This window comes from Cibotium barometz, chromosome 49 (genome assembly GCF_041138505.1).
Source record: "Cibotium barometz isolate CiBa-2024 chromosome 49, ASM4113850v1, whole genome shotgun sequence".
NCBI lineage: Eukaryota > Viridiplantae > Streptophyta > Polypodiopsida > Cyatheales > Cibotiaceae > Cibotium > Cibotium barometz.
This window is the reverse complement of record NC_141094.1, coordinates 21,000,323-21,072,411: the sequence shown is the minus strand read 5'-3', so window position 1 is coordinate 21,072,411 and position 72,089 is coordinate 21,000,323. Positions and strand designations below refer to the sequence as shown.

General features: G+C 43.2%; 1 protein-coding gene across 4 annotated transcripts; it reads right to left on the bottom strand.

Moving 5' to 3' along the window:
- Positions 1 to 19,409: 19,409 nt before the first annotated feature.
- Positions 19,410 to 64,446, bottom strand: LOC147610388 (vesicle-associated protein 1-1-like). Of its 4 annotated transcripts, none has more exons than XM_086785910.1 (9): positions 64,303 to 64,446; positions 63,492 to 63,775; positions 63,330 to 63,400; positions 62,814 to 62,895; positions 62,556 to 62,671; positions 62,060 to 62,209; positions 61,916 to 61,954; positions 20,161 to 20,238; positions 19,410 to 19,895 (listed from the first exon to the last, which is right to left on the bottom strand). In XM_086785910.1, the coding sequence occupies exons 2-9, from the start codon at positions 63,538 to 63,540 to the stop codon at positions 19,758 to 19,760; spliced, it is 723 nt and encodes a 240-aa protein (XP_086642036.1). In that variant the 5' UTR covers positions 63,541 to 63,775; positions 64,303 to 64,446; the 3' UTR covers positions 19,410 to 19,757. The 4 variants fall into 4 exon arrangements, with proteins under 4 accessions (XP_086642036.1, XP_086642039.1, XP_086642037.1 ...); XM_086785913.1 differs by having other exon boundaries at positions 19,410 to 19,892; XM_086785911.1 differs by having other exon boundaries at positions 63,492 to 63,580; positions 64,303 to 64,441.
- Positions 64,447 to 72,089: the final 7,643 nt, after the last annotated feature.

Below are 72,089 nucleotides of genomic sequence, written 5' to 3'. Positions count from 1 at the left end.
GAGGATATTTATGGCAACTGAATAACCTGGTTTTTTTCATGATGTCCTCCCCTTGGGCAAGGTACAAGTTTGCTTCATGCCCCTCATCACTAGGAATCTCCAGACAAACTACGTAAGGCACTAATGCAAGATTTACCTCATGCGGTATGAGCTCATTGTCTACCTCATGTTGACATTGTGTGGCATTTGCATGAAGCACCTGACTCACCACCTCACTCCCAACATCTTCTCCAACTTGAGTTTCCACCACACGACTGACTTGGTCCATGTCAATGGGTAGAGGTGTAGGTATACTGTTCTACTGTGTCCGCCTTCTTTTGCTTTTATTTGTAGGATTATTACAACGAACAAAAGACAAAACATTAAACCAAATGTACAACATCAACTTCTAGAGATCCCCAAACTTTCAATAGTAATAATCTACATTGCACGCTCTTTCAGCACTAAAATAAAAAAATGCCTCCATAGTGAGTTTGGTTCATGCTAAATCTGCCCCTTCATCCATGCCATTATGCCATTGTAAAATAAAAAATTTTGCACTGTGAGTAGGCCGCACTAGTGTAGCCTGCTCATAGGGATTTTTTTAAAATTTTAAACTCCCATTGGAGCTCTCCTTCTTGGCTAATTAGCCCTTTACTTCATTGCCATTATGGCATTCCAAATTTTTTTTAAAAATGATGTGGCATTTTTTTTAAATTTTTGGAATGCCATAATGACAATGAAGCAAAGGGCTCCAATGTGAGTTCATGAAGTAAAGGGGCTCCAATGGGACTTCAAAAATTTTCAAAAAGCCCTGTGAGCCATGGCCTGCCCACATGGCATTTTTTTAAAAATTTTCTTGGCTTGGAGTTGCAGCTATAGTGAGAGAGAATGATGTCATGGAGAGCTTGAAGGGAGCTCTTTACAAAGAAAAAAGAAGGAAGATTTGAAGACAAACCTAGACATGAGATTCTACGGTGCCATCAGCAGTTGCAAGAAAAAATGAGGAAAAGAGGAAGAAAAATCTTAGGCCAAGAAGAAAGAAGATATTTGTGTAGAGCCCTAGTTAAAAAGAAACGAGACAATAAGTTAAAATCAAATTGATATCTGAGTTAAAAATGAAAAACCCAAAAAGTTGAGAAGTTTAATTACCTGGTTCTTATTTTTTTGAAATTCGTACTCGTTAGTTGAGATGCATAAATTTTCTGAACGTTTCTTTTATGATTGTTATGTGTGAATATGGCATTATGATAGAGAATATTAAGAACTGTAAATACATTTAATGCTATTTACAGCTTGAAAACTATAAACGTACGATTTTCAGTCGTTGTTGCCATATATATAGGCAGTGATGTGTGTGAACACACTTAGGACCGCCGGGGCACTTTTTCCTTCTTTAGGAGGTTTTTTCCCCTGGCTTGTATATACGCCCATCATTCTAGGGCTAACTTATCTTTTGTACATTGACACAATCTAATACATTATGTGTTGTGTGCATTCTTGCTTCTTCTTCTCCAAGCTTTGTGTGCTTTCCTGCAACCCTAATTTCAACAATTGGTATCAGAGCAGGCATCGGCTCCCAGGGCTACGCCGCCAGCACCCTCCGACTCATGTTCTCCGATTGAGGTGAGCTTTCATGAGCGCTTGCAGTTCCCTATTCTCAGAAATTGCATCTGAGGTCGTTTCGGGCTTCGTTTTTGCATTTCAAGTTTTGCACAAGTGTTTTCGTCATTTTGTGCAGAAATTTCGACAGTGCAGTTTTCTGCAAAATAGGCATACGTATTCTATTGTGGACCGTGCTACATAGCACGAGTTGTTTTCTGTTTAGTCTTTGCTTCATTACAGGTAGCTTTTGCATCAGTTTTAGTCAGTGGCCATGGTTGATAATAGCAATGATGTATTTCACATGTTATTTTGCTGATGACAAATTGGATGGATACATCAACTACTCACTTTGGGCATACATGATGCAGCATGTTTTGGTTACAAAAGGAGTGTGGAACATTGTGCAGTGTATGGATGTAGGTCCAGGTTCTGTGGATGTAGGATCTATTGTTGAGGATGTTACAGGTTTTAGCAGCTCTACTGTTGCTGCTATTTTACCCACTGCTAATAACAAGCTCGTTGGGATGGTAAAGATGCGCAGGCTCATGCCTTGATTGCACTTTCTGTCAAACGTAACATCACCCCACATATTCGTTCAGCTAAAACAGCAAAATAGGCTTGGGATATTCTAGTTGGTTTGTATGCAGGTCGTAACGAGGCAAAAATCTCTTACCTGCGTAAAGAGCTAGAATCGAAGATTATGCATGAAGATGATGACATGAATGTTTTTCTTGCTGAGATTAAAGATCTCAAGGAATAATTGATTTCTGCAGGTGAGATTATTCTTGATCATTCTCTTGTGCAGACTGTTCTTGATGCTTTACCTGAGTCATATCAGACTTTTGCTTCCATGTGATGACTTGTTAACTGAGGATAGACCTGATGTTGTCAAGTATGATAATTTAGTCAACAAGCTCTTGCAAGAAGTGCAGTCCAGGCAAAACAGGGCTAGGTAGCGTGCAGTTGATCAGGCATTTGTTGCTACCCAGTAGAGAAGAAGTGGTAAGACAGCCCCTGTTTCTTCTCCTATTAGTAAGTCTGTAACTTCTTCTCCTTCCACAGGTAGCAACAATAGGTCTGAGAAGGCTCTTGATAAAGGCAAGAAAAAGATCAGGTGCAACTATTGTAAGGCAACTGATCATGTCATTAAGAATTTCCCTAAGCTAAAGGCTAAAGAGGCAAAGAAGAAAGAGTCAAATGCAGCCACAATAGCGGATGCTTCTACAAATGCAGATTCTGTAAATGTTGTGCAGGATACAGAATGGGCATTTAGCGTGTATTGCCAGTATGACCCATCTGTACACGGTGCATGTTTGGCAGTTTTTGTTGACTCTCATGTATGGTATTTTGACAGTGGTGCTACAAAGCACATTACCTCGCATCGTGATATATTCACTTGTCTTGAGGCTGTCCCTAATGGGAATACTGTAACATGTGCCAATAATGCCTCTTACCCAATGAAGGGCATTGGTAAAATTATGCTTATTGCTGTAAATGGCAGCGATTTCATACTTTCAGATGCTTTGTATGTGCCAGGGATAAAGAAGAGTCTATTGTCTGTCTCTGCGCTTGCTAGACTTGGACTTGTAGTCAAATTTGTGGATGACAGATGTACTGTTCATGATTTGACTTCTGGTGATACGATTATTGTATCTAGCACCTTGTTTCGTGGGCTGTATAGGCTCAATTCTTATGACAAGTGTGTGGAAGATTCAGCAAATGATGTTTCTGATAAAAAGGCAGTTTCAGATGCAAAACTATGGCATGCTGGTTTTGGTCATCTGAACTTTGCTAGTTTGCTGCGTTTGCAGAAATTTGATATAGTTGCTTAATTGCCCCCTCTTGAGGCACCATTGAAACATGTTTGTGAAGGCTGTATTTTGGGCAAAATGCAGCGTTCTGCGTTTCCAAAGAATGGTTCTGTGCGGGCCACTCGCAAATTGCAACTTGTACATAGTGATGTATGTGGGCCTATGCAAACTCCGTCATTTGGTAAACACTTGTACTTCGTGACTTTCATTGATGATTACTCAAGGCATGCATGGGTATATCCACTGAAGGCAAAGTCCGAAGTGTTTTTGTGCTTCAAACAATTTTTGCTTATGGTTGAAAATGTATCCAATTGTACTGTGGGCACCCTCCGTTCTGATCGAGGAAGGGAGTACATGTCTAAAGAGTTTGATGCATTTCTGGCTAGTCATGGGATAAAACACCAATATATAGTGCCGTATAGCCTCAGCAAAATGGTGTTGTTGAGAGAAAAAATAGGTCACTTATGGAGATGGCACGATGTATGGTCAAGAGCCAAGCTTTGCCACATGCATTTTGGCTTGAGGCTGTCATGTGTGCTACATATGTACTCAACAAGTGTCCCACTAAGACTTTGCAGTCTATTACTCCATACGAAGCTTGGCATGGCAGGAAGCCTTCTATTGGTCACTTGCGTGTCTTTGGTTGCTTGGCCTATGCTTTAGTGCCTGTGCAACAACGTAGAAATATGGATGATAAGGCTGTCAAATGCATTTTTGTTGGTTACAGTGCTGAGAGCAAGGGTTATAGATTGTATCATCCGTAGTCAAAGTGTATCTTGATTAGTCGAGATGTTGTTTTTGTGGAAGATGCTGTGCACGCTTTGTTATCATGTACCAAAGAGACAGGTGTGACTCACGGGATGTATTTGATACGTTGTTGCCTCTGTTTACAGGTGGGAATTCAAATGTAAGTCCTAATGAGGCAAATATTCAGCCTATGCAGATTTCAAATGACATCATAGATCAGCCTAATTTTGATGCAGATAGGGCTAAAAATGAGCAGGCTAGAGGTATGCCTAAATGGCTGGTGCAAACCTTGCATGATAGTAAAATTGATGCACCTATGTCTAGTCGTACTGTTTAGGTTTTTAGCATGCCTCTTATGCATCAGATTGTTATGCTTTGGCTGTGTCTAGTATGTGTGAAGAGGAAGAACCTCTTTCATTTGATGAGGCACAAAAATCAAAAAATTGGTTGGCTGCAATGCAAAATGAATATGATGCTATAATGAAGAATGGTACATGGTCTTTGTGTGATTTGCCTATTGGTAAAAAGGCCATTGGATGTAAGTGGGTTTTTAAGTTGAAACGAAAGCCAGATGGCAGTGTTGATCGCTATAAGGCTAGACTTGTTGCAAAGGGTTATGCTCAAAAAAAGGGCATTGATTTTGATGAGACCTTTGCTCCCACTTGTCGTATGACTATCATTCGTAGCATTTGTGCATTGGCAGCTCATAATGGTTGGAATGTACATCAGTTGGACATAAATTCTTGAATGGAGATTTGCATGAGGAGGTGTATGTATTGCAGCCTCGTGGTTTTGTTCAAAAAGGGCAGGAAAACAAAGTGTGCAGGTTGAAAAAGGCTTTGTATGGTTTAAAGCAAGCTCCACGAGCTTGGTATGAAAAGATACATGCATATTTGACTGCACATGGTTTTCACAATAGTCCAATAGAAAGCACTTTGTATGTTAAATGTGTGGATGATGTATATCTAATCATTGCTCTCTATGTTGATGACATGCTGCTCATCACAGGACCAAATGAGAGCCATATTGCTGATTTTAAGGCTAATTTGAATGCCTCTTTTGAGATGTCAGATTTGGAAAATTTGCATCATTATTTGGGGATACAATTTAAGCAGTGTGATGGAGGTATTGCTTTGTGTCAGACAAAGTATATTGAGACATTGTTGCGGAGATTTGGCCTTGAAGACTGCAAGCCTATTGCTACTCCAATGGAGACAGGTTTGAAGTTGAGTCTTCATGATGTTGGAGATCACTTTGATGTCACACTCTATCAGACAGCTGTTGGTTGCCTCATTTATGTATGCATTACGAGATTGAACATTCAATTTGCAGTCTCACAGGTGAGCAGGTTTACGCATAGCCCAGGGTCTCAGCATTGGAAGGCAGTTAAATGCATCTTTTGCTACTTGAGTGGCACCATACATCTTGGGTTGTTTTATCCCAAGGGGGGATCGTTGCCGTCGCCAGATTTACATGCTTTTTCGGTCTCAGATTGGGTTGGTTGCTATGACACAAGAGTGTCCACAAGTGGTTTTTGTTTCATGCTCGGTAGCTCATGCATATCTTGGTTGAGTAAGAAGTAACCTACTGTGGCCACTTCTAGTTGTGAAGCTGAGTACAGGGCAGCTTTCACAGCTACGGTTGAGTGTGTGTGGTTCAGACGGCTTATGGGGCTGACTTGGGTGTTGGACAGGAGTCTGCCACCTCTATCTACACTGACAGTCAGAGCGCATTGGCAGTTGCGAGAAACCCAGTTTTTCATGCTCGCACAAAGCACATTGAGGTGCATTATCACTATGTCAGGGAGAGACTCTCAATAGGAGAGATCAGCTTGGCTTATGTGCCAACACAGGATAACCTCGCCGATCTTTTCACAAAGGCGCTTCCTCGTGAGAAGTTCAAAGCTTTCCGCAAAGCTTTGGGCTTGCTCCCCTTTGTGGACTGATCTACTTCGGGCATGGCACTTCCTTATACATAAGTGCTAGCTCTCGTTTCACACCATCACTCCCAGGGGGCATTTGTTGCCATATATATAGGCAGTGATGTGTGTGAACACACTTAGGACCGCCAAGGTACTTTTTTCCTCTTTAGGAGGTTTTTTCCCCCGGCTTGTATATACGCCCATCATTCTAGGGCTAACTTATCTTTTGTACATTGACACAATCTAATACATTGTGTGTTGTGTGCATTCTTGCTTCTTCTTCTCCAAGCTTTGTGTGCTTTCCTGCAACCCTAATTCCAACAGTCGTGCTTTAAAAAATCTAATTTTGTCATAGATTTAAATAGTTACCATTTATAAAAATTACTATAATTTAATTAATATTATTTTATAAAAATATAATAATATTTGTATACCTTGAAACTCTTATACATATCTTATATTTACATTAAAAAATAATTAGTTTCGGTTTAACTCTTGGAAATTCAATTCTATTAGTTGTTATAGAATATTATTTGCATTATTATCATCACAATGACAAGTTTATTAACATTGAGTTTTAGTAATATAAATATCAAATTAAGGACTTGCTATCAACCAACCACTTAGTGGTTATCTCTCCTTCCTCAAAAATGCTTTTTTGATTGCTGCAAGGTCTTCTTCTTTTTTGATTGCTGCAAGGTCTTCTTCTTCTTCTTTTTCTTTGTTCTTGTTTGGCCTGTTTGCACAAATCAAATGTTGCACCATATTACCATCTATGGCCCAAAGTCGAGACAAAAACTAGTGCTTATGTCAAGTGACAGATTACTTTGTATTGGTTGAAAAGAGTTTTCTCATAGGATTGATTGGCCCCGAGTATGGGAACCTTCTTTGTAGACATTGTGACTAGCTGCTAGAATGTGTGGCCTTGTGTCATGCTGTGATATATTACTGCTTACCCAGACACCATAAGGATACTAGCAGATGTGCAATACACTTGGTTCATCATAGTCATCCATATGAGGAAGGACATAGTAGAAAACCGCAGCAGTAAAGTATTGAAGACATTGTTTCATTTAGGGCAAAATTCAATCCATTTAATACAGTCAAACAAAAGGAGACAAATGTAACTAGGGATGTGATATTTAATATGCTTGTTGATGAGAAGGGTGGAGCCTTTGCTCGTATTGGGGAGGAGGAGTATGCTGAGCTTCTGGACAGTGTGACTCCAATTTCCCAAAAAAAAAAGGGATTGCGTAGTGTTTGGAGAAGCAAGGAAGGGAAAGGATGGCCATGGTTATGGCTTGGAGGCTCTCCTTCATTTGAAAACAAAATGCAGGTTTCCATTCATTCATAATGTCCTATTTCCTGGTCAGATGGGCCTTGAACATGAACCCCATGTGTTCAAAATGTCAACTATGGGCCCCGAAAGTGGGCTTGATGTGCAATCCGCAGTGTTTACTTTGGAGGGGTGAAGAAGAAAATGCCAGAGAAGGAGAGGTCATGTATATTCCATTCGGAGTAGAGCATGGTCCGACATACAATGAATTGTATTAGGCTGGCTTTCCAGGAGGAGCATAAAGTATTGTGTTGCAAATGGAGAAGTGCTTCATCGGAGGGTACAACAAAACAATGCAAGCATGAGATTCGCAAGTTCTAGCATGCAAGGCATGCAAAAAAAGATAAGATACCTTCATTGGAAACATGGCTAGCTTGGTGGGAGGTTAGAGAGTTTCACTCAGGTGCATGGATTCTAACACAGGGGATGACTCTGGTGTATTTGTGCCAACAACAAATTTGTCTGAGAGCAAGCAGGCAAACTAGTGTGGGTTGGAATACAAGAATCTTCCTCTTTGATGCAACAGTTACATACATGTCAATGGCAGTGCTATAAAGTGTCAAGTATAATGCATACTTGAAAGGTATTCACTCTGAGACTGAACCAAGCAAGATTTGGTCGATAGATTTCAAAGTACAAAAACATCAAGTAAGTCACTTGCTAAAATGACTAGTTAATCTCGCTCACTCTTCCATGCAGGAGATGGGGTTGCATTCTCCATAAATGCATAGAGACCATGCGAGCAAGAGGAGTTTTCGTAGAAAGTGGCCTCCTTTGGTAGATCCAAGTGTGGAGTTGGAAGATGACAAAAGTAGATCTAGGTCAAAAGAGGAGAAAGGAGGGCAAAATCAAAGTATTGTGTTGAAGCCAAAGTAGCAAAGACAATGTAGGCAATTCGTTGGGCTACTGGGCCACGAAAAGAAATGACTTGCTTTGGGATTCCACCTGGACATAATGCAAGATGTGGAAGATATATTAACGAGGGGGCTAAAGAAATAGGACACCACCACCTTGTTTTTGGGGGCGTTGACAATACCCTGGTAGAACGGTGGGAGGATTTCTTTGATTTTGTAACATTACATTGGAGAATTCTTGGATTGTAGATGAGAATCAAGTTATTAGGATGCCAGGACCTACTCCAGGAGTTTGTTGGTGGAGGAGGGTACATCTCTTCAACCCTAGGAGAGATAGAAATTCTCACTTTGAATGGGTTTGTGTTGCAAGGTGTTACTCCCCGTGTGTCTCCTTTGCAAGGTACCACCAACAATATGGGGAAGGTTCCTTCATCCTTTCGATCCAAATTTAGGGATGGAAAGATTGTTGAGTGGAGGAACAAATTGACCAAGGACTTTCATGAGAATATTCAGAAAGGGAGAACAATGAATGCGTAGGTCATTAGAGAAACACTTGCAGTTTGTAATGAGTCTCATGTGTTTTAGGTCAGCACATAAGGGTCAAGGGCCTTGGGATTGAACTATTCGGTGTGACAATCGCTAAGTTCCCTAGGTGCTCATGTGAAGGATTCCAAAAAAGAGAGAAAAAAAAGCTAACATATGTCCCATGCAAGCATATTTACTTTATTTACATCTATGTGCTTTGCTTGGAGCCTACAGCACATGAGTTCATGCACCAAGCTGCACTCACTAAGGTGGACTTATATCAAGCACTAGGTGGGAGACGCCATAACATTTCTCCTGGATATTGTCATCCCGATCCATCTTGGTATTTATGTGCCACATTTTGGGGCTCTACGGATATTCATCCTTGCCATTGTACCTTCGTTATTTAAGAGGGGTATGCCTTCCTATCCACAATATGTTTTTTGTAATCCGCTAGAGTTAATGTATTTTGGAAAGTTGCCACTTGCGATCCACTAGCTTTCTTGTATTTTGGAAAGTTGCCACTTGCGATCTACTAGCTTTCTTATGTGCCTGTTCCTTGAAATGTGTCGCCTGATTTTTTTCATTTTGCTTGTGCTTGTGTTATTGTCATTTTGTGGTGGATTTATGTTGCACACCTTTGGTGTTCACTAAAATATTGTTGCTCGCTTTTTTCTCATTGCCTTTGGTGTTCTCATTTCTTCTTATCTCTGGAGCGCTATTCTCGTAACACATTACTTGAAATGTTTCGCTCGATTTTTTCCTCGCTCGAAAAGTTTCGCTCAGAGAGAACGGGAGGACCCTGCCCTCACCACCAAGGCATAACAAATGCAAGAAGCATCAATTATTGCATACTCTTCTCCTCTTTCAAGCCAATTGTTGGCTTCTTTGCATGTGTAGGGAAAAATGTGGGAATGATAAAGAGCAAGTAGAGATTCAAGTTAATGTAAGCAATATACAAGGGAATGCTGAGAATCTCTTAATATGTAAGAATTTTGTCCTCAACACTGTTTTCTCCCAAAACCCTAATGCCCTTATCCAAATTGATCAAGAAATACGTGATTGTGTAGAGGAGATCAAGGAAAGAAGGATTATGGATTGAAAACTCAAGAAATCCCACCAAAAACCCTAATCTTGAAGGCAAAACCTTGTTTCTCCCACGAAACCCTAAAATTGTTATCATTATTGCAAATCAATGATATGAAAGGGTAAAGGAGAGATAGGAGAAGAGCACTAACACCCTAGATCTCAGTAATTTTAAGTGAAAACCCTAATTTTTGGTAAGAAACTCAAATCCCAAAGTAGCCAAAAAAACCCTAATTTTCTATCAAGAATGCAATAAGGGTGGAATTTATGGGTAGAGGAGAGTGTGAGGAAGAGCCAAGCAATGAAAATGTGTGAAGAAACCCTAATTTTCAAGAAAACCCTCAAATTAAAGAGAAAAGGTCAAGAAACTCTAAACCCTGGTTGTTTGAGACTCAACCAAAGGCATGGATGGATAGGGAAGAGCATGGGGAACAAAATTATGGTATCAATTTTTGTGAGAAATCCCTCAAAAACCCTAATTTTGTGTGAAATCCTAATTTCTTAAAACAAGCTCAAATAAAGCAAATGAAGTGTCAAATGCAAGAATTTTTATCATGTGAGAACTTGTAAACCATGTATGGGCCAAGATTTTTGGTGAGCAACTCCATAAGTCCATCACAAGGAGGCGGCCAATTCCAGGCTACAAGCCGTTTTCGTGAGTCCATGCCTACCAAACATGGTGTTTGTTTTGAAGCTCAAGTGATGGGAAATCCATTAAGTAGAGTTTGCAGCTTCAAATATGAATCTCATGGAGTGTAGTAGAAGGTGAGTAAACAAGCTTTCCATGAAATCTTAGAAGAGGGAAGAAGAAACGTAGAGATTTGTGGAGAAGAAAAGCACTTTTCTCTAATTTTGGTCATGTAAAGCCAAATTTGGTGCCTATGCTTAATTGTTGCTCCAAAACCTTAGAAAATGGATGAGATGAAGCACTATCTCACCATCTCCCCTATCAACATCCAAGAAATCTAAAGAAATGCATAAATTAGAGCATGCAAAAATTTAAGATCATACCAAATTCACACATAAAATTCCATTTTCTTCCAAATCTCTTATCATGAAATTCACACATAAAAGTCCATTTTCTTGCAAATCTCTTGTCATATTAATATCCAAATTCCCATGATCACAAGATCAAAGCTCTGATACCAATTGAAATGGAGAATCACTAATGTAAGATTAAGCACGATTAAGAAGCTAAGATATTGGACAAATCATCATGCCAAACAACTTTGCATGCAAAAGTGTATCAAGGATTGTCGAACATGGTTAATGATGCAACTAATGGTGCAAGGATTACACTAGCAATATGCATTGCGTAGAGTTGTGTTAGCATCTTGTTTTACAAGAGGGTCATGATATATGTATCAAATACAACTAATGGTGCAAGGACTGTAATAGCAATATGCATGGCATAGAGTTATGTTAGCATCTTCTTTTATAAGAGGGTCATGATATATGTATCAGATGGGATCGAATATACCAGGATGCAATGGCAATTGTAAGAAAGAAGGGTAAGCTAAATCTATTCATTACATTCACTTGTAGTCCAAAATGGCCTAAAATACATTGCTACCAAGACAAAGTGCACATGATTAGAATATGATGAGATCAATCAAAGGACAATTTATTTGGAAAAGTGGTTGGGTATGTGATTGAGTTCCAAAAGGGAGGTTTTCCACACTTGCACGTATTATTTATTTTGGAAGATGATTTTAAGCCAACCATGATTGATTAGTATGCACAGGTTGCCTGCTATGGTAATGTTTTTTGAGTTGCACGAGATTATTGGAAAATGTAAAGCTCATGATCTGTGTGGTGCACTAAATCCCACTTCTCCATACATGATTGGTGGGAAATGTGGTCCTGGTTATCTGGGTACCTTCTCTCAATCTATTATGGTGGATAGTGATGGTCCTATTTACATGTGTCAGTATAATGGTAGGAACATACAATTGAAAAGGATTGTGGAGGACAACCGTTGTATTGTGCGAGTTAATCCTTTCCTCTCCATGAAGTACAAGATACACATCAACATTAAAGTGCTCTCTATATCACAATAGTTAAGCATTTGTATAAATATGTGTATAAGGGTCATGACAGAGCAACAATCAGGATACAGACGATAAATCGCACAAAAAGGCAAGGAGAACAACAAATTCAACTCATGGTGCCGTGGATGAGAGATCAGTAGGTGCTTGGATGAATATTATGCGTTGGCATTGGAAGCATGGTGGCAAATTTATGGATATGATATGCATGATGAAAAACTTGATGTCCAAAGATTACAAGTTCATCTCACAATGTATATAATGTCGTGTTTCGAGATGACAATGATCTATTGAGTTAGTGGTCAGAAACATATGTTTGTCACAATTGTGGTGCTTTGTGGGTCTGTGTCCCCTAGCCTTTTGTGGGAAAGACTTTCATCTACATTTTTGGGATATTTTTCATACATTACATTTGAGTATATGATTGTCAAGCATTGGCAAAGAATGAGTCTCTATTGCGTTTAGAGAACATTCTTCAATAGCACGTCAAAAGGTTGGCTAATTTTGAGGGGATGCCTCCAACAGGTTAACTATGTCGATGATTACAATGGTTTAATGCAAGAAGATTGGCTGATTTTCAGGGAATGCCTCCTATTAAGAGGCCAATGGTTAATTATAATTAGGCACAAATGGTCAATCGAATGGAAACAACTCTAAATGATTGTCAATGGGCTGCTTTTAATCAGATTTTAGAGGTAGTCTATGTAGATATGCTGGTGAGGTATTTTTATGTGATGGTCTTGAAGGAGGGTCTAGCAAGACTTTTCTCTATAATTGTTGCTTTCTCAATTACATGGGGAGGGGCGCATTTCTGACATGTGCATCTTCTAGCATTGAGGCCTTGCTAGCCAATGGCTACACAACTCACTCACAGTCTAAAATACCATTGGACCTACATGCAGGTAACACACGTAATATAAAGGTTAATGGTCACCTTGCGAATGTTGTGAAGCTAGCTAAGCTAAAAATTTGGTATGAGATACTGGTGAAGTTACTTATCGGTATGCAACATAGTATGTAAAAAAATTTAACCTTAGTGGTGGGTATCTGCCTCATACCGCGGCATTGGTTTTTAAAAAAGAATACTCCAATACTTTTGCTACACAATCTGAATGCCTATAAGAGATTGTGCAACGAAGTCGAATAATATGAAAGGAGTTCCACACAAAGGTGTTAGAGACATAAATTATTATTGCCACTAATATTGGAGACAGAGGTGTTTATTCCTAGGATAAATTTCATTCCAAGTACATTACAACTTTTTTTTCATTATGAGACACAAGCAGTTCCCTATGCGACTTGCATTTGGCATGACAATAAACAACTCACAAGGCTAAATGATGTTTGTTTTCAGGATTATACTTGCATTTGGCATGACAATAAACAACTCACAAGGCTAAATGATGTTTGTTTTCAGGATTATACTTAGTGATAGCGGTTTTTAGTCATGGCTGTGAAGGTATTCCTTCATGATAATGTCTATGAGACCAATGTGAGTGCTCATATACAAGAAAGTTTTACAATTAATTGGAACTAAAAACAACTTAGAAGCAAAAGTGTGTGTCATTGTTTTTAGTATACTTTTTAATAAATTGTTTAGACTTACTTATATATATTTACTATTCTTACCACCTCATTTACGTGGCAAGTAATTAACTTTTTATGTTGCTTGGTAAATTTTAGTAGAACTTTTCTTGATTTTATGGATATGGACCCACACATCATAAAATACTATCCTTCATCATATCAAACGTGACATTACATAAATTTATGGAGCTTGGTGCTTCACAACTCTATTTGTTATATATTGGCCCATTTATTAAAGCACATTTGGTTTAGTGAAATTATCCCTATCAAGACCCAATTTTTTTGATATTTTGTGCATTAAGAATGTCCTCAATGCTATTTTGTATTGCCACTCTTTACAAACCTTAGCATTGTATACGGTCATGTATAAGGGTGGAGGTCCTTAAGTCTATGCCCAACTGTCTGTGCCCGATCAACTTGCCCTCGGCCCACTAGTACGTGTGTCATCTCACTAGCTCTTCTTGAGAGTCGTAGGCTTATGACAAGCAACATTGTTTACAAGGAGATCTCATATTCTTCCAAGCGATAAATTTAGGTATCTAATTTTTTGTGTTTGCCTTTTTTATGTCTTTGTGCCTATTCTATTAAGCATGCTACCTTTGCCACATGGAAAAGGTAGCAAAAGGAGGTTGCATAGAGGGCCTCTATATGAGCCCACATGGTATTTGTCATTTATTTCGTGTAGTGTATTTTGGAAAAAAATTGTTTTAGGGAGAAGGATGTATGACATTGTATTCACCTTAGATATATTGAAATCAAGGAGTGAAGGTTTTTTCTATTAATTCACTCTTTACGAAGCCACCTCTTTGGTGGGCACCCCTTCCTTCTCAACATGTTGCAGACAATAGGTTTTATGCTAGACGACCACCATAGGAATGGGCACATAAATTATAACAAATCATTATAGATGTTATCATATAAACATTAACATGTTTCTTTATCAAACTTCTTAATTTCTAATGTGTTTTAGGATTCTACCTAGGTGGACTTTTTCATGTTCACAATTATAGATGAGGGCTTCAAAAGATATTCTTGATGAGGAGTTGGGGTTATATTTAAATAGGAAAGAATGCATTTTGACATTGTCCATGGCATAGAGACATGTGTCACCTGTTTGGAAGGTTAGTCTATATTATAGGGCTGGGTCTTATTTATTCATGTTTAGGAGCTACTCATTTCAATAGGAGTTCTTTGTAACACCTCTAGGCATAGCTTTATGTAGGTCTTCATCTTTTTCTAGTAAGGTTAACTCTTTTTGTGTGTAGGTCTACGAAAGAAAAAGAAGACATCCGCATTGCATGCTCAATATAGTGGAAGTACATCGCCATTCTACCATGTTTGGTATCATGCATTTCCCATGGCTATGGGAAGCACAAGCTTCGTTTTTTCCAATGGCTCTACTAGATCGAGATCTATTGATTCTCACTTCTTTGACTATTTTGTTTTTTTGGATATTGGACTTTTTGATTGCTACAAAGTAAGGACGTTCTTTGTACGTTTCTTTAGATATCGTTTCTTATTCAATGATATTATTATTCTACGTGCATGTCTTTGTTCTCTCTCTCTCTCTCTCTCTCTCTCTCTCTCTCTCTCTATATATATATATATATATATATATATATATATATATATATATATATATATATATATATACATACACATATATATATATATATATATACATACACATATATATATATATATATACACATATATATATATATACACACATATATATATATATACATATATATATATACACATATATATATGCACGTGTATGTGTGGTTCATGTACGTGTGTATGTTTTCTATGTGCATGTGCATGTGCACGTGGAATAGACACAAACATGCATATAGAGGCTACAAGTATGCATTACATGAACAAACATATGTGTGCGTATAAACTTGTAGTTGGTACGATGACATGCATGTCCATTCTATGTGTGTCTCAAAGAGTAGGCCAAAACTCATCAAAGGTAGGTCTAAGATTACTTTACTGCAAGCACTTTTCATTGCTTAGCAACATTCAACCCATTTTAGGCAAGTTTGGGTGACTGGTCCCAACAATATGATGAAGTGAAGGTAGTTAGTGGTCATTGCTTTGACATCACATAATGGCTTGTTTGTGATTACTACTCGCTAAGTTTAGTGGAGAGCCATGTGAGGATGTTGAAAGGCATATGAAAGAGAATGTGTACACGAGAGCACCATTTAGGGGATGGATTTAAGGTCCCAAACAACTGACATAATATATTAACAAATATAATTGATTGAATGATAGAGCCTTTAAGAGGAATTTTGAATAACTAATAATTGTTAAGTTTTGTATATTCTTAATATATCTGTGATTCCACCCATCCAAACAGTTTTTCCAAATCGGAGTTTACACTTGAAAGCATGGACAAATGAAGATTGGCATGGTAGCCCTTTCTTAGTTGAAGATAACCATGAACTAATTGAACATGATTAATTTTGAGATTAGCTAAAGTTAACTCCAAAGATACCTTACACTTTGATGGAAAAATGAAACTAAAATTAGGACAAGTGTTAGGAGTCTTGAAAATACCATATTCACAAATTTAAGGAAGAAAAAAGAACTATATATGCTACTTGCGATGAAAATTTCGTGCTTTTGTTGCAAATCAAATTTAGCTTGATCTCAAAAGGATGAACTCGTGCATCTTCTATCAACAATCTAAGTTTGCTAGCTTAAGTTATAATTGATTTTGGGAGGTAAAATTGTCATTGGTTTCTTTGGAGCTAGGTTCTTGTTTGAAGCTTATATGTAAATAAAACGGTGGATGGTATTGAATTTGGATTTTTTATTTGGAGAATTTGAAAGAATATGTATTGACGATTAATTTGCAAGGAATGAAGATTAGATCCCTTTGACAAAGAGAGGCATAATCTTGGATTATTGATTTTATTGATTGTTTATCAAGAGTTTGATAAAAACCTTTTTGTGAGCCGTCTTCTAGGAAAACTTTTGGTTCATCAAAAATTAAAAATTTACAGAATTTCGTGTTAAAAAATAGACCCAAGAAGTGGCTACCCAAACATGTGCATATTATTTTGAGAGATTAAAATGCAAACTTTTGACCAAAGCATTTTCCTAAGTTCTAGGTATATTTAATGTATGTTTTCTTGGGAGTTTTAAGAATATTTAATGGGCTGAACTTCAATGCAAATTGGTGTAAAACGAAGGTTTTGGTCCTCAAACAAGACGTGGGTTTGAATATTACAAGTGCATAAACTCTTAGTATCTTAAAAAAGGGTTATTTCTATCATATTCCTCCTAAGTCAAGCTATGTTTTAGGTAAAAAGATGGATTAAGTTGGATATCTTGGGGCACATAAAGAGGGTATAATGGGTGAAGAGAACCATTTGAATATGACATGTATATGTGAGAGCATATCTTTACATAGTCAAACAAGAGAGATTATAAAGACAGACATACTTGTCCATCTTGAATACCTATAGAAATACATGGTACTAAGGATATATCTTCCTTTTCTATAGCCATGTTTCTTTAATGTATGCTCATTTTAAGAGAAATTTGAAGACCTATAGATATTCTTTAAGAATAGGTCATCTACAAAAGCATAACAAGGATGATACATTTAGTTCATAAAAGGTTAGAAAGACATTAAAATTATGTTTATATCAAGAGTGGTTATCTTATCTTGTGTATATAAATGCTTCAAAATGGGTTGTTACATACACTTGTAAGGTTTGAGGAGAAGTTTATACTTGTGTGTTTAAAAAGTGTTAATCATCTTAAAATCTAATAAGTAAGAGGCCCTTTGAATCATTACTAATGCATGTTTATGTTCATGATGAGGGAAACATGGATGGAATCAACGAAGGAAGAAAAAGTGGAACTGAATCCTGATGGAAGATACTCAATCCGGATGAAGATATCCTAAAGTTTATTGTGAAGAGAACAAGAGTGCAGTCAAGATCATCTTGATGGGACAAATGAAGGCTTGAGGTTTGACTAGATCAACATAGTAAGGTTTTAGTAATCAGTTTTGCAATTACTTTATAAAGGATTTCATCCGTTTAAAATTTTAGTTTTACCTTGAAACTCTACGGAGCCCACTACTACAGTGGATAGCCCAGCACGTCTCTACGGAGCACGTGCCACTTCCGTGGACGTGTGTTTGTAGACACGGAGCTCGAGGGTGATGGAGCGGTTCTGAGCTCGTGCAGGTGTCTTCCCTCTTTGTTTAAAACCATCGTAATGGATGCAAGGTGAGGTGATTGGCAACACAATTGTGCCAAATGAAGCACGATGTGGGTGAGCCATTAAAAGATTGTGGTTACAAATTTACAAGGGCACCAAACAAATTCGTGAAAGGCGGGATTAGCTTGCCAAATATATCCTACTTGATCATTTTATGAACTTGATGATGCCATTGAAGTGAAACGCCTTTGAAGATGTTGAACCCAAATGGTTTTGAAGAGTCTATGGAGTGAGATACTAAATATGAGAGGTTCAATCAATTGAACCAAGAGGTTTTGGCTATTATACTTGCATCGATGCAAAAAGGATTAGGGAGTCAACCAACTCCAACGTATATGTGACTGTGAGAACATCATTGGGTGATTTGGAAGGATCTATGGAGCACATGGTGACTCCCGTGCTAGTTGGTCATGGAGCAATATATCTAGGCACATACTCAATGGATATGAGTGATGAATCAAATATGAATATGCAAGCAAAGGCTACAATAATCAATGAGATTGAAGTGCATGACAAATGTGTACACAGAATTGGTAAAATATGATGGTGTTGACATGAGATGCACCACACTTGGATTCAATAAATAAAGTGGCAAATGTGCATATGGAATTGGTCAAATGTGATTGTCTTGACATTAAGGCGAGTTCGATGGTTAGAAGAGCCCAAAGTGCACGATGGAAAAGAATTAGAATTGAAAGATTCAAAAGAAGACAAGAGGTTCTACAACCTAGGATAGCATGCAATGAGGATAAAAGATCTTGAAAGCTCAAGCTTCATAGTAACTGGCATAACCTTATTTGTAATTGTCTCCGAGATATAATGCTTTTCACCTTCATGTTCACTTTTGTGTGTACATTCATGTAAGAACTGGTGCTTTTCAACATCAGATATGAAGACACCTTTGAAGCGTTTGGAGATTGTCCCGTGACTTTGGAAAAAGGTTTCCTCTACAAAAGACTTCCACCGTGCATGCCAAAGAGGTCCAAAAGAAATTCCAAGATCATAAGCAATCACTCATCTCATGAGAGGATAAGTGAACCCCTTAAAGAAGTATGACCTATATCAATGCATGTGAGAGATGCGTCATTCAAGTAGAAATCTAGAATTATCATTCGATGCCCTTGATGTAATGGAGCAGTAATCGAACCAAAGCAGTAGAATTAATTCGAAGGAGAATCATTGAATGAGAAGTACATATATATCACAAAGATCATAACCTTACTAGCGCCAAAGAGTGCTTTGCAACTACCTATTAAACACAAAGCCTGGATGAATGCTTCTTTTCCACAAACTTCATGTGTTGGATGAATACCGCCATGCATTTTTTCTAGTAATTATTAAGACACAAACAAACAATTTCTGCTTTTCTATTAATTAACGTAAAATTGCAAATGTGCCACCTGTTGAGCACCTGAAATGAAAACATCTCGTACGGTCTACCCCTATGGTGGTGCATGTGCCTTTCATCTATCCATGCCTCCCCCAAAATTCACAAGAGCATCAAGACCTCCCATACTCATAAAATCCCTATAAATAATCATCACATCAAACTTGCAATGCTTGAAGCAGAAGGGGCTGATTGATTTGGTGAATTAGCTAACCACATACAGGTCTCTCTTGCCTTTGCACACACACAAGTACCTCAAATTATTAATCAACGTATGAGTAGAAAACTCCACTTTTGTAAATTTCCCTTCCAAAAGAAAAGACTACATCAGTCTTCCATTAACTGTCAAACCCAACAAAATTCTAAACTAAACTAAACAACCAAATACAAACATAAAACAGTATCCAGCCTCAAAATGCCTCAAGCTTCAAATACTAGCAGCTTGAACCAAGCTGCTGCAGGATACCACTTGAGATCAATTACGCACACTGCTTGCTCAATCAGAATTTTACAGCCGGTGGCCCAAACAGGGGAGGATATGTTTGGTCTTTCCATCTCAAAATAGTGAAGGAAAGCTACAAAGCTGTCCAACAGAAGCACTAGCAACACACTGACAGCCCCACCTAGGGCCGCAAGAAGTATCCAACTAAAATCCCTAGCAATCCAACAACCAGAACAAACAAGAATGAGAAGCCCAGTGCTTGTTTCGCCTGCATATTCATGCTGCCTTTCCCTCCAGTTTTTGCTGCAATAGCTGTCTGCTATGCCAGAACATGAAACGTGTTAAAACTGCGTAAGACAAACATGACCTTTTCACTTTTGCAACATTGTTCAAACATCGTAAGGTTCCAAAGATCATATGTTTGGAACATACTTAAGCTCTAATGGAACTCAATTGCTCTCCTCAAACTTTAAATTAGATCTAATAGAGCCTATTTTATTTAACTGCACCCTAATGGAAAGGTACAACGTAATCTCCTCTATACAAAACAGTCTACACCACTTCCAAATTTCACTAAATTTTACCAGCTCTTCTTGAAGCTGTTGACTCCTCTGCAGAGCAGCCTTCTTTTCCTCAGTCAACCTTGCAACTTGTGATCGTGCCTGCAAAGCTCATACAACATGTCAATGACAAGGTTGAGGAGAGTTACGAACACAATGCCAAGTACCTTGCAAGGAGAAAAAGACAAATGGAGAGGCTCTTTGAGACCTAGTAAACAAGTATATGCCCATACAAATAACAAGTACATGCCATACCTATATAAGAAAAGAAAGCTAGTAAAGCTTGAGTTTAAAAGGTGTGGGTTGAAGTTTGAACTGGTCTCCACCACTAATAGAACACCTACTTGATGAAGGCAGGTACGGCAATAACATTAAACTTGGCCTTTTTTTATAGGAAAGTTTGTATGTAGTCACGCTCGTCAAGGATTTGAGGAGTTTGCAAGTAGTCATTGTCAAGAACTCAAAACTGCCTGTACCCTACTTTGATGGATTTCATGTCACCAATGAGATGGCTGCTACAGAGAGAGAGGGATAGAGAGATGGTTGTACTGCAAGTAAACACGAGAGATTGCATGACTCAACTATATGATAGATGTTTAAGTGATGGTTACATTATATAGGGCACGAGGCCATCTACTTCATTGACGCACACTTATCCACACAATCTAAGGGTGGGTTCACACACACAGCATACACACTCATAGGGAGTGTTCACACTTTTTTTTTTAGTAATGATATATTACTAGTGGGAAACCTCAGTGCGAGGTGAAAACCCATGAAGAAATATGCACTGAACAATGAGTCCTAAAAGGACCCATACTAGAGTTCCTCAGAAACAGTCAAAGAAAAGAGAGAGTCTGCAAATCAACATCTTGGCTCGCATAAAAACAATGCAGTGTCTGTCGCAAGGAGAGCCTGAAGAAGGAGAATATAGGCAGTGTTCACACACATACACACACATTGGGGGGGCACACACACACACACACAACTCCGTATCCCAACAAATCCCCCTTTAGAGCAAAGGTGGAGATGCTTGAGAAACCTTCAATCCTCATGGTGATTTGGACTCTAGACTATACCACGTACTCAAAGGAGACACAATGGCACCAACACCTCAACTCTCATATCAGGCATGTATAAGACCTTGGCCATCAAACGACAGCTAACATTAACTTGCCAAGACAAACCCCCTTGTTCTAAACAAGGGTATGGGGGACTTCCCGGACAGAGAATCCTTGACTCACACACATAGGCTTTTAGAAAGTCCAATCATAATCTTCATCATTAAGAGAAAGATCTTCCATAGCTGTAAATGCTTGCTCTTTGGCAGTGGACATCTTAGCTTCAAAGACATCTTCTACGACTTTTTATACAAGGTTCGCATGTGTCTTCTCCTGCTCTTTGGCAATCTTTTTGCTCAAGAAGATGGACTCGTCCGCACAAGAAGAACATAATTCTCGAAAGCAGAACTTGCTAAAGCTTTAGCAAGTGACGAGAATGAATTCAAGAGTATAACAGGGTCTGCCCTTCAAGACAAAACTTGCCTCATGACAAGTAGAAGGGAGAGTAGAAGATAAAAAATACCCATATGAACATCTTTCATCTCTTGTCAACACTTGAGTTGAACAGAATTCTCATGACGAGAACAAACTCGTAGTATCACAAAATCTCCCTTCATGAAATGATGTAAATGATGATGAAGCGCCTCCATTGAAAAAGGCCACAGATTAGATTATTGTAGTTGACAATACCATGCATGGCATAATTAATGAGGATGTTGATAATGAGGCATAGTCACAGGGAACGGAAGGGACGGACAGTTGAAAAGGAGGGACGCCGGGTCGGGACGGTTCAGCAACGAGGACGGCAAGGGACGGTCGGACGTCCCCCTGGAGGCGTCCCTCACAAGGGACGGCAGTAGGAACAGGGACGGCTGCCTTTTGCGCGCAGTCAGACTGGTTTTTTTTTGGTCGTTTCTAGCCGTTTGGTGAGGCCTTGAGGCTTGGCCTTTAGGCTTGAGCCTTGGGGGCTTGAGGCTTGGCCCTTGCCTCTCTCTCTCTCGAGTCTTGCCCTTGCCTCTCTCTCTTGCCTATCTAATATCTATATAAGAACAAGGCTACAAGGCTACAAGCACACACACACCCCTTCAAGTTTTCAAAGTTCAAGCAACTCTCTCTCTCAACTTTTAAGCCTCAAGCCTCAAGCTACAATCTATGAGTGTATCTACTCTCTCTAGTCTCTCTCCCTCAAGCTTCTTCTAACTTAGTAACTTCCAACTTCCAAGCCTCTCACACAAGGCTCTACTCTCTACTATCTAGACTCTCTCTCTCTCTCTCTCTCTCTCTCTCTCTCATTTTGTTGGGATGACAAAGGATACTCCATACAGGTACACCGATTTGTCTCATAGGCCGAGTTCGGTCTTTTGGAAGACGTTAATAAAATCTTTCTTTCTTTCTTTCTCTCATTGCTCAAGGCTCAAGCCATCTTCAACCATAACATCCTCCTCAACGTCAATGCCTTCACTCTTTGATTGGCGTATTTTGTTAATATGACTCAAACGCTTACCATTTTAGTGTAAATTTGTGCTCATTTTGATGTTCTTCCAAATATAATAAGTGTGGAGTAGAAAACTTTTTTTTTAAAAAGTATTTTTTGAGTGCCGTTCCCTCCCCCATCCCCGTTCCCTACTCCCGTCCCGTCCCCGTCCCCCATTACCGTCCCCCGTCCCTTGTGACTATGTAATGAGGCCATAAGCATGTGAACATCCTTTGTAGAAGGCCCTTTACACACACATTTAAATAGCTAAGGTTTCATGCCTTTATTTAGAGAACAAGAAAAAGAACAATATACTACACACTGAATGCTGGAGAAATGTCGCATGGAGAGGTGATGCTGTAATAGGTTCTCCACCATGTTGTCGCCAAATCCACACATTGTTGAAGACAGACGAGCTGAATGCCGCTGGTTCAGGAATCACTGCTAAAATTATATGCTAAGCTTCTTAAAAGCTCATATCTAACAAAATTTGCCTGTGCTACGCTTCTCTGCAACACAACCTGCTTGTGTGCAATGGCGATGGCAATGGCAGCAGTAGACGGGCGATGGCAAAGTAGTTAGGCTAGGCAAGGTGACCAAGCACCTTTGATTGCAATGCTGCACTTCCTCTCTGCTTAGCACTCTCGACGTGCTCCAAGCTCTTATACGCGTCCTGCCTGTCACACCTGTGAACACTGCCCTTCAACAATAACTTGCTGCTTGACATTGCTCTAAGCTGAATAGAGCTCGCTATCTCCCGATTGCTCTCTTTGCTTGCAGCTCTTCGACGCGCTGAAAGGCTCCTCATCCACGCGATTAAAGCTTTTAAAAAGCTTCATTCTCCATGCTCTCCGAGGCTCGGCAACAGGCTCTGATACCAATGTTACCCGAGGAGTTTTGTAAAATTTTCCGCTTTTATGCTCTCATGGACAGATTTGGAGCCATGTACATTAAGCCACTGCATGTCATATAGGGCTTACATGGTCATGGGAATCGCATTCCATCTCATGGGTTGAATATCCATGGTTTCGAGGACGAAATCAATGGGAAGGGATACTCTTGATTTGTATATACTTATATGAGCCAAAGGCCATGGGACATTAATAATGAACATGGACATAGGGCCCAAGGCCAAGGCCACAAGGGTGGACACAATAATGCAGTGTGTAATGAGGACTCAAGTATATAAGCCAACTATGATCAATCATTTTACTAATCAAGATTATACATCTTCTTGCTTCTTACAAGCTTCCCTAGTGTTTTTCTCTCATATGAGATTCCACATGCATGTACTCCATGTTAATGAGTGCAGATTTTTTTGTTGTTGGTCTTGTTGCTAGCTTATATTCAAAGGGCTAATATGAAATGTTAAAGAAAACAAGCTTAAGTAATGTAGAGCATAGAAACAAACCCTTTGATAGCAATTGTAAAATAGAAAAGCATGCTTTAGGTTTTTTTAAGGAAAGCTACTTGTTTTTTAAACCATGTATATAAATGCCATTGGAAGCGTAAGCAATGTCTTCTACACATCCAAAGACTGCATCATATGCTCTCAAAACAACTCCCAAATAGCTCCCCATATCCGTATGTAAGTTCCCTAAAAGATTTCTTGCATGAGAACTAAAATCTTCCAATTATGGGGCCTCCAAACCTATCATAACAGTAATTTCCAACTTCCATTTGGCATCAATATCACTCATGATATTCACCCAAACCATATACAAAGAAGACAGAGCCACAGGATACAACTTGAGATTGTACAATGACTTCCAATTCACAAAGCTATGCATGCTATAGCACTATCCACCAATATATGTGCCACTCTTTCTATTTACCGAAGCTTTAAGTCTCAAGGTATTTATCCCTTTGCAACCGGCATATCCATCATAAGAGAGTGAACACAAGATAGCATTATGCTTCAATGAATCCGTGACAAACACAGTAGTGAGTAATCCATCTTCATAATCCGCATCTTGAATACCACCATCATCCTCAAGTCCTTTAGCATCTTGTTTCGTGAGAATCATGCTCAAAGATAACTTCTTTACCTTGCATGCTTATAATGATCCTTGTTCCATTTCTCCCCACATTTGAAACATAAGCCTTTGCTCTTGAGCTCATTAGTACAATCCTCCTTGATCACATTGCTCTTAGTCAAACCACTTGACCGCTTTTCATCACCATTTGGACCCCTAGAAGAAGTATTCCCAAATCTGAAATTTAGTTTTGCATCTCTTCCATAGACCGTAGACCATACGGTATCTCGGAATAGTAGGTCCCATTATTGAGCCATATTGGGCCTTCACATGTGAAGTAGAAGTAGAATCACTCTTTTGAGAATCTGTGTATTGCCAATTATGAGCATATTTATCCTCATAAATCTCGGCCAACATCATGATTCATAGCTTCCTTAAGAGAAAGAGGTCTTTGCACATTCACATCGGCACCAATGCTAGGCTTCAAGCCCTTGATGTACTTGATCATTTGGTACTTTTCACTCACTCCGAAATAACGGTGTGGGTACTCCTTAAGACTAGTTCCCCGTTGTTCCGAGTCATTCAAAGCACCAATGACCATATTGTTGTGCAATTCCCATATAAAAGTCCCCCTAATATCTTCTTTAAAAGCTATCCAAACAGTATCCTCATAATCATGAGAAGAAATGTGTCTCCATAAGTGTGAGCATATCCTTCAAGGTGAAGGGTGGCAAATAGACTTTAGCCCTTTCACTCCTTGGATCGAGTTGAAAATAAATGTCCGTTTTGTTGACCCATTATTCAACTCCTCATTGGAATTGCTCTCACCTTTGAACTTGATAAGAACTACTTTGTCTTTGATCCCTTTGAATTCATCCCTCTCTTCATTAGTGTTATCCGAATCATCCTGTAGAAGATCTTCTATCATTTCAAGTGCCATCCATGCATGTGAAATCATAAGTCTCATGTAACGTGCAAAAGCTTACAGACAAGATTTTACTTTGATATGGAATATTCAACACCTTGGTTCTTTTACGTTTGCACAATGTAGTGGAGAGAGAGAGAGAGAGAGAGAGAGAGAGAGAAGAAGAAGAAGAAGACCAACAACAACAACAACAAAGACAAGTGCACCCGATTGGGTCCCAAATACCCTCTAAAGGGCCCCCACAAAGGATTGGTGTATTTGCATTATTGAATGATGAAAAACGAGTGACTTTCTGTAGGTCTTCCTTGGCTGTAAAACTGCAGTCTATAATGGACCTCATTCTTGACCTTCAAGTTCACCTTGCTTGGGTTCTCCTTTTGGCTGTCCCGGCCCTTGGCTCACTTCAACACTTTGTGAATTATGAGATGATTTACCCATTGACTGTCAGAATACGCAGCGGAGATGATGACCAGATCTGGGAACACAAGAGCAAAAAACGCATGTAGAAAAACAGCACAAGAGAGAGAGAGAAGTAGGCGTGTAACTCTGCTTTGATAGACACAAGAAGATCCCGAATGTGATACAAGTGTGGTATGGGGGGTGGGGGCCTATTTATATGCCCCCACATCACCAGTCGGCCTACTGTAGGCAGCCGACTGGCCTTGAGAACTCCACTACCAGCACACATCTCCAGTCGGCCAGAACATTGGCAGTCGGCCATCTCCCAGATGCAGTCGTGGACCAGTTCAGCAGTCGGCCAACACATGGGCTGCCTCCCAAGCCACAAAAAAATGGGAAAAAATAGGGGAAAAATGCGAGGAGTGAGGAAAAATGATAAAACACCTGATAAGGGCGGGCACACCCACAACAAAGGCCCTGGTGTATAAATCTAGACAGGAGATGACTTCTAACACCCCCTCTCAGCTCCTGGCTATGAAACCAACCACTGGGAGCTGGGATGCCGCCTGAGCAAACCCTGAGAGAGCGACTTCGTGAAGAGGTCCACCGTACTGTCCTCCGTCGAACAGAACTCTAGCAAGATGTCATCAGCAACGATCTGTTCACGAACAAAGTGCCTCTGGATGACCATGGGTTCCTCCAGTGGAAGCCCAAACCTGCAATGTAACCTATGCATCGTCACCACCTCACAAGCAGCATCACAAACAGCCCGGTACTCTGCCTCTGTGCTCGACAAGGCAAAAGATGACTGCTGCTTACGGCTCCATAAAACTGCTCCTGGGCCTGAAGTAGATCTCCTCGTGTCGGGATCTCCTCCCCAAACCGAGTCACTCCAACCGTGGAGTCGGACTCCATCCAACAATCCCCCTCCTGTGTACAAGAGTCCATGATCCTTCGCATGCTGCAGAAACCACAGGAAACGCAATCCTGCCTCCCAAAGAGACATCTGCAACCATGAGCTCAACTGCCTCAACAGGAAGCTCCCGTCCAATCTGGTGTCCATCAACCAGATCAATGAACCATACAGCTTCTGAGTCACAGAGACATCACACGCTCACAAGGATCAACACCTGTTACGGTGCACAAACAAGTCCTGGAAACCTGTCAACCACCCCCTCTGAATCCGGAACCACAAAGCCTGGAGAAACCACCTCCTTCTGCAAGTAGTAAGCACCTGTCACCTACCTGGCTTTCCGAAAGGTCCCCGTGGAAAGAATATCCTCATCTACTGGAGGTTCTATGTTCCGAACACTACAAGACATCAGAGCATAAGTGACCTGTTCAGCTTCCTCTGACTGACGAACACAAAAACTACCAACATCAGTACTGGAAGGTTCCTGCCAACTGCTACCATCTACTGGTAAGCTATCCACCATCTAGTCCCGGAAAGCCTGTACCTGCAGGGTATCCACACTTGAGTGGCCATTACCAGACTGCCACTCATCACAAACTTGAGGACCTAGGAGAGAGAGTGCTGAAAGCCTGTAAACTTCATTCTCCACTCCGCCTTCCCAAACCACTTGGCCTGTTGCTTTGTCCCGGAGAGCAACAAAATGCTCATCAAACTCCACCCGTACGCCAGTCTTGCAAACCTGATGCACTGACAACAGATGAAAACCAAATGCAGGAACATACAACACCTAGGAGGAACGCTTCCCCCCTCTGCCATCGGGAACTATCTCCATCCTGCCCTCACTATGAACTGGAATAGTGGACATATCCCCAGTAAGAATATGACCAGAAAGCCCCGGGAACGTGGGGAGTGTCGGGATCTTCACATGTCTATCGGCCATCTCAAACAGATCTGCCATTGCGGGGATGTGAGAGCTCTATGGTCTTGGAGCCTGGATCTAGTACAGACGTGCACCTGCTTTACGCAGCCGAGACCGGCAGCAATCTCGAGGCCTGCGAGGGTAGCTTCGTGGCGGTATGGGACGTCGCAAGGAGGAGATTGGTCGGTACGTCAACCTAGTTAGCTTAGCTCGTGGCTCGGTGGGGACAGCCAAGACTGTGGGCTTGCCCACGGCTGTCATGGTTGGGTGGTGAGTCAGGCCTGCACCTCCCTTGTTGTTTGTGTGCAGGTTTCGAGTCTCGTACCAGGAGCATTCCCCAAGGATCTCCTCGTGGAACGCTCCTGGTACGAGACTCGAAACCTGCAAACAAACAAACAAACAACAAGGGGGGTGCAGGCCTGACTCACCACCCAACCATGACACTCGTGGGCAAGCCCACAGTCTTGGCTGTCCCCATCGAGCCACGAGCTGAGCTAACTAGGTTGACGTACCGACCAATCTCCTCCTCGCGACGTCCCATACCGCCATGAAGCTACCCTCGCGGGCCTCAAATCTTCTCGTGAAACCCTCCTGGTACGAGACTCGAAACCTGCAAACAAACAAACAAACAACAAGGGGAGTGCAGGCTTGACTCACCACCCAACCATGACAGCCGTGGGCAAGCCCACAGTCTTGGCTGTCCCCACCGAGCCACGAGCTGAGCTAACTAGGTTGACGTACCGACCAATCTCCTCCTCGCGACGTCCCATACCGACACGAAGCTACCCTCGCAGGCCTCGAGATTGCTGCCGGTCTCGGCTGCGTAAAGCAGGTGCACGTCTGCACTAGATCCAAGCTCCAAGACCATAGAACTCTCACAAATCTCGCGAGACTCTATATGACTGATGACTAACCTTGGCCACCCTTTTATAGGCTCTTGGCAGGTCATCGGGCGTCCACACTTGGGCGCCCGCCCATCCATACTTGGGTGCCCGCCCGTTAGTCTATCCCTAACTCAACTCGCCACCAAGCTTCCCCAAACCTCGAAGCTAGTCTTGTGTGCGTGTAGCACACGGTAGATACACACTGTGCACATGACACTCTCTACTTTCTCTCTTTTGTTTACTCATAAATTTGTTGTTTTCTTTAAGATAAGCTAAGTACCCGTGCCACAGCCCTTACAAAGTCCTGCTACATGAGCAAAAAAGATAAAAAGGTAAGCATGCAGGAAAAATGACGATTTCCTATAAAAAGGAGATAAATGAGTCATGCATGAGTTTTTTTAGCTATCCACACCCACTCTTGCCGCATGGGTGGTCACCCCTCACTTATGGGGTGCCCAATCCACACACAATTGTCACGGTACAAAAATACGATATCGTACGGAAATTTTTGGTACGATATGAAATTTTGGAATACCGTACGATAAAATACAACGTTTTTTTTTAACACTTACAAACTATGGAGCTTCAAGCTTGAATGTGAGGGGAAAACATATCACCCTAGATGCATTATCCGTATATATGCAAGGACGGTCCCTTAGTCATAAACACTACTCTAGGAGACCTTTGGCATCGCATTACCCATGCAAGCTCTTTTTTGGAGACAATTGGGAGATCCAACTAGGAGAGACACATCTCCATGTTCTGGTTCCTCTACACTGTAGACTCCTCCCTTCCCAACCTTCCCTCCCTAGGGACTCCTCTGCAGATCAAAATGGCCCTGTCCAAATCTTCTCCCTCGTACATAACTTGAGGATCTAACTGTCTAGCCTACCTATACCAGAAATCTCCAAGTGATGTAGCAAGATTCTCTCCGTACACTACCAGTCTACCTTGCCACATTTTTTGGGTCTCTCAACAACCCCATATGGAATGCTGAGTGGACACGAAAGTTGGGAAGTATTGTGAGCATTTGGGATCTTTCGTCTTTAATTGTTGAGCACGATTTCTATTTTTGTTGAGCATTTGGAATCAATTTCTCAGAAGGGGGAGAAGGGGGGGGGAGGGGAGGGAGAGAGGATAATCGTACCGTATGATACCAACGATATCGTACAGTACCGTACCGTATGGTACGAATTGGTTCATATTGGTACGAGAAACAACCAGGGGGAGAGGGGAGGGAGGGAGGATAATCGTACCGTACGATACCAACTATATTGTACAGTACCGTACCGTATGGTACGAATTGGTTCATATTGGTACGAGAAACAACCATGCCCACCAAGTTGGATCCCCGACACTTCACTCAATTTTAATGAGTGTGAACCTGCATGGGCAGCTTTATGGGCCTATGATTCAGCCATATGGGTTGATGGACAGCTATGTGGGCTATGGGATAAGCTACGTTAGCCGGTATCCACATGGAGTATACATATTCTTTGAATTTTCATGGGGATTTTCGATGACAGCCCATGTGTATGAATTACTCATGGTTCTATGTGGATAAATTTGAAGCATGTGCTCCCTCAAAGCTTGTACATGATATTTTTTGTCCGTGGGTAATAAAATACTCCCGGGAGGAGGGGGAGTCGGCCCATTCTAGTCTCTCTGTGGTGTCAGATGTGCACTTCTCTCTTTTACAGTCTTGTGGAATTAAGTGGCATATGTTTAAGGTTATGACCAATTTAAGTGTTTAATTGCATTAATGGTCAAGTGTTTTGTGAAAGCCCTTTTGTCTCAACACAGTATTACATTGGTATCACATCTTTGGCTCTTTCACACTTGTGTAAAGACGATCCTATCGGGGTATAAAAACTGGCTATAAATGTTGTTAAACATTGTGAGCCTATCCACTTATGGAAGCAGACATGCATCATGAGCAGCATGAGCAGAAGAATGTGAGACTTATGGTTATATGAGTTCATGTAATCTATTTTGGAAGCCCAGACTTCGCTTTTGTGCCTGGACCTGTTTATTGGTATTTGAATTATTCTATCAAAGCCCATAGCAATCTCTTCCGAACTCGTGATCTACTTGACAAACAAGAGATAAGTACTTCTCCATTGTTGTTTGTTTCGTGTTTAGCGAATATGCATTTCGGATAAGTGCTTATCCTTGTATGGAAGATGTGGATGGATGTGTGGATAATATGGATTGATGTGGATGGATGTATGTGTATACAAGGAGAAGGGTGAATTGTTTGCCTCAAGTTATTTCAAAAAAACATTTGTTGAAAAGCTTGGTATCTATGGTATGCATGATTATCATATGGATTTATGGCTCCCTTCACTTGGATGTATTAAATTCATGGAGCGCATGCCAACTTATGGATCGAGGATTTTTCTCTGGATTTCTATTGGCAGCCGAAATGCTTGTAAAACTATTGGTGGTCAAAATGCCTCTTAACTTTTTGCAGTAAAAATGTTTATGGAGCACGAGGATATATATACATGAGAATGATTCTTATCTTATGTTACACACTTGAGCTCACCTCTTCCCCAAAGGAGTAGTGAGAGTACCGATATGGAGTGCAAGTGTTAGCGGACACAACGCCTGGTTGGCAGGGGACTTATGTCTATGCCAAGGGTCATGTGGATTGATACCTTGTTGGCAGAGGACTTATGTCTATGCCAAGGGTCATATGGACTAACACCTTGTTGATAGGGAAACTTGTGTCTAGACTCTACACCAAGTGTCGGTAGACTAGAATCTGGTATGCAAGGAACTTGATGTCTACGCTCAAATCCAATGGTCTACATGCACAGTAAATCAGTCTTCTATTTCTTGGCTTGGTGTTCGCATGTGTAAGCATGGAAGACAATGGAGTACGCATGCGATTGACATGACACTAGGGATTGTGGAATGAGTAACTACTCCTCAGAGTTGGTGAATTTGACTTGGAATATGAACAAAGAAATATGATTTGGATACTTGTATTATGGTGTTACTGTCAGAATGCACAACGGAAATGAAGACAACTGCTGTAGAGAATACACAGATGCAAGAGAGAGAGAAGCTAGTGTAACTCTACTATATACACCAATAAAATCCCGGAATGTACAATGAATAGTGTGGGGGAGCAAGTGGCCATTTTATATGGCCCCAGGCTGCTGGTCGGCCAGCACAAAACAGGCCGATAGCACGACCTGTCCCAGCCAAGTCGGCCAGTTGATCTGTAGTCGACCAGGGCAGCACATCAGGGCGGGTCAGCAGTGTCCAGTCGGGCAGCATCTGATACAGCCGACGGGCACAAAACAGCCTCCCACACCAAGCAAAAAATGGGAAAAATACATGAAGTGAGGAAAAAATGGGGACACATCAAAACAAGGCGGACACACCCACAATAGAGGCCCTAACATAGTGTACAGACAGGAAATGACTGCTAACACCCCCTCTCAGCTCCTGGATGTGGAACCAACCCCAGTGAGCTGGAGTGCTGCCGGAGCATAGCCTGAGGTAGAGCCTTCGTGGAGAGGTCCGCCACATTGTCCTCCGTCGAACAATAAAGAAGCAAGATGTCACCAGCCAAGATCTTCTTGCGAACAAAGTGATATTGTATCTCTATGTGCTTGGTCCGGGCATGGAAGACCAGGTTTCGAGCAATAGCGCTACAGCTCTGGTTATTGCACTGGATGACTGTGGGCTCCTTCTGTGGAAACCCAATCTCGCCAAGCAACCTCCGCAGCCACACAACCTCACAAGCAGCACCACAAGCAGCCCGGTATTCTGCCTCTATAGACGATAAGACAATAGTTGGCTACCTCTTGATGCTCCATGAAACCGCTCCTGAGCCGAGGGAAAAACTGTAGCCTGATGTGGATCTCCTCGTGTCTGGATCTCCTCCCCAATCTGAGTCACTCCAACCTTGGAGTTGAACTCGTTCCTTCGTGTCACCTCCAGCGGTGTAGAAGAGTCCAAGATCCTTCGTACCCTGCAGATACTGCAAGATCCGCAATCCTGCGTCCCAATGAGACTTCAACGACGTCTGCATGAATGAGCTCAACAACCCCATAGGAAAGCTCAAGTCCAATCTGGTGTGTTCAGCAACCAGATCAATGAACCAACCAGCTTCCGGTACAGAGAGGCATCAACTGGCTCACAAGGATCATTCATTGTAAGCTTCGTGTTCAGGTTCATCGGCGACGTGATAGGCTTGCAGTTCTCCATCCCAAAGGCCTCAAGCAACTCATGAACATACCATTCCTGAGAGACAAAGAACCCCCTCTAGGTCTACCAGATCTCCAATCCCAAGAAGAAGTGGTGTAAGCCTCAATCGGTCATCTCAAACTCCTTTGACAAGGCAGCCTTCACTGCAATGTGCTCCATATGATCGCCAATGAGAACGAGGTCATCCACATAAAGGATGATCAACATGACCATGCCGCATTAACATATGATATACGGGCCACCGCAAAGAAGCAAGGGCAAGAACGGTCCGAATCGTGGTCATCCTCGCTGTCGGGGCAAAGGTATCCTCATAGTCGATGCCAGGCCGCTGAGCATAACGCTTAGCCACAAGTCTGACTTTGTGTTTGTCCACCGACCCATCTGATGTATACTTGGTCTTAAAGACCCACTTGACACCAATGACGTACCGTTTCGACGGCCTCGATACCACCTCCTGAGTGTTATTCTTCTCAATGGCATCCAGTTCCACCTGCATGCCAGTATCCTGTGCAAGGGCTGAAAGAGTGCACAGAGCGGAAGCAGAGTGGCACTAGAATGTGCTGAACAGTGAGTGCAAGAGAGAGAGAGAGATGAAGCAAACTATGCTGAATATACTGAACCAAAACAGTCCCAAGCAAGAGACAGTGTGTCTCATAAGTGAGGGAGCAAATATGTACAAGACTGAATGAGAAATGAGAGGCCAGCACCCACTATTTATAGTGGGGAAGCGCTGGCCGACTGGAGCTCATAAACAGGCCGACTGGAGCTGTTGGACATGGCCGACTGGAAAAATGCCAGAATGGCTGGGAAAAATCCCACAAAAAAAGTAAAAAGGGATGGCCAGCCCACAAGCAAGGGCCATACAAAAGGGGACCAAATGGGCACCATAGAAGAGCACAAACTGGGGATGAAAGTGCTAACACCCTCTCTCAGCACCAGATGCTGAACAAACTCCGAGAATCCGAAGATGAGCCAAGGAAGCCTAAGAACCGGCTTGGTGAACAAATCTGCAGCATTCTCCGCGGAAGGACAATACTCCAAACGCAAATCTCTAGCAAGAACCCGTTCACGAACATAGTTATACTAAATCTCAATGTGTTTCGTACGAGCATGAAACACAGGGTTCTTGGCGATGGCGATGCAACTCTGATTGTCACACCAAAGAAGAGTAGGAGGAGGACAGCCGAGCTCCTCCAATAATCTCCGCAACCCCAGAGTGCCACGCAAGTACCGAAGAACTCTGAGAGCACACCGCCAATGCTGCAGACGAGGTTTGGATGAGAAGGAACTCAATAAACTGACTGCGAAGCATATGTCCAATCGGGAGTAGGTCAACCATACCAAACAACCGACGAGAACTCGATACTGTCCCTGATCAGTTCCTAGAGAAGCATCAAGTGAAGAAAGCTTCTCACCAATATCCAAAGGAGAAGATACTCGTTTGCACCCAGTCATCTGAAATCTGTCGAGAATCTCCCGAGTGTACTTCTGCTGAGAGAAGAAAATGCCCTTAGAGGTCTACCAAATCTCAAAGCCAAGAAAATAATGCAAGAGGCCCAGATCCGTCATCTCAAACTATGTCTATAACAGAATGGATCTGCACAGAAGGCGCAGGCCGAGATTCTAAAAGAACTCATCAATCCGTTGGTACCAAGCCCGCGGAGCCTGCTTTAGACCATATAAAGCCTTCTTCAGCCGGTACACATGATCCTGTTTATCCGGAACAACAAATCCTGGCAGCTGATCAATATAAACCTCCTGTGTAAGCTCTCCATTCAAGAAAGCCGACTTGACGTCCATCTGGAAAATGGGCCATCTATGATGTCCTGCAAGTGCAAGAACGGTGCGAATGGTAGTCATCGGGCCGTCGGAGCGAAGGTCTCATCGAAGTCGACACCAAGGCGCTGAGCATAACCCTTGGCAACCAACCTCGCCTTGTGCTTGTCCAAGCTGCCATCAGCTCGAAACTTTGATTTGAAAATCCAACGCACACCAATCACCTTACGCTGCAGAGACCGAGGCACCAAAATCCAAGTGCCATTCCGTTCGATAGCATCCAGCTCTGTCTGCATAGCATGACACAAAGACTCTCGTGAAAGAGCCTCGTCTACAAAAGTGGGATCAAAAGGACCATTAATGATTGTAGACATAAGAGCATAATTAACAAACATGTTGCCCTCATGAATTTGTTTCCCTGTAACTCTAGAAGAACGCCGAAGAGAACCAGGCGAAGGAGCAAAAGGAAGCTCACGTAACCCAGAGTCACGAACTGTCTGATAATACCAACCAGGTACAGATCTGCTCAAACTCGCCAGAGGAGGAGCAGGGTCATCATCATCTGATTGAGAATCCTCAGCTGAAGGTGTAACAGTAACAGCGGGAGCAGGAGGAGGAGGAGGAGGAGGAGGAGGAGGAAGCTCACCACCTCCCTCTGAAGATGTAGGAGTCTCGTTGAACACCACATCACGGCTCACAACAACTTTACCGGCTTGAGGATCATAAAGACGATATGCCTTGGACACACTGCTGTATCCGAGAAAGGTCATGCGCTGAGACTTCGAGTCCAACTTGGAGCGGTGCTCCTTAGGCACATAAACATACGCCGTACATCCAAATATCCGGAAATGAACAACGGAGGGCTTCTCACCATGGAAAGCCTCATATGGAGTTTTGTCGGGAAGAGCAGTAGTAGGAGACCTATTTTGAATATAGCCAGCAGTGGAAGCCGCCTCAACCCAGAAACGTCGAGGTAATGAAGAATGCTCAAGCATAGCACAGGCCATCTCCATAATGGTCCTGTTCTTCCTCTCGGCAACTCCATTCTATGATGGAGTATATGCTGTAGTAAGCTGTCTCCGAATGCCATGTGTCTTGCAATATTGTTGAAACTCCTGGGATGTGAACTCACCCCCTCCATCGGTCCTGACCGAGTGACCGGTCTCTTTTTCCACCTCGGCTTTCCAATCACAGAAGCGATGAAAAGTCTCATCCTTGGTCCTCAAAAAGAAAACCCAAGTATATCTGGTAAAATCATCCACCATCACGAGCATGTACAACGCCTTACTCAAAGACGCGGTACTCATAGGACCACATAAGTCTGCATGAATGAGAGCAAGTGATGTCGAAGATCTGTGTGTCGCCTCCTTCGGAAAGGCAGCTCGGTGTTGCTTCCCCTGTAAACAAGAGGAACAAGCAGAAGACGGAGCCTTGATGGTCGGTAATCCATCAACCAACCCATCCTTCGAAGCTCGCTGCAGAAGCTGATAGCTCAAATGGCCAAACCGAGCATGCCAAAGAGCAGAAGAAGCACCAGAAGAAAGCAGAGCGGTCAATTTATAGAGGCCACTATCTTGGACTCCCTGAGCCAAGATGCTACCAGTCGCCTCTTTGTCTCGCATGATACGAGACATCAAAGCATAGTTTACCTGTAAAACCCTCTCTTGAATGGCTTTTATCACGAACTCTGTGCGATCTTCGAGGTCCATTCGGAGGGAAGCTCCGTGACACCTAACTCCCAAAGGGTGTCCACCAACCACCTGGGTACTCGAACAGAACGCGGAGCCTCCTACTGCTACGGGGGCTCATCTCCAACTGCAGGCTCAACCTCAATTGACCGAGCTGTCCTGCTGGAACAATGAACTGGGAATCATCATCAACATCTTCTGGGTCTCCCAAGAACTGGCAACTCATCATGTAAACCGGCCTTCAGAGAGCAAAGGGCGGTGGAACAAAAACATTTGCACATAAAACACTTCAACACCATTGAGGACCTAGAAAAGGAAAACAAACAGGGGGAGCTAGAGTGCTCCTGCAAAAAGTACATGGACACCGATTGGCCCCAAATCGCAGTGGCGCCCCTTGCGGTATTTCTTTAATTGATTTAAAGAGCTTTGATTACAATATAAGGCTGGTAATTCAGCCGTCCCAGTAGAACTCCTGAAGCCTGCAAAGAACCTGCATCTGGCTTCTTGTCCACACGGCATCCACAAACAAATCCAGCCATTGTTCATATCGAAAGACTCTTCACATTGAGTCTGCATACAGAAGCTTTCTCCCATGATCAAGGCTGCCACATCCATCCATAGCCTCTCACACTATGAACAGCATCACACCCTGACCATCCAGTGCTTCTGCATCACAACAGACTCCCAAACTGTCTCTCATAAGAGAACTCGCATCACAGCACAGCATACCATACAGTTGACACACCTGTACAAACCCTCTCTACCATCCAAGGGTACTATCCATCTCTGTCATGGATTCCCTGTCCCTTGTCTAATCAGTAGCAAGGCTGTACCAAACATGTGTCCACTCCTGTACCTTCTGCTTGCATGTGACCTATCTCCTGGAGAAACCCAAAAACATGTTTCCTCGCCAACAACGGCATACATCTAGTTACCTGTTCCCTCATGAAACATCTGGCAACATAGAGATTCTCGTAGCTGTAGTTCCCACTGTTCCTTTCTAGCAGGAAGAAAACAATCTGCTCCATGTGCACGCAGCCATGCGAGCTTGCATCACTCCCATGCCAAGAAACATAACCACATGACCTGTACTTGCAGCCAAAAACCCAAGCACATAGCTGAATTTGCGACCAAACAAAAACAGCCCATAAACTGTCCCAAAACAGTCCCGAATCAAAGCATAGAAAGGCTGAAAGTTCCATCAGTTGAACGCCATCGACATGATGTCTATGTTCATGGAGAAACAGCCCTTGTTCACCTTTATGTCCAGAGAAACCAGCCTCTGTCTACTTTTCTGCAAAAGCACGGCGTCCTCCAAAAAGCACACGCCTGCAACCACCTATCCGAACAGGTCGACACCAGCAAACACCCGTACCAAATCGTGTGTAGCTGTCTCCTGTATCAGCTGTCGTACAGCAGCCGCCTGTACCAGCTGTACCTGTCCGTACACATATGCATGCAGTCGTACACCTGCCTGCGCCGCCTGAAAGTGCAACTGCAGCCACCTGACCTGCCTGCGCCGCCTGTACCTGTAGCAGCCTGATATGCGCAGCCTGTACCTGCAGCAGCCGTACACTGTACCTGCTGTCCGTACAGTGCTGTACGGCTTGTTCCAGGACCAGTAGCCAGAAAACCTGCAGCAGCCGACTTGCTCTTCTCCACGCAGCCCATATGCACGCCTACTCCCAAAAAGCTAGAGAGAGGGAGAGAAAAGTCGTGTGGCTCCAAAAGTGGTGTAACCTCTAAATATTGCTTAGTGGCCTCCTAAGGTTTTGAAACCTTTAAAACATTAATTTTATGGCCACCAAAGGTTATAAAACCTTTTTAATTAATGTCTCTTTGCCCCCTTTCACACATGGGGTTATCCACACATGGGCTTCCATCTTCACTCCCACCTGATGCCATTCACACTGTCCACCATGTCCCCGTGCACATCTGCATCTTGTCCAGAGAAAAACACAGGATCGTAACATACCCCCCTCTTGAAAAATGGCAAGCGTCCTCGATTGCACTCAATGGCACAGTAAAGCATCTCATGAGTAAAGATACCCCATATGGCAAAAACAATGGTCTTCCAATGCATCTGGATGATAGAACAATCATCCTGCACAATAAGCCACACTGTCCTCTTGCTTGTTCCTTCAGAACCTACAGCAAAAGTCTAAAACCAAATGGAAACACGTTACCTGTGTTAGCCAAAAACAAAACCATGCATCATTCTACATATGACACACATATGCATGACACACATGCATTCGCAAACAATATGCTCCTCAAAATGCTCTACCTACTCCAAAGTAACAGTCTAAGGGCTGCTCGCAAGCCTTACGCCCATGGGCATCCCGCAGGACCCACGACTGAAGATAAAACATGAGCATATGCAAGCACTCAATGCATCCAAACACTACATCCAGTAAGTACTTTCCCACATATGTGTCATGGTCAGCCCGCAGGAGTCACACCCATGAACATAATAAAGCACTTGATGTATCATACCAACATACATGCAGCACATGACACAATGCAGAGTATTTCCCAATGTATTCTCAATGGTACCAGGATCCAATGGCACCAGAATACAAAAATACCTCTACCTCAAAAAGTGTATGCATACATGCACAAACAGAGTTCGATCCATATTTCCATGAACCAAACCAACTCTAGGACTGCTCGCAAGACTTATGTCCTCCATAGAGTTATCCATAGTTGCAGTTAGAGTTCCAGGTGCGCGCGACTGCTAACTTTACCATTTCATGTGACTAGTACACAATATCATAGAAGTCCCATAAGCAGATGTACAGTCAGCCTCAGTACCTTCGGGTGAATACAAAGATGTCACCAAGCGACTCCTAGATAACAAATGAGCCTGTCTGTAACAAGGGAGCGGAGGTGCTACCCCCCTCTTGAGCATCAGGCAATGCTCCAGACCTATGCTCTGCTGAACCTGAATGAGCCGTAACAAGAGTCGACTCCAACTCATAGGCATCAAGATAAAGCTGCAACTCCTGAGGTGAATCTGCTAAGTCACCCTCCTCCATCCACTTCGCATCCATCAGTGAACCTCCTCCATCCACTTCGTATCCATCAGTGAACAGCTCTTGAACTTCACAGGATAGCGACGGGAAACCTTACCCTGTACCTTTCTTTCCTTATGTGCCAGTATATGCTCAGGAATAAGAACCTCGTCAAGTTCCTCCACTTCCATCTGAGCCTCATCTGATACATCCTCAGGCACCCAAAACCTGCTTGCACTCCACCCAAGTGATAAGCACAAGTCCTCGATGAAGCATAGTAGATCACCACTACTAAACATAGAAAGAAACTGTCTTCCGAACCCATGAAGCCTCCGTGAAGATACCACTGGTGAGAAACTGTCGAAAGCCATAGCCTTCAACGCATCTCCTGCACCATAACACTTCAACTGCTTCTTGTTCCTGGCCGACTACTTCTTGTCCTTGGTGTCTTTTCTCCTGAGCTTCATCTTCAGCTCTTGCTCTTCACCTCATATAGGCAAAGACACAAAATCCTGTACTGTGTCCTGCACTTCCTTTTCACTTTCCTCATGTTGAAGCTTTTGATGTGACTCTCATGAGACAACCACGAGCTCACCCCCTTAGGAAAGTTAGCGATTGTCCCGACCAAAGAAACCACGGACTCGCCTCCTTGAGAAAGTCGACGATGTGTCCTGGCAACGGAACCTTGTAAACCGGCCTTCAGAGAGCAAAGGGCGGTGGAACAAAAACATTTGCACATAAAACACTTCAACACCATTGAGGACCTAGAAAAGGAAAACAAACAGGGGGAGCTAGAGTGCTCCTGCAAAAAGTACACGGACACCGATTGGCCCCAAATCGCAGTGGCGCCCCTTGCGGTATTTCTTTAATTGATTTAAAGAGCTTTGATTACAATATAAGGCTGGTAATTCAGCCGTCCCAGTAGAACTCCTGAAGCCTGCAAAGAACCTGCATCTAACTTCTTGTCCACACGGTATCCACAAACAAATCCAGCCATTGTTCATATCGAAAGACTCTTCACATTGAGTCTGCATACAGAAGCTTTCTCCCATGATCAAGGCTGCCACATCCATCCATAGCCTCTCACACTATGAACAGCATCACACCCTGACCATCCAGTGCTTCTGCATCACAACAGACTCCCAAACTGTCTCTCATAAGAGAACTCGCATCACAGCACAGCATACCATACAGTTGACACACCTGTACAAACCCTCTCTACCATCCAAGGGTACTATCCATCTCTGTCATGGATTCCCTGTCCCTTGTCTAATCAGTAGCAAGGCTGTACCAAACATGTGTCCACTCCTGTACCTTCTGCTTGCATGTGACCTATCTCCTGGAGAAACCCAAAAACATGTTTCCTCGCCAACAACGGCATACATCTAGTTACCTGTTCCCTCATGAAACATCTGGCAACATAGAGATTCTCGTAGCTGTAGTTCCCACTGTTCCTTTCTAGCAGGAAGAAAACAATCTGCTCCATGTGCACGCAGCCATGCGAGCTTGCATCACTCCCATGCCAAGAAACATAACCACATGGCCTGTACTTGCAGCCAAAAACCCAAGCACATAGCTGAATTTGCGACCAAACAAAAACAGCCCATAAACTGTCCCAAAACAGTCCCGAATCAAAGCATAGAAAGGCTGAAAGTTCCATCAGTTGAACGCCATCGACATGATGTCTATGTTCATGGAGAAACAGCCCTTGTTCACCTTTATGTCCAGAGAAACCAGCCTCTGTCTACTTTTCTGCAAAAGCACGGCGTCCTCCAAAAAGCACACGCCTGCAACCACCTATCCGAACAGGTCGACACCAGCAAACACCCGTACCAAATCGTGTGTAGCTGTCTCCTGTATCAGCTGTCGTACAGCAGCCGCCTGTACCAGCTGTACCTGTCCGTACACATATGCATGCAGTCGTACACCTGCCTGCGCCGCCTGAAAGTGCAACTGCAGCCACCTGACCTGCCTGCGCCGCCTGTACCTGTAGCAGCCTGATATGCGCAGCCTGTACCTGCAGCAGCCGTACACTGTACCTGCTGTCCGTACAGTGCTGTACGGCTTGTTCCAGGACCAGTAGCCAGAAAACCTGCAGCAGCCGACTTGCTCTTCTCCACGCAGCCCATATGCACGCCTACTCCCAAAAAGCTAGAGAGAGGGAGAGAAAAGTCGTGTGGCTCCAAAAGTGGTGTAACCTCTAAATATTGCTTAGTGGCCTCCTAAGGTTTTGAAACCTTTAAAACATTAATTTTATGGCCACCAAAGGTTATAAAACCTTTTTAATTAATGTCTCTTTGCCCCCTTTCACACATGGGGTTATCCACACATGGGCTTCCATCTTCACTCCCACCTGATGCCATTCACACTGTCCACCATGTCCCCGTGCACATCTGCATCTTGTCCAGAGAAAAACACAGGATCGTAACACATCACCATTGGAAACCGGAACATGGTCATCATAGACCACATCCCTGCTGACAACAACCTCGTTTCTTTCTGGATCATACAACCTGTATTCCTTGGAAAGAGAGTTATATCCCATAAAGACAAGCTTTTGGGACTTTGAGTCGTGCTTCCCCCTCGGCTTCCTCGGAATGTGAACATATGCATCGCTCCCAAACACACGGAAATGGGAGACATCAAGTTTCCTGCCAAAAAATGCCTCAAAGGGAGTCATGTTCGGTACTGAAGTCGTCAGAACGGTTGAGGATATGGACAGTCGTAGCCACAGCCTCTCCCCAAAGTGGACGAGGAAGATCATGATACTCCATCGTCCTCGCCATCTCCACCACAGTCTTGTTCTTACGTTCAACTACTCCATTCTCTAACGGCGAACCTGTATTGGCCAGCTCCCGCTTTATGCCATGTTCTGCACAAAATCTTACGAAAGCATTGGAAGATAATTCTCCTCCTTTGTCAGCCCGAAGAGTCTTCACCTACAACCTAGACTTTTTCTGCACCATCACATGCCACTCCTTGAACCAAGCAAAAGCTTGGTCCTTCTGTGAAAGGAAATAAACCCAAGTGAATCTCGAACAATCATCAAGCAGCATAAAGTACAAAGAACCTCCCAAGGATGCTATCTGCATAGGTCCACACAAGTCAGCGTGTACCAACTCCAAAGGTTTCGAAGCGGAGAGTGCGGAGAGTTTGTATATACCATTCTCCACGCCGCCTTCCCAAACAACCTGGCCAGTCTCGCGGTTCCGTAGAGCAACAGAATGCTCCTCAAACTCCACCCGAAAGCCAATCATGCACACCTCATGCAGTGACAACAGATGAAAACCAAGTGCTGGGACGTAAAGAACACGAGAGGAATGCTTCCCCCCTCTGCCATCGGGAATGATCTCCATTCGGCCCTCATTGTGTATCAGTATGGTGAAATTGTCACAAATGAAGATGCGACCTGACTGTCGTTTCAGATCCTAAAAGAAGTCACGGAAAGGAATCATGTGCCTAGAAGCACCACTATCAAGAATCCATTCCCGAGTATCCTTTGCGGTGAAGCCAACTACCTCCTCGCTTGAAGAAGACGAAGCATCCATGTCCAATATCTCCAAGTGCACAAAGGCTGGAGTCTTTGCAGCTCAAGCTGAAGAATCAGCACTCTTCCCCGTCTGCTTGGGACACTTCCTCCAATAATGGCCTTTCTCGCCACAATCATTACATGTCCTCTCGGCCTTCAGTTTCTCTCAGTTTGAATTAAGCTTCTTCTCAGAAGACTTCACCGATGAAGCCTTCTCTTTGCCTTTGTTGTTGTTATTACGGCCTTTCGATCATTGGCCAATTAAGGCCTCATAACCTCCACCCTTTGGAGGGTTCGTGAATCGCTCTTCCTGGTCCAAGACCATGGGCACAAGCTCCTCCCATGTGATGATGCTAAGCCTGCCACCACTGGTGATCAACGATGAGTAAAAGGCTGAGTACTGAGAGAGCAAGTGTGACAGCAACGTTATGGCCATATCCTCTGATGATATCTCTTTCCTTGCCTGGAGAACTTCTTGCTGAAGAGCCTGCAACTTGTTGATGTGCTCCCGCATCGTCGACGACTTTATAGGATTCATCATCACCAGTATCTGAACTTCCAAGGAGATTCTCTTCATGGGTGATACCCTGTTATAGAGAGAAGCCAAATGCTACCAAATACCTCTAGCCAACGTCATATGCTTTATATGATTGATCACATGTGGTGTGCAATTGAGGAAGATGAAAGAACAGACTCTAGCATTGACACGATCCCATAAATGTGCCTGTGCCTCTCATTCCTTCCGAATAGAGGGTAACTCCCCGTCCTCTAACTCTGGCCGTGGAACCCCAACAACAATGAAATCAACCAAGTCATAAGACTCCAAAACAAATTCCATCATTACCTTCCATATGCCGTAGTTGCTCCCGTCCGGTCGACCGGGAACGTGGGGAGTGTCAGGATCTTCACGTGCTTCTAGCCATCTCAAGCAAATCTACCATCTCAAGGGTTCACAAGGTCTTGTGAAAGGAGGGTGGGTGGGAAAAAAAAAGAAGAAGAAGAAGAGGCTGCAAATAGAATGCAAGGTGGCTGTCAAACGATGATGGCCGCCTTCTACCTGATCTCCAAGTCCCGTACAGCCCAAAACAGTCTCCAATCAGCACCTAAATCAGCAAACCCTCGACGTCCCACTGTCTCCAAGCTTCAAGCCACTTGGGGCTCTAATACCATGTCAAAATGCACAGCGGAAATGAAGACAACTGCTACAGAGAGCAATACACAGATGCAAGAGAGAGAGAGAAGCTAGTGTAACTCTGCTATATACACCAATAAAATCCCAGAATGTACAATGAATAGTGTGGGGGGGCAAGGGGCCATTTTATATGGGCCCAGACTGCTGGTCGGCCAGCACAAAACAGGCCAACAGCAGCCCACGACCTGTCCCAGCCATGTCGGCCAGCAAATGTGCAATCGGCCAGTAGATCTGCAGTCAGCCAAGGCAGCACATTAGGTCGGGTCAACAGTGTCCAGTCGGCCAGCATCTTTCGTGCCCATCTCCCCTGCCCGCCTGCCCTTGTCTCCTTCTCGCTCCCCCCTTCCTCCTCGTCCTGCCCCCGCCCCCTCTCTCGCGCCTTTTTCCTGCCCCCCTTTCGCTCCCCGCTGCCCCTTTTTCCGCCTTTGTCTTCCGCCCCTCCCCCCTTTGTCTTCTGCCCTTCCCCCTCTTTCCCTCCCCGCTCCGCTTTTTCGTGCAGCTTGGATTCTTGCAGGACCCTCCGTCTTCGCTTCGCCCTTGACTCAGCTTCAAACTTTGATGGAGGTTCCTCCCGCCCCGCCTCAGAGGGACTCTTCCGCAACCCCCTCGCCCGCCCCTGAGGATACCCCCATCAGGCTTTCTCTTTCGCTAGAAGAGGAAGCGAGCCTCGCTGCAGAGGTGGAATGCCTCCAAGCACATTCCACCATTTGCCATATAGTTGGCACTCGCCCCAACATAGGGGAGATCCGGGATCTTCTCCAGGCCCGCCTTCTTGCAGATGTGGGCAAGATCCTGGACGTTCAGTTGCTAGGCCGCGGACACTACCAGATTGAGTTCGAGACAGCCCAAAGCGTGGCCCAAGTCCTAGCCATGAGTCCCCTTGACATCAGGGGGGCTCGGGCCTTCTTCAAACATTGGCAGCATGGTTTCGACCCAACAACGGCCGAGCAGGGAGAGCGTCTATTCCATGTCACCGTTTGCTTTCCTGGACTTCGCCGCGAGTACCTTCCGCTCCTTTCTAGGATAGGATCATTGGTGGGCTCGGTGCTTGAGACTGGCCCCATAGCAGCTTCAGTGGTGGCTAGAGCAACTGGCCTTCCTTCGGTCAGAGTTTTGGTTCCTAACGTCTCCTCCCTTCCGAAGGTCATTCAATTACCTAGGATAGGGGGGGGGGGGGGGGGGGGGGGGATGGATCGATCAGAGAGTGGAGTTTTCGGGGCTCTCGAACCAATGTTTTATATGCAGGCAGGTCGGCCACCTGGCCAAGGCCTGCCCTCGCAGGAGACCCCGACCTTCACCGCAACAGCAGACCTCTGATGGCCCGCCCACACATGCGGCTCGGCAGGCAGCCTCCGGGACACCTGCTCAGCCCACAGAGACCTCTGATTGGCAGCCTGGATAGGGGCACGGTAGAGGGAGACAGCCACAGCAGCATGCCCAGAGACCGACGCAGCAGCAGAAACGGCCTCAGCATCATTGGGTTCCAGTGAGGAACAGCTTTGCTCCCCTCCAGGAGGAGACCCCAGCGCAGACTGAGGATCAGGAGATGCCAACACCCCCCCCTTCACCTCCACCCCCCCCCCCCGTCCCCCCCTCCCGCCTCGCCTTCCCCCTCATCTCCTCTTGTTCCCGCTCCCGCATTTTCAGCGTCTCCTTTCCCACCCCCTCCTCCCCCTCCGCTCGCCTTAGCTCCCCGGGAGGCACTGGCAGTACCCTGGCGCTCACCTGCAGTCCGGCGAGCACTGAGCACCGACCTTGCTCGTGCACCGCGCAGAGGAGACCTACCATGCCGATTCGTGCTTCACGGATATCCTCTATCCGCAGTCAGCTGAGTAGTCTCGACACTAGACAGCGCTCGGAGGCTTTCGACTACTCCTTTACACACCTTTTTGGAGCGGAGGGCCCCCATGAGCCAGCACCCATCAGAGTTCATGTGGTGATACCTCCGGCCCGAGGGGAGGAGGCACTTGATTCAGCGGTGGCCTTCTCCTTCCCTCTTGCAAAGTACCAGAGCACCGAGACTCGACCTCGGCTGAGACCGACGCAGGAGAGTGGCAGACTGCTAGCTCGAGGTAGATGGCTAACTTAGAGAGCAGAGCGGTGGCGATAGGCGTGCCAAGCTCGCATGATTCAAGAGGATACGGTTGTGTTAGAGAATTGTTTCGAGCATTTATCTCAGAAGCCCCCGACGGTGATGGCGCCCCCCTCCGTTCCTTAAAGAAGCCTGCCCTTGGCTCCCCCTTTCTAGAGACCGTTACCGCTTTTAGTTTCTCGAGAGGATCGTTGTCCCTGCAGAGCTTGCAGCAGGCCCGGCTTGACAACGCCCCCCGTGCGAACCCTTCTCCCCCTATCCCCCCTTCTTAGCCCTTGGCCATCCGTCACCCTTCTACCTCCCCTCCCTCCCTTGTTGTCTGCTCCAACTCCTCCCCCCCTCTTCGGTTCTCTCTGCTCCGATTGTACTAGAACCCCCTCCTCCCTCCTCTTCCACCTCTCCAGAGCACTCCGGTTGCCCTCCGGCTGTGCCAGACCCAGCTTAGTCCGCCGTTTGATCCATCGTTTTTTGGAGCCGATAGAGATGACCATTGCTACCTCTCCGGTGCGGGGTGGTGGTGTGGAAAATGGCAAGCTGAAACGTTTCCCTTGTTAGCTAAAGCGTTTCAAGCAACCGTTTTGGGGTGACCAAAATATTTCAGTGTCTAAAACACGTTTCAGTCTCCTCCTACCCACCCCGAAACGCGTTTTGGCCCTCAAAAATGGCCGTTTCGGGCCGTTTCCTGTAACTATGGCTCAAAGAGTGGAGAGATGATCTTCTCCTTCCCACTGAGTGCAACACAGAGGATGGACTGGAGCACAAAGTCAAGGGCAGGTCATAGAGCTCTCGCATCATCTGTACGAATTGCGTATCACTGATGTGCTTACCCACCTTTGGTCTTTGGCTCCGATGGAGTTGGGCGGATTGGGCCTTAGGGATCAAGCAGGGGAGATGGAGGTGGTGCTTTTTGTCTTTATTCATGTCTTAGCTACAATACCACTTTTTCTCTCCTACAGATACGTGCACTGTGATGGGTGGAGTCTTGAGTATGCATTCTCTAGGGCTTGAACAGAATGTCTCCACATGGAGGACAAGTTACTTGCCCATCTGGCGTGGCTTTGCCCTAGGACTAACAATGTTTAATCTCCATCGAAATCCACACCCAAGACTCTTTGAGTGGATGGCAGTTCGGATTGCAACTGCTCCCCATGGGAGACCAACCACAATCGGAAAACAAATGCACAATTAAAGAATCACTTAACCTTGATATTAATGAACAATATAAGCATCCACAAATCTGAAAATGACAATACACAACTTGACACCACCACTTGGGCCGGAAAGGGCCGACCCCCCCCCCCCCCTTTCAATACAATTTGTATTTCTTGGTGTATTTGATGATTACAAGTTTCATGGGCCTGAGAGCCAGATTGTCCAAAACATGGAGTGAATACAAGTACCCAAAACAGTGTATTTATCGGTGAAGAATTCTGTTGATGAAGACCAATCTCGGGCAATCCTTACCTTTCCTGGGCTGAACACTTGCACGAAACTGGTGTTCCAGGACCGTGCACGAACATGCGCTCTCGTACTAACACCTGGCAAACTGTTCAACCACGTTGACAGGATAGCCGGTTCTCCTAGAGAACACTCCCAACTTCAATTCCTCCTGTCTTCTAGCATCTTGACTCTTGCATCCTCAAGAGTTCCATTGGTAGGAAGAAAGAGTACTAGAACATTTTTACAAGAAAAGTTTTGCAAAACCAGGGTGAAGAAACTTGACTTGCTTAATATTCTTTGTAGATAAAAATAGATAAACCTGTTTTTACAGTACGAGTATTTGCCAATCCACGTGGGGCTGTATGGTTCATTCAGCCTACAGGCTAGCTCGAATCAAGTACAGGCAGCAGCAAATGAGAGACAGAGTCGAGTATAGGCACATAGTGTTCGAAAACAAGTTGTCGCCTTTTTCCTTCTACGCGTGCTAGTCCTCCGGAAAGAGAGAGAGTGGGAAAGCTGCCGAAGAATCGTTTCCATCTTTCCTCCACGCCTTCCTCTACGTGGCCCCGTCCAGCATACTTACATGTGTCTAATCTTCATGGAAAGTTTTTATTTACACAAGACTTTGGACACCCACACTTATTCTTGATCGTTGCCAATGGTTTAATGAATGTGAACTCATAACCTTATAAATACAAGGGTTAGCATAAGTTAAAAAATATAACCTTAGAAAATGGGTTAAAAAGAATACTTACCACCTGTTTACATATGCCACACCAATGCGTTAGCTGAAATGCACACCCACGGTACACTGCAGGGCGTCCTCGTTTAGTGCACTGGCACGACATAGCAGGCACTCACACGAAAACACATCACGCGAAAACAAATGCAACATACAAAGATGGATGCACATGCACATGTAATGGACGAAATCTCCCTTTCATGAAACTTGCACAAATCATTCTAGTCAAGCACAAATCTGGCGCGACAGGATTTGAAAACCCTGGTCTTTCTATGGAATGATACTCCCATAGGAAAGACGCGGTACAAACACAGCTCCTTCCATGGAGTGACAGTCCCATGGACGAGACACCGTCCTGGCCATACACGGGTGGCACAATACAGGCTCCTATCCATATGACACGATCTTGGTCTCACGGGTGGCACGAAAGTGGCTCCCGTCCATGTGACAAAATAACTGACCCTTTCACATTAGACACCGGCCTGGCCTCATGTGAACATGGCACAAATCTGGCCACTCTATGGAGTGATAGTCCCATAGAAGTGGCACCAGAAATGGAGATGGACCAAATGGGTGGCCAAATGGTGACATCCCCCAACTTCTAAACAATTGACCTCAACTGAAAAGCCTTAAGATATGCTTGCAAAAGTTGCGGGTAATCAACAAAGTAATCCTCATCTACCCACTTTGCATCAATGGGTAAATAATTCTTAAACTTCACAAAGTATCTCCTAGAAAGCTTTCCGGTTGGTAGCCTTCTCTCCTTGTGAAACACAATCTCCTTTGGCTGGAGGTTCTCCTCAAGCTCATCAAGCTTTGGTGCATCTTATGTGGCAAGCTCCTCGGGATCTAGCCCCACATACTTCCGCAAAAGATTAACGTGAAAGGCATTGTGAATCTTCCAATGACTGGGTAAAGCAAGTTTGTAAGCCACTTCATTGATCTTCTCAATCACCTTAAAGGGTCCATAATACCAAGTAGAAAGCTTAGGGTATGATCCCTCTCGTCTTGGCCTCTTCTAAAGCCTAGCTTTCTTAAATTTCAGCAATACCCAATCACCTTTCTTGATTTGCATGTCCTTGCTTTGCTTGTCGGCAGCCCTCTTATGCTTGTCTTGAGACCTTGCAATGGCTGTCTGCACCTAAGTAAAGGCTACATCCAAATCACACACATAGTCATCAGCTGCAAAAATCTCATCCTTTGTGCGAAGGATCGATGGCAAGGTCACTCTGCCATAAATAATCTCAAACGGAGCCTTTCTCGTGGAGGCATGCACCGTGTTATTGTAGGCAAACTCTACAAGTGGAAGCTACTTCTCCCATGTACTCTTTTGATCTGCCATGTAACACTTTAACAAATCCAACACAACCGAATTTGCAGCATCACTCTGACCATCCGTTTGCGGGTAATAGGCCGATAAGAAGTCAAGCTTAGTGCCTATGTTGTGAAATAGAGTCCTCCAAGAGAGGCTCGTAATCTTGGGATCTCTATTTCCAACGATGACTTTGGCATACCATGATGCTTAAATATCTGAGCAAGAAAAAGCTTCACCATATGATTGGCTTTAATGGTTTTCTTGAAGTGAGCTTGCTTGCTAAACCTGTCCACAATGGTCCAAATAGCATCATTCCCTTGCGGGGATCTAGGCAAGTCCATAGTAATGCTTTCCCATGGTTGTGAAGGAAAAGGCAAAGGCTGAAGCAAACCTGGAAGCTTTTGCTTATCAAATTTCACCTTTTGGCAAGTAATACATGCGCGTACATAAGCCTCAAATGTCTTTACACATGCTCGGCCAAAATAAATCTCTCTATCATGCGTGTTGTAGGTAAAATACCTCTATGACTAGCATAAGGTGGAGCGTGACATTCCTCCATAACCTTTGGATGCATATCCTTCACCCCACATAAGCAGTTATCCTTCATGAGATAACTGTCTTTGATCACATAAGAGGCATGTGTGTGACCAGCCATCTAATCAGCCCAAATATGGCAAAAACCAACATCCAAATGGTACAAATTACGCATGGCAGTCGAGCCTCCATGTGAGGCCACTGAAACGGCAGCCACATATGGCCTCCTAGACAAGACATCTGCCACTACATTCTTCTTTCCCAGAGTGTGTACAATCTAAAAATGGAACATAGAAAGAAAATTTGCCATTCTCATTTACTTCTCCGAGAGCTTTGTTTGAGATAGAAAGTACCTCAAGCTTTGGTGATTGGTTTTGACTATAAATTCAACCCCAAGAAGATAATGCTTCCATTTTTTCAAGGCATGAATTACAGCTAAGAGCTCTTTTTCATAAATGTCCATATGGAGCTTTGCATCACGCAATCTACGGCTCTCATAGGCCATTGCATGACCCTCTTGATTGAGGACAACCCCGATACGATTCCCACAAGCACCACATTCCACCGTGAATGGCTTTTACAAGTCCAAAATGATCAATACATGCCGACATATGATAGCATCCTTGAGTTGGTAGAAGGTATCTTGTTCATCTTGGGTCCATTTGAAAGTGGCTTTCTTCTTTGTAAGCTCATGTAATGGCGAGGCAATCTTGGCAAAATGCCTTATGAACCTCTTGTAATATGAGCATAAACTAAGAAAGCTACGGACCTCATGCACATTATGTAACTCTAGCCAATTCCGAATGATCCTTGGATACAATGTGCTCCAAATAGTGTATCTCTGAGAGAAAGAACTCACTCTTCTTGGCATTTATGAAGAGTTTATACTTTCGCAACTCTTTAAATATTGTGGCTAAGTGAATCCTATGCTCTTGCTCATTCTTGGAGAAAACCAAGATGTCATCAAAGAATACACTCGTGAATTTACGATGGGCTCGAACGATCTTGTCCATCATACGGTCAAATGTTACCAAGGCATTGGTAAGGCCAAAAGGCATCACCAAAAACTCATACAACCCAAAAGCTGTCGTGAATGCGGTCTTATGAACATCATGGGGTACTACACGAATCTGGTGATAACCACTCTTCAAATCGATGCGGCTAAAACAAGCCAAACCATGAAGTTTATCCAAGATGTTATCTATGCACGGAATCGAAAACCGATTCTTGATGGTGAGTTTGTTTAGAGCTTGGTAATCCACACACATACGGAATGATCCATCTTTCTTTTGCACAAGCAGCACGGGAGAGCAAAAAGGTGAGGAGCTTGGCTGAACCAAACTCCAAAAGCTCATTAACTTGCTTCATGATTTCCTCTTGTTGTGCGGCACTCACTCGGTATGCAGGTTTGTTAGGTGGGAAACTACCTGGCACAAGATCCATGCAATGATCCTTGGGCCTCTCAGGAGGTAGCTCTCTTGGCAATGCATCAACAAAACAATCCCTATCTTGAATCAATACATCCACATTCACATTACTTTGTTCAATCTTATGATGGACAAAAACCAAGTACGCGGAAAGACTCTTTTTCATTGCCTTATTAATCTGGATGTGCGATACAACCGGGATGGAATCCCCCTCTTTGCCAACATCAATAACATGCATGCGGCCTCTATGAATAAAAGTGATCTTGTTTGTTTTGTACTCTTTGTGGGGCTCAAGCCTATGATGCCATGGCTTACCAAACAATACATCATCCATTCAAAGGAGCAATCAAGAAGTGCTCATCGTCTAGATAACCTTGTATGTGCATGCACAACTTCCCAATAAGAGGAGTAACCTGCACCTCTTTGCCAAACAAGGCGAGGTCTGCCTCAACCTAGGGTCCCATGTCCCCAACCTCTATGCCCAAGGCGACTGCCATCTGTGTAGAGATGAAGTTATCCGTTGCACAATCATCAAACATAAACAAGGTGGGCTCATCCTTGATTTGTCCCCAAGCTTTGCATACCACCCTCTTTGCCATCATGCTCAATTGTCAAAACCCCAAGGATCTCCTCGTGATCGTTCCTAGTACGAGACTCGAAATCTGCAAACAAACAAACAAACAACAAGGGGGTGCAAGCCTGACTCACCTCCCAACCATGACAGCCGTGGGCAAACCCACAGTCTTGGCTGTCTCCACCGAGCCACGAGCTGAGCTAACTAGGTTGTAGGTTGACGTATCGACCAATCTCCTCTTCGCGACATCCCATATCGCCACGAAGCTACCCTCGCAAGCCTCTAGATTGCTGCCAACCTCGGCTGCGTAAAGCAAGTGCACGTCTACACTAGATCCAGGCTCCAAGACCATAGAGCTCTCACAAACTCGCGAGACTGACTATATCTCAATAACTAACCTTGGCCACCCTTTTATAGGCTCTTGGCCGGTCATCGGGCGTCCACGCTTGGACGCCCGCCCGTCCATACTTGGGTGCCCGCCCGTTAGTTTATCCCTAACTCAGCTCGTCAATCAGCCTGCCTAGCTCCAAGCTTCCCCAAACCTCGAAGCTAGTCTTGCATGCGTGTAGCACACGGTAGATACACACTGTGCACATGACATACTCCCCTTCCTCTAAGAGCTCACTCTTGAGCTCACTAAAAAGCTAGGATAATCTCTCTGAAGAGTAGTCAATGTCTCCCATGTAGCGTCCTCCTCAACACGATCCTCCACTTGATCTTGTATTCTGTGATAAGCGTATTACGCAATCTTCTTTCACGAAATCCAAGAATCTTTTCAGGTTCGTGCGGAACAAATGTCATGTTCTCGACATCTATAATTTCTTGAGGAGTAACTAACTGATCTGTTCCACCCAATACATCCTTAAGTCTACTGGCATGAAATACAGGATGAACTTTTACATGAGAAGGCAAATCCAATTCATATGCAACGGAACCAATCCGTCATGTAATACGAAATGGTCCACAATATCTAGGGGATAATTTCGGAGATCGACCTGTCCGTAAAGTCTCGAAATCTTTCGAAACTCGCAAATACACCATCGTTCCTTCAGAGAACTCTCTGGGTGAACGATGTCTATTAGAATAAAATCTATCTCGGTCTTGAGCACTTCTAATAGATTCCTTCGCAACTTGTAACATTTCCTGCATATCTTACAAAAAATTACGTGCTGAAGTCCTGAGAATCCTACTGTAACAGGTGATCTAGGTTGAAAACCATACATAAGCATGAAAGGACTAAAACCTGTACTTGTATGCTTAGTACTGTTATATGCAAATTCTAACATAAGAAGATAATCCTCCCATGAACTCTATCTTTTGGATACATATGCTTGAAGCATATCCTCCAAAATCTGATTCACTCTTTCAGTCTGGCCATCAGATTGAGGATGATCAGAGGAACTCAAATTCAAAGTTGTTTCCAACTTCTCAAAAACAAGTTTCCAAAAATCACTCGTAAACTTAGAGTCCCTATCACTGACTATGTCCTGCGGTCTAAACCATTACTCGATAAACTGTCGTACTAATTGCGTAGCTGTAATAGTCTTCTGGGTCGGTAAAAATCTAGCCATTTTTGTCAAGCGATCTACCACAACCCAAATAGAATCGTGGCCTTGATGTGTTCTTGGCAATCCGGTAATAAAATCCATGGAAATACTTTCCCATTTATTACCTGGGATTTGCAAAGGATGCAACAACCCAGCCTGTCAAACGTTCAGCTTTACTTGCCTGACAAATTTGACACTTGAGAACATAATCTTCTACATACCCTTTCATCTTTGGCCAATAAAAAGTGTGTTTCACTAACAATAGTGTCCTGTGTACCCCAGGGTGTCCAGCAGAAGGAGCGTCGTGACATTCCTTAAGAATCTTGGACCTAATGTCTGGGATTTGTGGTACACAAATTTTGTCATTACGGAATAGTAAACCATTCCGAATCATCCACTGGCCTCCTGCAACTTGAATGATTGACTGCTCAGTCATTGAGTCTTGGTCAATCAATGAGCTCCCGTCCTGGATCTTCTGCCAAAATGGACCAAAATAACTATCAATCGTGCAAAGCCCTCTCAATGACTGAAATAAGTCAGTAGAAATCTCGGTGAACGACAAAGAATTCACCTCTCTAATTCGACTAAGCGCATCTGCAACACTATTCATGGACCCTTTCCGATAACAGATCTCAAAATCAAAATCTTGCATTAACTCCGTCCAACGAGCTTTCCTTCCTCTCAAATCATCCGCATCACACATACTTGATTGACTGATGATCAATCAATACCACAAACTTAGAGCCATATAAATAATGTCTCCAAACCTTGAGAGCATGAATCACAGCATAAAGCTCCTTCTCAAGGGTTGGCCAACGAGATTAAGTGTCGTCTAGCTTTTTACTTTCAAAAGCAACCGGTCTACCATCTTGAAAGAGAGCAGCCCCGATAGCATAGTCACTGGTATCAGTTTCAAGAACATAAGGCCGACTAGGATCAGCTAATGCTAAGATAGGTGCTTCCTTGACTTTATCTTTCAAAAGTCTGAAGGCCATATCCAAATCGTTATTTCAAGTGATAGGCTGATTTGACTTACGTCCACGACCTTTCAATAAGTCAGTCATCGGTAGTGTGAGCTGAGAGTACTCCCGCACAGATTTTCGAAGAAAAAACAACAAAACCGAGAAAAGAACGAAGTTGTTTCACTGTTCGCGGTATAGGACAGTCCAAAACCTTCTGAACTCGATCATAATCAATGCTCAATCCATCTCTACTGATCTTGTGTCCCAAGTAAATGATTTCTGTCATAAAGAACTCACATTTACTTAATTTAGCATATAGTCGATTCTGTCTTAAAATAGATAAGACAATCGTGAGGTGTCTGACATGATCCTCAAGTGTACGACTATATATCAAAATATCATCCCGGAACACCACCACAAATTTCCCCAAATGTTCACGAAAAAGATCGTTCATCATTTGCTGGAAAGTGGCTGGAGCATTGGTTAACCCAAAAGGTAATACGAGAAACTCGTAATGGCCATATCTAGTCCAAAAGGCGGTTCTTTCGACATGCCTTTCATGAATACGTATCTGATGATAGCCAGTACGTAAATCTATCTTCGTGAAATATTTCGCTCCTGCTAACCGGTCAATCAGATCATCTGATCTAGGGAGAGGATAACAGTTCTTAACGGTCAGCTTGTTCAATCTCTTGTAATCTATACACATTCTCCAGGTATTGTCCTTCTTTCTTCTAAGCAACACAGGTGCACCCCAAGGTGATTTACGTGGAATAATGACAAAATGAGCACCAGGGATCAAGTCAATACGATGAGCTACTGCCCGTTCAAGTGATAAATCCGATGGCAGTTCCTTAGGAAATACGTCTTGAAACGAATCAAGTATCTTCTGTAATTCTTTGCTTTCAAACACACTTAATTCAAGGGATGAGAAAGGAAGAAAGTGGAATCAATACACAATGGAAAGCGATATACAAAGAAGAATCCATTATATTTCCAAAATCAATTGTATTTACAAGAGGTCCCTGAGAGGAATGTATACAATCACCTAAAATACTATACTTGGTGTCCCTATGCTGAAAAGAAAAAATATGACTACACCAATCTATCTGGACTTCAAGAGTCTTAAACCACTCAATCCCTAATAACAAGTCTACATTTTCTAGGTACATTACATAGCATTCCAGAGTATCTTTGTAGTCCTGAATCTGGATTGGAAGCATCTCCACCTTTCGATTCCATACTTGCCTTCCCGCAGGTAGGCGTACCTCATAGGTATGATCACTAGGTGCCGTATCAAGACTCAATTTCTGCACAAGTTTGTAGTTAACAAAGTTGTGTGAGCTGCCAAGGTCTAGAAGAATGTGGCCATTCACTTCTCCATAAACGCGGAGAAGATCATGCGAGCCAAAGACTTTAGAGTTGAACAGACAATCAGAACAAGTACTAGGGCGAGAAAGTACAATAATTGACGTACCTGTCAAAGACAACTGGTTAGCTGCCTTTGGCTTGGGTCCTGCGTTCGTCTTGGCACCCTTTTACTTTGGGCATTCGTTACGCATGTGTCCTTTTTCTTCACAGATAAACCAACGTCCTTCCTTCTTGAGCTTTAAAGCCCTAAGGAGTCATTTCTTCTTTACTAGTGTCGAACTAGAATTCTTCGAAGGTTGGTCCAAAGACTTTCCTTCAGTCGTGTTAGCCATAGATGCGGAGAACTTTCTTTTATGCTTGTTTTCCTGCTCTGTAACGGGTTTCGACTTGGAAGAGACCATTGTATCATCATAGATACGAGCTGAATGAATGGCCTCGTTCAATGTTTTGCATTTGTTAGCCTCGTTCAATGTTTTGCATTTGTTATTTTTAACTTGTAATCGATATGAGTCTGTTAAAACACAAAAGAGTAGTGGGATCCATCTTTGTAGCTTTCATCTGCAAGTCCCTAAACTTCTGGAGGTAGACCTCATAAGTTAGGTACTGCGAGGTCATGGTCAAAGCTGAAAACCGGACAACAATATCATAATCATCCTCTTTCTTGAGGAATTCCTTCTTGAAGACGTCTTCGAATTGTGCCCAAGTTGTTGGTTTAGAGTTGAGTTCCTTCCACCAAAGCAAAGCTTTGCCTGAGAGAAAACCTGCTGCTAACTCGATCTTTTTTCCATCATCATATGGATCAAACTGAAAATGGACCTATCACTTATGTAGCCATGTGTCCACGATCTCCTTGGTACGCTGCTTTTGCTCGCCCCCAAACGGTTCCGGAGTAATGTTGGGGCCTAAGGCAAAGACCAAGGTATCCATACCCGATAGAGTAGAGAGGGTAGTGGTCAAGAGAGCGATGGAGTTTTGCAAAGCTTGCATCTGGGCTGCGATTTGTGCCTGACGTTCCGACGAAGAAGCTTCGAGAGCTACTTTGAACTCTTGGAAATCTGATTTTGACACATAATCGTCAAAAAGATCAGCATCGGTATCTTCCATAGCCGGCAAGCCTTCGCATTCAACAAGGGGCTCCAACTCCGATTCTTGGGTCGACATCGTGAAGAGGGTAAGTGGAGAGAAAATTCGATCTTTGCACAAAAAAAGTGCGAGGAAACTTGAGAGCGTGAGAGCTTGAAAACTTGAGAGATGTGTGGCAAGAAGCCCACTTAAGGGGTTAATATAGCCTGCCCCAAAAGCTACTTGAGCTTTTGCTTTGTGTTTATATATATATATATATATATATATATATATATATATATATATGCTTTTGTGTTTTTTTTCTCCATCCCTTCCATATTAGCGCCGCCGGCTGTCTGTCTACAGACGTCACCATGCTGCTGTCGCCTCATGTATTGCCGGCGCCGCTTGAGCGTGTCGCCAGCCTCGCTGCGTGCGAGTGTACCGGGCTGTACGCGGGAGCCTGCGCCAGCCCCGCCTAGGCTTCGCCACTAGGCAACGTGGGCCTAGGCGCCTGCCTCGCTTGGCCTGGGCGCCTGCCTCGCCTGGCTTGGGCGCCTGGCTGGGTAGGCCAAGGCGCCTGCCGCCTGGTTTCACCGCCCTGGCCGCCTGGCTACGCAGCCCTGGCCGCCCGCCTTCGAACGCCTGGCCGGCTACCAGCCTGCTACCCGCTTGTCTGCCCGCGTGCAACACGTCACAATCGGCAGCTACACAACAATCGCATCTCTCTTCTCTCAGTCTCTCTCGTTCTCGTTCAACCCAAAAGCAACCATGCTTTTTTTTCTGTTTTCTCTCTGCTGAAACTGTTTATACAGTTCAAACCCATCTTTCCTCTTCTTTGCACGGCAAACAACCCTTTCTAGACCACAATCGCTATCATGACGGGTTCTTATGATGAAAAAAAGCACATACTGAATCTGAAAATAGCAATATGCACAGAAAAAACAGCAGGCTTTTTGAACACATACCTTTCTTTGACCTCATCTTCTCTACCTACCGACTTGCTCGTTCACGAGGCATGCTTTGATACCACTGTCAATACCCCAAGGATCTCCTCGTGATCGTTCCTAGTACAAGACTTGAAACCTGCAAACAAACAAACAAACAACAAGGGGGTGCAGACCTGACTCACCTCCCAACCATGACACCCGTGGGCAAGCCCACAGTCTTGGCTGTCCCCACAGAGCCACGAGCTGAGCTAGCTAGGTTGACGTACCGACCAATCTCCTCTTCGCGACGTCCCATACCGCCACGAAGCTACCCTCGCGGGCCTCGAGATTGCTGCCGGTCTCGGCTGCGTAAAGCAGGTGCATGTCTGCACTAGATCTAGGCTCCAAGACCATAGAGCTCTCATAAACTTGCGAGACTCCCTATATCTCAATAACTAACCTTGGCCACCCTTTTATAGGCTCTTAGCTGGTCATCGAGTGTCCACACTTGGGTGCCCGCCCGTTAGTTTATCCCTAACTCAGCTCGTCAATCAGCCTGCTAGCTCCAAGCTTCCCCAAACCTCGAAGCTAGTCTTGCGTGCGTATAGCACACGGTAGATACACACTATGCACATGACATCAGTGCTACCTTGGACATCAATAACAACCTGCACATTGACCTTATGTTGCTTGTCTTCTTGCTTTTGCTTGCGAGTAGGGCATTGCCTAAACATGTGCTCTTTGCTATCACATGAAAAGCATTTCTCCTCTTTCGCATATTGCTCCCTTTACTCAGAGTCGAGCCAAAATTGTTCTTCTTTGTCCCATTGTCCTTAGATGAGATATTTTCTACTTTACCTCCTTTTTGGGCTTCTTGAAAGTTCTTTTTAGGGAGCTCTCCACCTTTTTGCAGGTTTGGGACAACCCTCTCTTTGCCCTTGGAACCCCCAGTATCTAGCTTAATTTTAAGCACCAATTGCTCCATAGCAAGAGCAGATGCTATGAGCTGCCAAAGGATGTGTTTCGGGTGCGATTCGATGCTCGAACGGTAGGCTGGTTGCAACCCGGAGCGAACTTCCTTTTCTTCGTATCTTCGGAAAGATGCATAAAGGGAGTAACCTCAAGCAACACCTTCCAAAACTTGTTCACATACTGTTGCACACTCTCATTGTCTTTTTGCTCAAGTCTATCCCACTTCTGTGTGAGAGTTTGCTCTACATTTGGAGGCAAAAACTATGCATAAAACCTGTCCTTGAACTCTTTCCAAGTACAAATGGAATCTTTGGTGGTCTTTTCGGTGATCCACCAATGTGTGGCTATCCCCTTCAAGAACATGCTTGCATGGCTAACTTCAGACTTCTCGATGAAGTCCTCATCAGTGAAAGCAATGTCAAATTGTGCCACAGATGCTAGCACCTTAGATGCATCATATTCCCCATGAAAGACATCAAACTTGACAGACTTATATCACCTACCTTAAACTCCTTGAGCTTTTTGGCATGTGATTCATGCTCTTCCCTCTTCCTCTTCCCCTTATCCAACAAGATAGCCCTCTCTGCATGGGCTTCATGAGCAACCAAAGGTGTTTCACAAGGCACGGTGGCATGTGCCCTATGAACCTGTGGCCCAAATGCATGTGACCTTCCGGAATAATGCAATGTCTCACCACGAGACAACTCCATGAGCAAAGTATTTTGGCTTGCATGCCGACCACTCTCACCATGAAATACATGCTTTGAATCCACTTGGTCATCATGCCTTCCACCATCTCCAACACGTACGTACCTAGAGTAGATACATGGCGAGAAGTGACTGACACCTCTTTCTTGTGCACATAAGATCTCAACCGTTGTGATGCTGGGTCACCATGTTTCAAATGAGGTGGGTTTTTGAACATTAACTCCCCATCCCTTCCTTCTTTGAGATCACCCTTTCGGATGAGATAGGAGAGTACCACCATACTCACCAAAAAACGGAAAACGGAAACAAAACGGCACCCTCTCGAAAACAGAAACTGCAACCGTTGAGAAACGGAAACGACACATATACTTGATAAATTAAACCAAAAACTAGTAATTACAAATTTGACAGCGAGACTTTTTCAAATTTGCATAAAGGACACCTCGAGATTAAGTCAATTTCTTGTTGAATTTAGAATAGAAAGTACAATGCAAATATATCAGCCAAGTTTGGAACTCATGAGCAGACTCAAACTTGCGAGAGATGCATATCATCTGAGCCCAGATCATCATAATCTAGGAAGTCGTCCTTCTCTGACCAATGCTTCCAAGATTGGGGTTCTTATCACACTCAAGAAGACACAAATTGGCACTCACAAAAATTAGATCATTGGTATTTTGAGTGCCAAGCCGGTTTCGCTTCTTTGAAGCGATATGGCTAAATGAGCTCCATAGTTGCTCCAAACAAGAGGATTTGACTGCATGTTGCAACACTGGAGTGTCTGTCCCATAGTCCTCCCACCAAACACATGGATCAGTGGTGAAGCGATCTGCCAAAGCATTGGCTCTTCCAAACCTCCTCTTGCAAGCCCTGTAATTTGCCAGTTGATCCTTGATAGTTCTCTGCTTTGCAACGTCAAGCTGAAGTCTCTCCCAAATCATGTCCCATACATCTGTTTGTGTATTGATTGCCTGTTTGAAACTGGGAATCGACCATAAAACCTGCTGCATGCAGTACATATCCCATCTATCCTGGCATAGCTTCCTTAAAGTCAAATCCCCATGGATCTCCTCATAGAAAGCTCCTGAAACATGACTTGAAACCTACAAAACAAAACCAAACAACGTGAAGGGAGTTCAGGCCTGACTCGCCACCCAACCATGACAATCGTGGGCAAAACGCACAAGTCTTGGCTGTCCCCACCAAGCCACGAGCTGAGCTAACTAGCAAGACGCACCGACCAGTCTCTACCCAGTGACGTCCCATACCGCCACAGAGCTGCCCTCGCCGGCCTCGAGACTGCTGTCGGCCTCAGCTGCATGAAGCAGGTGCACGTCTGCACTAGATCCAAGGTCCACAGGTATTTAAGCATCATGGTATGCCCAAGTCAATTGTGGGAGATAGAGATCCCAAGACAACGAGTCTATTTTGGGGAGCTCTTTTTGACAATATGGACAAAAAGCTGAATTTCTCATCGGCTTATCATCCTCAAACAAATGGGCAAAGTAAAGCTGCAAATTCACCCATATTGGATTTGCTTAAATGCTATGTGCCCAATCAAAAAACTTCATGGGAAAAGTATTTGCCACTTGTGGAATTCACATACAATAACACCGTGCATGCTTCTACAAGGAAAGCTCCTTTTAAGATTATATATGGCAAAGTGGTCTTGCCACCCATCCTTCGTACAAAGGATGAGATATTTGCCTGCTGATGAATATTTCCCTGCATGGGTGCAGATGGCCATTGAGCATTCTCATGAGAATGCATAAAAAGGTTGCACATAAGCATAGAAGGTTATCGGACATCAAAGAAAATGATTGGGTAGTTCTGAAATTTCAAAAAGCCAGATTCGAGAAGAAAATTAACAATGCATTCCATGTAAGCCTCTTGTGCAAGTATATGGGACTCGAGCCTACAGAGCCTAATTTGGAAGATCCACTGGAAGTGGATGAGCTAGAAGAGGTGTTACAACCATTTCACAAGGAGTGTAAGCTTGCAAATGGCAAACTTTAGAGACGCTACCTTGTGATGTTCAAGAACTATTCATCTATGGACACAAAGTGGATGGAGTAGGTACCTACACAATTACTACCATTAGAACATGTTGAAGGATTAAAATAAACAAACCTCAGCAAGCTTTGCCTTCCAATCGCTTATATCATTGCCCTACAAAAAAATAAGCTCCCATTAGACAAGCGAAATAGTAGACCTAACATTTGCATAGCTGTGGAGCTTCCCAATTGAGAACTCAAATTTTAAGGATTTTCTTACCATGTCAAAACCATTGTCCAAGGTTAAGGATGGCCTGGGCGAAACACCCTCCTCTGATGACTCTGGGACAGGAGAAGGTGGTTGAGGCGGTGAAACATACACAACCCTCAACTTTGTCTCATAAACTTCCTTTCCAGGAGCTTTGTTGAACTATCATGCATCAAAAGCAAAGAGAAGACAGATTAATGAGCCAAACACTAGCATCCAACAAGATGGAGAAAACTTCAATCAACCATGCATTTAGAGAGCTTTCAATCTTAAAGACCCACGAGCTACCTAATATCTTATCAGGTGAGCTGAGCTATTTTCAGTGAATAAAGATAAAGTTCTATGACAGGGGGGGAAGAGAGAAAGAGAGAGAGCATGAAAAATATAGTGTATATGGTCTATCTGCTGAATGGTACATCCTTGAATCACTAGATTGTGAAGCTTATAAAACATTAAGACAATCAAACGATTCAAAAGTAATGTGCTGCAGTAAAAATCAGAAACTCACTACATCTTGTGAAACCTCTTTGTGATCAGCATCATCAGGGAGAATCACACTCTGAACGAGGAACTTATCTTTACACTGCATGTCAGGGGGGGCTTCACGTTGAGCTTGCATTGTAACTGACAAGGTCCATAACATCATGTCATAATGTCATTGCAGAGCAAAGAAAACAAAATATACCGCTATCCTAAACCCTACTAAAGAAACTAGCAGCTTGAACTGCCTTGACCCAAATCAGTGGGTTGAGAAGCCTTCTTTCACCTGTGACATCACATGTGGCCCCAGGTAAAACCACGCCAGTGTTGGGCCGAACACAATACTTCTTTGGAGATGTTGTTTTGACCTTTACCAACAAACACACAAGGAAAAAAACAAATCATGCACAGCCTCCATGCAGTAATGTGACCATATTTAAAAAGGATAGAAGAATAAGTTCAGCCAAATTGGCCTTCCTAACAACATAATTTTGCCTTATATCCATTTTTTGAGACCCGTAAACTTATGGTTGCTGATTCAAAATAAAATGGAACTTATTTACATTGTATTAACAGATATTTAGCTTGCAGAACAACAATTTAAAAATAAAATGGCCCATTCCTAACATTTCATTAAGGTCTACTAACTTGGAAAAACAATCCAAACAAACAAGATTGAAATTTAAAAATCAGAGCAAAATGTCACGTTAACAAACTGATTTCAGCTAATGGCAGAATCATCCCATAGTATTTAAGCAAGAATGTGATGATTTCCAGTGAGTGCAAGAGACCAGAAACCCACCTTGAATGCAACATAGTTCTCCGTGGTATTGACAAGTTGCACAGAGCACGATATTTGCTTTCTCAGCTCAACTGCACACAAGCAACCAGAAATGTGAAACATGGGACAACACAAAAAGATGCTTAGTTTAAACTTTGTAGAATTTAGTAAGATCAAACTTACATGGGAACTTCAGCTCTCCCGGCTGGATTGACAGCAGTTCAGCAGGCATGGCTGGAAGCTTGCTCCAATGAAGTTGTATAACACGATTGCTAGAAGGAAATCCAGGAGTCAACTGCGTCACTTGACTTTTGCTTCAATCTAGCTGTTAAACGGACTGAATATGAAGAATTTTGAAACGCTAGCTTTCATAGGCAAATATTCATAAATATCATGTTGACAGGCGGATTCCCTGCCCACAATCCCCCCCAACACAGGACAATTGTGTGTTCTCTGATGAAGCCGACCTGTTTTGCACACAAATTTGCAGTCTTCAGGCAGTGATCATCAAATCGAAGCCAATGTGCAGATTCTTTGACTGCTTCACCTTGATTGAAGTTAATCGTCTCTCCCTTAAACCCCGAGAAATCTTAAGGATTCTAAGCTGGAGATTGCGTAGAAACACACAAAGATTTGCATTGAGTAGGGTTAAAGCATCTAAACAGGAGCTGATTAGGGCTAAAGCATCTAAACATGAGCTGGGTGAAAGCACATCTAAATAGGAGGTAAAGCTTTTGCCTCAGTGAGGGGATTAAAGTTTTTTGACACTACTCAGAGATCGCGTCATATTTGTCGTGATTAGGGTTAGGGTTCGGTGGCCAAATAATAGGTAAGTAGCCTAAGTTATGTCTCTGCTCTTGCCCTGACTAGGTTAAGGGTAATTTTTTTGATTCGAGTTTTTTTTTCTGATAAGACGAAAGGTAAGCTTGCAGACGTACAGAACTGGCCGCGACACAAAAGTAAATCAGACGGCAGAGAATCGATCAAAACATACCTGTGTGTCCCCGCCACAGATCGAGCAGTCCAAATATGGAAGCTGTGCTGGGCTACGCCTGAGGCGATGGCTATGGCGAGCTCAACGATAATAAGAAGAGGGGGAAGAACAAAAGGAGAAATGCGTCAGAGCCTTGATGGCACAGCGGGTGAGAACTTTTCTACTTTTTAAAATAATAACAGCGGCATGGGACCTTTAATGCCATATTTTATATTTCAAATCCCCTTCTTGAGGAAATAGCAAATATTTTGCGAGTTTTTTTGGAACAATAAAGTATATATATTAACTATTGAAAGTTAGATATATCACACCGACACCATATAACAAAAGAATCGCTAAATATGATGTGTGAAAATGTTGTTTTGTCTTGTCCATTAATTAATTACTAAGGGGGGTGTATTATTTTTGCATGGTTCCTTTATATTTGCATGGCTGCTTTATTATTTCTATTCAAGACTATGATTCTGATCTAGTTATGGAAGGTATTGCTTCGTCATCATGGTTGCCTTGTCTGCATGTTCTTTTCACGTCAGTAGTCCGTGTTGTTCGCCATGCTTATGCCAGCTTGGAGAAGCATCTGGTCCTTCAACATGGCCGTCGGCTTTCATTTGGAGCTCTCTGGATATGGGCTCGTTCCACATGCTCGATGCTATGGAGGTCCATTGCTTCCGTACGTTGGCTTGCCGATTTTGGTGTGGAATTCCCTTGCGCATGGTTTTCTTATGGGCTCTTCGTGAATTCTCTGTTTATGATGTGGTTTCTTTCCCTCGAGTGTAAGTGCCTTGCTCTTCTATTGCTATCTTTGGCAGCTATCCGTTTCACTAGCGTATATATGGAACTGTTGATCATTGGTTTGCATGTCATTTTCGCCATGTCGAAGTCATCTCCTTCTGTAGCTCCATGCCAACATACTCGTAGAAGAGCGAAGTCTATTCCTGCATGTGTGGTTGCGGGCCCGCTTGGTTTACCTCACAGACTTCGTGAGTGCTATCACGTCGATGCCTATAAATCTTGCCAATGTGCCTTGTATCTGAATCTAACAAGGAGAATATAAATATGAACATAATGCCATTTATTGACCTCGTACCATAATTTTACATTGGGTAGGAATCTGCTTGATTGTTGCCTTATGAAATTAGCAAAAAAACCTATTTCATTGCAATATTTTACAAGGTCATTAGCCATGGACGTGGAATACATTTATTTATTTGCAGCTTACATAATCATATATTATTTATTCACACCATCGTCTTGCACAAACGCTAGCAACTACATGAAGCCTTGTCATTCAGATTGTGTCGTGGAGGCACACTTATGAAATCATCACCTTGCTGACAGCTCTCAGAAATTCTACAACTTTCTCCTCGGACGAGTTTATGTAGGGCTCATTTGGATCTACATTGAGCGGGCTTTCTTCAATGTGTATTGGATTGGCCTCATCCTTTCTTCAATGTGTATTGGATTGGCCTCATCACCTCCTCAAACATTCCCTCTTCTTGCTTTGGCTGCTCGAAGACTTTTCTTCTATCGGAGATGTCAGCAAACTCTTGAGTCTTCAGACATTTCCAATTAGTGTGAGCTCTGCTCAATTCCATACTATTTACCGGCTTTTGGGATTATCCACTGTGCACTTGGAAAATACTTCCCGCTTCTCATCATTTTGAGCAGGGCAACTCTAAGTGTTACCAACCACTTGTTGAGTACATAATTCTCCATGTACACGAAAGCCTGCTCAAAACACATTCATCGGCGTCACACACACTCGATTCTTGAGGTCACCCTGGCCAAATTGTGCATACAAAGTTCTACCTTTGGACATCTCCTCTGTAGAAACATTATGCACATGAAATCGAAAGTGAGGCTTTGCAAATCCTTCAGACCGTACCCCACCATGCCCTCAAACGTGTGCATTTTAATTTGATGTAGTGCACGACACATCACCATTGCCCCTGGCGGTTTGTTGACATTCCACATCAAGTACTGCTTCACAGATTTTCCAACACTAATGATGGATGTAGAAACCATACAAGTAACCATTTGAAAGTGCAAATGGTGAAGGGTTCCACCTCTTTCCAGGGAAAAGAGTGCTTATGTACACTCATGCCTAACAAACTCCACAAGGTTATCCCATAGAGACATATCCATGTCATCGTTGGCTAATCCCAATCATGATAGATACCTCTAGCATCATGAGATTACCCCGACTTGGAAACTTGGGGCATGCAGCTACTACATCAGGTGCATGAGTAGGAGATGAAACGGATTGATTATCTACCTTCTTCTTCTTCATTGTAGCGCAGGAGGTCTCAGAGCTACCTGCAATCGACAAATATCAATTGTCATAAACAACAACAAAATCCTATAAAAACAACATACAATAGCATGAAACATATTACCTGAAGAACGAGCTCTATGTTGAACTCCCTTCAGATTCTCCAAACTAGCCGAACCTTCTGGAGGCATGGGGAGTGGGCTATAATCTCTTAATGGAATTTGCTCCTTCTGTTTCGGGAGAGTATGCTAATATGATCTTAATGCGGTGCAAAGCCTTGCATCTGACATCAGTTAAGGCCTCCACTTTCTATAGGAGCCAAGGGACTTGTACAATAAATCCCTCAAGCAATGATTCAAATACTAGTAGGTCCTGCACTTTTGAGGAGGGGGTAGCCCTCATATGTAAGCACAACAATGAATCACAAACCCGTCAAGTTGGAAAAATCAAATTTACGAGCACAATGAGATTTTTCCTTGTCCCTGTTATGTGGTGTTTGTACAATTTTTAGTGCTTATTTATTAAACATAATGTGTATTGCATTGACTAGGGGTGGTTTGACCTACCCATTGAAGCTCTAAATTAGAGTATAATTACTAAAGAATTACCCGCCTTTTACATAGTTTTTTATATCTATTGTTTGGGTTTGAGAGCTAGTTAAGAGTTTAGATTGCACTCTATTAACCACTTAGTAGGCTAATGTGGTTTGAATTGCTCTACCTACTGTAAGGCACTTTGACATCTTCTTTGCTTGAACGGATACCTATCTTTCGTAAGATGGCCCTGAAATATATAAAGTAGCCTTACCATAAGCTTAATGTCAAATAGGCAAGGTCTAAAGACTACGTGTATATACTTTCTTAAGACTAGTAATAGTGGTCACACCACTTTTAAGTTTGGCCAACCTAGTGTGAACACTAGTCACTTGTATATAAGTCAATTTTGACAATAAACAATACACATTCATTTCCTTGCAATAGAATATTTGTGAGCTCTTCACTCCTCTCTACTCTCGCTTGCTTGGATGCTATTGAATCTTGCTTGCTTAATGGATGCATATGCTAAATAGGTTTGATATTATAGGCTGCTCTGTTCATTTAGTTTCTTCCTCATCCACCTTTTGTGAGCAGAGGACCACCATGAAGACTACCTCCTTCTTGCCTCCATATAGGCAAAGGAAGCTCTACCTTCCACCCCTTAGCCATGGAGCATTACGATCTGACCAACAGAGTGAGGTGTAACAAACAAGCTAGGATACCCACATCAGGAAGTTGCATTGCGACTTGAAGGCAAGACCCAACGACACTTGATTCAGCAAGGCTAAGGTAAGCTCTTGACTTGAAGGCAAGACCCAACGACACTCGATTCAGCAAGGCTAAGGTAAGCTCTTGACTTGAAGGCAAGACCCAACGACACTCGATTCAGCAAGGCTAAGGTAAGCTCTTGACTTGAATATATTTGGCATTGTTCACAAGGACTAACCTAGGGCTTAGCTCCATTCCTAGCTATTGGGATCACCCAATATTGTCTGTTGTACATTAATAGGAAGTGACACTCTAAAAGGTTTGGAGTTTGCATGTGTTAGTTTTGTTGTTTTTTTTTGGTTTTGAAGCTTGTTTGCATATTTTGGAAGGGAAAACCCTAATTACATTGGTCTTTTACATGATTTTAAAGCCACAAGGCTTTGATCTTGTTTATTAAGCAAAGAAATAGCTTATCATTTTAGTGGAATAACCCACTCAGAAAACACAAACTTTGAGCTCCATTAAGTGTGGATTATAGTGAGTTCATTTTTTAATCATGCATTTTGAACTTTTCCATGCATTGTTGGAATTTGTACCTTAGAAGCATGGAAAATCAACTAAAAATATCTAAAAACAATTAATCACTTAATAGGATTCCAGTTAGGATTATAAATCTTATCAAAACCAAAAAAAGCTTAAAAAAAACATGCCAAACTATCTCTTGAGTTAGGAGAGACGTAAGTCTAATCCCACGCAAAAAGACGTATAAGACCCTTATCTTGTTGATATATAATGGAAGGATTATTCTAAGAATATAGTTATATACTCAGGGCCTCTCCTATAATTATCCCTACAATAGGCTATCTCAGTGACTCCTCAAGGCTCAATTGGAAACAACCTTTCGTCAAGAAATGCAGGGGATTCCTCAAAGTTTCTTTGAATCAACTTAACCATAACTTAATCCCGGTATGCTCTCCATATTTTTAATTTCCTAATGTTCCCAAATCCATCAGTTGAGCCTAGCCTAGCCCTATTGAATCACCATGGGTCTAGCCACTCAAGTTATTGATCTAGTGTCAGGTACTCAATCACTTTCTCACTCTCACCAACGCCTCTAGAAAACAAGTATGCACACACACGTATTTAAAAAAATTATGGGAATATATTTTAAACCCTCTTAAAAATATTATTCTACTCTCTTAGATAATTCGGGGACGCTTGGATTATCTTTGCGTCATACCAAATTATGTTAATATCATGGGTGATACTATTATAAATATTAATACGTTTAGTGGATATTGACGTATGCTTGGGGTCTCCAATGTTTGTTTCAATTGGTTCGTATGTAAGGGTGATTCTCGGGTTACTTACGCCTGGCAAACATGTGTGTGATGATGGTTTGTATGCTTATGGAATATTTATTTCACGAATTTATTGTTGGTTATTTTATAGGTGAAGAGGATTCTGAGGATTGAGGAGAAGTCGCACCAATTTATTACTTGGCACACCATTTTTGTAAACAAGCTTGTAATTACATGTGCTAGCTTGTACACATTTTGTTTTATTTTGTAAAAGCTATAGTTTATCAAGCATAGACTTGATCTTTAATATTTGGTAAAGCGTGATATGATTTAAACCCAAGCCTCAATTTATGGGCACTCTATTTTTGAAGATAAGAGAGTGTCATGCAAGAAAAACACCCCCTTTTTGTATTTTTGGAGGCTATGGCCTAATTTGGGATAAAATATCTAGTAAATACTCATGTGTGGGGGAGAATAGGCCATACATACATGAGGGGGGATGATTGCACCCAATCTTGGAGTCGCATCTTTGTGAGCTAAGTATTTTTTAATTGTTTTGAATATTTTAATGATGGTCATGTGATGTTTGATGAATTCTTGAATTTAAATCAATTTCTTGCTAATTATTTGATTTCTATCTCCCTAGAAATTTAGATCCCTTGAGAGTGGTATTAGAGGTAGACACCTAGGGAGAAGGGGATAAAATTGAGTGGGAGAAAGCTAAGTTCAAAGGAGGTTTTTGAAGGATTGCCTCTATTAACCAAAGGTTAAGAATAGGGTGGTAAACCATTTTGAGAAAACCATGAAACCACTCTAAAATTGAAAAACAGTTTTGCTAGATTCTTGACCTCTTTCTGATCCATCATCCATCTGTATGGAAGAATTCCAAAATTGAGAGCAAATCCTACTTAGCTTTTAGGTTGCTAAACCTCTGAGGGAGGAAGGAACCTACAATGGACAATATATAAATCTCCAAGAGTCAATTTATGGAGTATATTCACTCACGGAAAAAAAATTCAGAAAAATAGACTTGATTAATTAGAAAAAATTTCCATCTTCTTTCCCTTTCCAACTCACGGCTATGAATTATCAAATGTAAGGGATTTTTTTTTCTTCTCTTAACTCCACGATGACCGATGGCCAGCCTGCGCTGCAAACTCCACGTCTGCCATTTGCGTTTAATCACTTTACCTAAGTGAAGAAAAAGCTTACTTGGTAAGCTTTACTACTATGCTTAATTAGAAGCTTTATAAGCTTTTAAATAATAAAGCTTACAAAGGCTTTATTAAAACAAGCGGGTTGCGCAGGATTATTCCACAAAAGCTTATTAAGCTTTTATTAAAGCTATGTTCCTTAGCTCCACTAAGGTGTTGTAAGCTTTAATTACTAAAGCTTACATTGGATTAAGAGCTTTCTTAAGCTTTAAGATTAAAGCCTTGATAAACCTTTTTAAAACAAACTTTATATATATATATATATGTGTGTGTGTGTGTGTGTGTATGTATGTATGTATATATATATATATATATATGTATGTATATATATATATATATATATATGTATGTATATATATATATATATATATATATATATATATATATATATATATATATATATATATATATGTATGTATATATATATGTATGTATATATATATATATATGTCACGTAGGCTGTAATGCCTGTGACCGACAGCAGACCGGATGGCCATGTCCGGGGTTCAGTGGGAGAGGACGCCCATGCGGAGTCATGGGCGGCCAGGCTAGTGTGGACGGCAGGCCACACACTATATAGCCCATGCGGAGCATGGACGGCAGGCTAGTGTGGACGGCAGGCCACACACTATATAGCCTGGGGGATGAGGGGCAATCCTCATTCTTCCTCTATGGCTGGGTGGTGAGCCAGGGGCCGTCCCCTCTTGTGGTAACGCCCGTAGCGGCGTTACAGGAATGTAACATTGGTATCAGAGCATGGTTGGATCGATCGCTCACTTCTCGCACATGAATCGGCTATGAAAGAGATAAGTCTTATCTCAATTTTTGTTTTTCAATGGTTGTTTACTCTACAATTTTAAACTGTGTGTGAGAGAAAGAAAATCATTTTATTTTATTTTATTTTCTCTCACCTATGAAAGGCTCTTTCTCTCTGCGTTTGCAACAATTGCAAATGAGGATAAGGCAAGGAGCTAGCGAGGGCAGCCCAGCTAGAGAGATGACCTCTCTCTCACTGTTTGCATCGCCCAGCACACAGGTGCTTCTTCTCTCTTGTTATATGTTTGTAGTGCCTAGCGCCACTAAGAGAAGAAGAAGAAGCTCATGTCTGCTGGGGGTGTTGCAAACAAAGAGAGTGCTACTCCCATGTGATGGGCGCGTTGCAAGAGAAGAGAAGAAGAGAGCACTGCTTGACCATCACCATGTGTTGTGCGCTGCAAGACAGTGAGCTATGCCACATCTGTTGGGTGCTTGCAAGACAAGAAGAGGAAGCGGCAACAACAAGCTTGGCCACTATGCCCGTGTAAGGCAAGGAGCTTATAGCGGGGGTGGCCTAGCTAGAGAGATGACCTCTCTTTGTCTGATAAACACACAATAGTGCGGCCGCCAAAGAGCCACCACTGAACAACGGTGCAACTTTGCCGTGTGCAGTCTGTATAGCAAACCATAGAAGACACGAGCGGATAACGGTGCATTTAGCATCGCCGAGAGCCACAGTGTGTGGCCACAACAACACAGCCTAGAGGCGACACACATCCGTGTGCAAGTAAAGATACTAGCTCTCTCTCTCTCTCTCTCTCTTGCCTTCATTGCGAGCATCCCTCACCACACGAGCACCACACGATCATGATAAGGTCGTAGAGCCTTAATTTTTTTTTAAAAAAATGTTCTGGGGGAGGTTCCCACATAACGTAACCTCGCACATGCTTTAAATGTGTGTGCGGGGTGTGTGTGAAACACACACGATGATATATGCACA

Coding starts and splice junctions, on each gene's coding strand:
- LOC147610388 (XM_086785910.1), bottom strand. CDS start 63,540: ATGCCTGCTGAACTGCTGTCAATCCAGCCGGGAGAGCTGAAGTTCCCA. Junction 62,672..62,813: donor GGCCACATGTGATGTCACAG/GTGAAAGAAGGC, acceptor GGACCTTGTCAG/TTACAATGCAAGCTCAACGT. Junction 62,210..62,555: donor AAGAGGTTTCACAAGATGTA/GTGAGTTTCTGA, acceptor GATGCATGATAG/TTCAACAAAGCTCCTGGAAA.